This window comes from Colossoma macropomum, unplaced genomic scaffold (assembly GCF_904425465.1).
Source record: "Colossoma macropomum unplaced genomic scaffold, Colossoma_macropomum, whole genome shotgun sequence".
Taxonomy (NCBI): Eukaryota; Metazoa; Chordata; class Actinopteri; order Characiformes; family Serrasalmidae; genus Colossoma; species Colossoma macropomum.
The window spans coordinates 184,855-250,004 of NW_023495346.1; the positions used below are offsets into that span (position 1 = coordinate 184,855).

At 38.1% G+C, this 65,150-nt stretch overlaps 2 protein-coding genes across 13 annotated transcripts; both read left to right on the forward strand.

Moving 5' to 3' along the window:
- The first annotated feature begins 27,423 nt into the window (after positions 1–27,423).
- On the forward strand, positions 27,424–46,899 carry LOC118801845. 9 transcript variants are annotated; one of them, XM_036562228.1, is made up of 13 exons: positions 27,424–27,533; positions 31,242–31,346; positions 32,195–32,325; positions 32,552–32,633; positions 36,232–36,418; positions 37,085–37,163; positions 42,385–42,480; positions 42,619–42,750; positions 43,074–43,208; positions 43,337–43,370; positions 43,810–43,845; positions 44,269–44,383; positions 46,595–46,899. In XM_036562228.1, the coding sequence occupies exons 7-12, from the start codon at positions 42,397–42,399 to the stop codon at positions 44,358–44,360; spliced, it is 513 nt and encodes a 170-aa protein (XP_036418121.1). In that variant the 5' UTR covers positions 27,424–27,533; positions 31,242–31,346; positions 32,195–32,325; positions 32,552–32,633; positions 36,232–36,418; positions 37,085–37,163; positions 42,385–42,396; the 3' UTR covers positions 44,361–44,383; positions 46,595–46,899. The 9 variants fall into 9 exon arrangements, with proteins under 9 accessions (XP_036418121.1, XP_036418127.1, XP_036418125.1 ...); XM_036562234.1 differs by having other exon boundaries at positions 36,232–36,414; XM_036562232.1 differs by having other exon boundaries at positions 32,195–32,222.
- A 23-nt stretch (positions 46,900–46,922) lies between these two features.
- On the forward strand, positions 46,923–60,050 carry LOC118801844. Of its 4 annotated transcripts, XM_036562223.1 has the most exons (10): positions 46,923–47,376; positions 47,438–47,664; positions 49,263–49,517; positions 49,613–49,735; positions 51,285–51,419; positions 51,649–51,673; positions 52,286–52,321; positions 56,144–56,255; positions 59,316–59,417; positions 59,541–59,721. In XM_036562223.1, the coding sequence occupies exons 3-9, from the start codon at positions 49,368–49,370 to the stop codon at positions 59,404–59,406; spliced, it is 672 nt and encodes a 223-aa protein (XP_036418116.1). In that variant the 5' UTR covers positions 46,923–47,376; positions 47,438–47,664; positions 49,263–49,367; the 3' UTR covers positions 59,407–59,417; positions 59,541–59,721. The 4 variants fall into 4 exon arrangements, with proteins under 4 accessions (XP_036418116.1, XP_036418117.1, XP_036418118.1 ...); XM_036562224.1 differs by lacking the exons at positions 46,923–47,376; positions 47,438–47,664; positions 59,541–59,721 and adding an exon at positions 59,736–59,817 and having other exon boundaries at positions 48,484–49,517; positions 59,316–59,355; XM_036562225.1 differs by lacking the exons at positions 46,923–47,376; positions 47,438–47,664; positions 56,144–56,255; positions 59,541–59,721 and adding an exon at positions 59,736–60,050 and having other exon boundaries at positions 48,484–49,517; positions 59,316–59,355.
- Positions 60,051–65,150: the final 5,100 nt, after the last annotated feature.

The window sequence follows — 65,150 nt, forward strand, 5'->3', positions numbered from 1 at the left end:
GTTACTAAAGCACAAGCAAGTTTTTATAGAACGTTGATATCTATAGTTTGTGAAATGGATGATTGTACAAAAATATTTTACTGCAAAATTTGTGTAATTCATTAATATTTGGACGCTCCCCAAAACCAGAAAATGTGTATATTTAGGGGCGGCTTAAAGGGAGAGTGTCTGCCTTATTCCTTATATTTCAGAAAAAAAGTATATGGCCAACTTCTAACTTTAGACTGTGCACAAATGTATATTCTATGTCAATAAGAAAAGATAACACCAATATCTTTGTCCATTTTCTAAATACATTTGTGTGCCATGGGCGGAAATTGACTTAAAAATTCTATATCAAAACTGTAAAGCATACTTTTTGGCAATAAATTATAATAGTGATGCCAAACACCAGGAACTGTTAATATTTTGTACTAGACATTGTTTTCTGATCATAACAGCAGTTTTTTAGATGCACTCTACTATAATAGTTCTAGATAAAAAAGGGATCTCTTGTTTTTTGAGGACACCATTCAGCCGCAGCAACCCTCTCCACTTGTATCTTGCATGCTCCAGACACGATTCACGCAGCGCAGTTTCTCTGTCTTCAGTGTAACCAAAAATGTAAAAACAACAGCACTGGCTAACAAACAACTAAAAACAACTTACTGCTGTCAGATCTAAGAAATATAGCCAGCCTTCTGATGTTTAATATGTTATTTAAACATCCCTCTCTGGTGCTCACAGAATGTGATGAAGTCTAAAGATAAAAAATTTTGATAGACACTCCAGATACCATAATCAATATTGGATTATTTCAGTAATAATTATGTTAATAAATTCCAAGTGTCTTACAGCTATTTAGCCATAATGACACCTCTGTTGATGCTGTCGATGGCGGCTGGTTCTCCCATATCTGCAGCTGTTAAGTTGTACACTGATCTATACAGCATGTAAGTAGCCTATTTAGATCACAAAGTGTTAAGCGCAAACTGTTGCTCAATCTGTTTGGCTACTTTATGTTATAAAAAACATATCTTTCATTTATTTGCCTCTGTTTTTTATGTGTTATACACTGACTAATCTCAGAAACCTACCATGGTAAACATTATTCAGCTTTATGAGATGTTTTGTTCTTCTGGATGTTGTATATATATACACTGTCCCCTCTTAATTCATCAAACATTGAAGTACAAGCACTGTAGAGTAATCTGGTATGACCTGGTGAGACCACAAATGCCGCCATATTATGTTCTACAGGCTTAGATCTACAGTATTGTGCCATGAATTGCATTTTAAATCACAATTAAAGCTATCGCCAAACCTCTGCGCATTTGGTCTTCTTACCCATGATAACCTCACAGAACATTCTGACATTTTGACTACTGGATTTATGTTTATTTGTATTTATTCATTTGTTATATTGTTTTTAAAAACAATAACATACATACTGTAGATGAACTTCAGTTTGAGATCTACTTTTTGTAATGAACGAGCAATAGACATGGTCCAAAATCTTGTTACATTTACTTCCATATAAGTTAAGAATGTTTTTTCCTTTTTCTGTTAAGTTACTGTTTTGGAGATATGATGGTTTGTCATAAAAGCGATGATATATTAACATCCAACAAAGGTGTGAAATGCAGGTGATCCTAATTAACGTCTTGGATGCCCTGGATGTCTGAAACAAAATTCTGGGTGTCCCTGAAATAAACCTTATTCTGTCCATCAGGGAAAAACAGATGCTCAAATACAAATTCAGGGAATGATCATTGTTCAGTTGCTTCACTCACAAACGGCAAGCTTCTGTCTTTGGTATTCTTAATTAGATAAATAAGTACTGGTTTCTGGTAGGAAACAGTAATAATAAACGAATATAGGAAAGGAACAAACGAAAGGAAATGGTAAATAACAATTATTATTCATAAATTGACAGTTGGTCAGTTTTTGCCAGTTATATTATTCACTATGCAATGTAGGTCACTTTCTAGCAAAATGGACGGTTATGGTCCTGGTTACAATATTTTATTATTTGTAATTCAAATTGTCCCAAATTTTATTATATGAAAAATAATATAGATCAATGTTAACAATTTTACAATGAAAAACAGCTTGGTATCCACATTAAGAAAGATTTATGTGTGATCCTGATGTATGAAGCACATAGTTTACAGTCATTTGATGTAAGAAACAATTCTGGTGTGCAGTTTCTTAAAAATAAGTTGTCTTTTTTTAACTTTTGTTAGAAAAAGAACAGTGTTACTGTTACTAGACATTCAAAACTACAGTGTATCCAGTAAACACTCCGCATCATTAGCACAGTAGAGTGAGTTAATCTTGAGTTACCATAAAAGGGGTGTGCAATTGAATATAGAATCTTTCATTTTTTAAAAAGAACAACGTGAACTACAGTATTAAAATAGAAGCAATATTTTTTGGATGTAGCACACACATGGGTCACACCACTGCAGTTCAAACTAAGGTGGTTCCAACTAATGTGGTTTAAACTACAGTGGTCCAAACGAGTTGCAATTTGTTCATGATTTCTCTATTTATATCCAACTCCGGGGTACACAACTCGTGTCTTAGAGGGCCTCTGTCCAGCATAGTTTGGTAATTTTCCTGCTTTAATATGCCTGATTCAACTCATCTGTTAATTGCCAGGTTTAGTGGATGTGTTTGAGTAGGGGAGCCACCAATCTGTACTGGACACTGGCCCTCCAGGACCAGAGTTGTGCACCCCTAATCTAACTTGCTGCCTGCTGTCCTCTTTCTCTTTTACCTTCAACTGCTCTAAGCATAATTGTCTTTTGTAATGAATTGCTTCTTCCCAAAGTATCTCCAAAGTAAGACTTTGAGCTTTGAATGAGTGGTGAACCTTAATTTGGTGCAGGATCCATTTTTTGTTTTCTTGAAAAGTCTTCACTGACCTTTGAATGTTAATACAAATTGTTACATTTGAAGATGTTTTCAAGCTCCATCTTCCTTAACCTGCCTGAATAGGAAACTCTCTGTAGTTTGTAAGTGAGTTTGCCATGAACAACACTAGTGCATTACCTGTAGCTTTTGGTGAGTTGTGGAGCATCTGTAGTTCATACTTCAATTCATATGGTGTAGTTTTTGTGATAACCTGCTTGAAGTGTTTCAAAGTGTAAGTGACTTCAGTCAGTGGCCTATAGCACAGTGAGAGATTAATGTTTCTGTAAAGGCAGGGATGTCTAATTCTGCAATCTGGGTGGTCAGCATCCAGCACAGTTTGGTGATTTCATGCTTAAACACACCTACTAAAACAATAATTAACTGGTTATTCCATTTGTCCGGACCACGGTAAAGTTAGTTTTATTTTCGATATTGGTCTTTTCGGCGCTAATAACATTTGATCGGACTATGGTAGTTGGTAAAGACTTAGATATTCATGACAGTACAACCACAGAGAGTGACGCACACCTTTTCTTTTGCAGTTTGGGTGACATTTAACAGATCACTCTTTTGTGTTAATACCATAAAACGAGACAAGTTTTTCAATCGGAAGAAAAGTCTCCTCCAAATCGTTTCAGTGTATTTAAATACATATTTTATTGTTCATGCTAACGATAGACACCGTCAGACAATAAAACGTCAATAGCTCCATAAACACTGTGCCTACACACATCTGATTAACTGTGTTATTTGCTCTAAATTATGGTTAGAAACACACACCACTTTAATTTTGAAAAAGGACTTTGAATAAACCTGTAGCTAAAATATACTTGCCAATATTTGTGCTAACAGTACTGAGCCTTACTTGTAAAAACTGATATTACCTGTATACTGATATAGCTAGTTAGCTTGATGATGGAGGTTCAGTAATCGTCAGACATTCGCAGTCTTGAAGGTTCAATAGATCCTTAACCATCTAAAATATTAGTGTATAAGTGTAATAACTCACAAACTTTGGATTTTACTTAAGGGTGTAATGTAGCTAAAATACTACTTAGATTCAAAATTCAACATTCACTGCAATTAATGCAGCTGAAATGCTTTTGAAGATAAAAATACATAAATATTAACATAACGTAATTATTGCAGTACATTCAAAAGTTGTGTATGATTGCTGAAACTTAACTGCACCTTACACAATTGTTTGTAGTGTTGCCTGTAATACAGCTGAAATGCTACTGAAATTCAAAATATATACAAGTTAATAAAAAGTAGTTGCACCATTATATCCAAGAGCTAAAGAGTGACATCTCGCTGCACCATATACAGCTGTTTTTAGTGATGTATGTAATGTGACTGAAATATTCTTGAAATTCAACATACATAAAAATGAATGAAAAATAGTTACAGCAAATTATCCAGAATCCAAAGGCTGTGCATCATTGCTGAAACTGTGCTGCACCAGCTGTTTTTAGTGATGTATATAATGCAGCTTAAATATTATTGAAATTCAAAATACATAAAAATTAATAAAAAGTAGTTACAGTAATATATTCAACATGTAAATGCTGTGCATCATTGCTATATACATCACTAAAAACAGAGGTGTATGGTGCAGCAAGGTGTCAGCAATGATGCACAGCCTTTGGATTTTGGATAATTTGCTGTAACTACTTTTTATAAATTTTTTATGTATTTTGAATTTCAATAATATTTCAGTCACATTACATACATCACTAAAAACAGCTATGTATGGTGCAGTGAGGTGTCAGCAATGATGCACAGCCTTTAGATGTTGGATATATTACTGTAACTGCTTTTTATTCATTTTATGTATTTTGAATTTCAATAATATTTCAACTGCATTATGTACAACACTATAAACAACTGTATATGGTGCAGCAAGGTGTCAGCAATGATGCACAGCCTTTGGATTTTGGATATAATCACATAACTAATTTCTATCATTTTTTTATTTATTTTGAATTTCAATACTATTTCTACTGCATTATATACAACATTAAAAACAGCTGTGTATGGGGCAGCGAGATGTCAGCCTTTAGCTCTTGGATATAATGGTGTAACTAATTTTTTATTAACTTATAAATTTTGAATTTCAGTAGCATTTCAGCTGTATTACACGCAATAAAATATGTATTTAAATGCACTGAAACGATTTGGAGGAAAACAAATGCGTGTGCATGGATGTAGGCGTGGTCTACAAGTGCATGATTTTTCTTCCGATTGAAAAACTTGTCTCGGTTCTATGTTATTAACACAAAATAGCGGTACGTTAAATGTCACCCTGCAAAAGAACAGGTGTGCATCACTCTCTGTGGTCGGACTGTCATGAATATGTAGGTCTTTACTGACTACCGTAGTCCGATCAAATGTTATTAGCGCCGAAAAGACCAATATCGAAAATAGAACTAACTTTACCGTGGTTTTGTACCGTATACTGAATTGGATGAACGACAAATTCTTGGAAATTAATAAAAACAAAACTGAAATTCTACTTTTTGTGGCTGTTATGTACAAAGTGGTTTGCTTAGTGAGATATAACACGTCTGAAACCTGGGTATCATCCCTAACATAAGTTATATTAATACCATAACCAAAACATCAAAGTCAGGCCTTTTCTCACACTGCTTGAAGCTAAGTTGACTCACGTTTTTGTTTTCTCCCGTTTAGATTACTGTAATGTGGCCCACTCGTACACACACACACACACAGACAACCGGCAGGCGGAAAGTGCTGGTTTACCACAGACACACACACACACACACCTACACACACACACACACACACACACACACACACACACACGCATAACGGAAACACTGGGCACTTCACCAGAACTTCACCGTATTGTGTCTGCTACAGTTGTAACTTCTTGCGATTTTGCTGTTTCGCGTTCCTTCAGTCGGAGCTCCGTTAGACCGGACCGGTTTGACTGGATTCTTATAGACAGTTACCTGCGAATCTCGACCCTCCCTCCTCTGTCTTTCATTAGTCATTCTGACTGAGCTTCTGTCCGTCCTGCGTTCACTCCTCGGTGGCTGAAGGTGCTGGTGGTGTTTCGGGCGAGCTGTGGCTGAAGATCTCGGTTACCAAAGTGCACAGCGCGCGGACTGATCGTGTGTGTTAATCAGCTGGAAACAAGGTGGGTTTCGGTTTTCCTGTTGCTGTCTGTGTTCGACTAGAAGAACAGGCTGACTGATTCAGAGCAGAGCTGATTTTTAACACTGAGCTCAGCAGCTACGCTTCTGAGAAAGTAATAGAGGCTCTTTAACGTGTCCTGTATATAAATGTCCCCTTGAGTGGAAAAAATGAAGACACTACACATTCAGATTGGCGCCCCACGCCACAGACATTAGGAAGTGTGTTGAGAGAGAGAGAGAGAGAGAGAGAGAGCGCAGCAGGCCGTGTCACGGCCCCCATCCTTGCTCCGCTGCCCTCTCTCCCAGTGGTTTAGCGATTTAAGCTGTGTTTATTGTTGTTGTTTGTTGAAGTTTATTCTGTACATTTGTGTTTTGGACATTTTTTTGTATACGCTTACATTCACGTGGTTTTCTGTTCCCCGTAGCAGCTTTCAATGTTCTGTCTTACGCCAGTTCCATAGTGCAGGTTGGTTTTGCCCACCAAGTGCTTTTCTGTGTTGTAAGTGTGAGACAAATAAAAAAAGCCCTTTTTTTAAATCAAAATGCTGCCTTAGTGCCTTCCATGAAAACGCCACAATAGTGGATGGTTTAGTGGATGTGTTTGAGTAGGGGAGCCACCAATCTGTCCTGGACACTGGCCCTCCAGGACCAGAGTTGTGCACCCCTGATCTAACTTGCTGCCTGCTGTCCTCTTTCTCTTTTACCTTCAACTGCTCTAAGCATAATTGTCTTTTGTAATGAATTGCTTCTTCCCAAAGTATCTCCAAAGTAAGACTTTCACTTAGGTTTTCTGGGCTTTGAAAGAGTGGTTTCAATGTTCTGTCTTACGCCAGTTCCATAGTGTAGGTTGGTTTGCCCACCAAGTGCTTTTCTGTGTTGTAAGTGTGAGACAAATAAAAAAGCCCTTTTTTAATCAAAATGCTGCCTCAGTGCCTTCCATGAAAACGCCACAATAGCGTATTGTGACAGCAGTCCAACTGAAGCCATTATTCTGATCTGACAACAGCTCTTTAATGCACAACGGGCAGAAATAGACACATAACAACACACAAACTCACGGGGGAGGTCACCACCAACCACACACTTTATGCTACCAGTGAACCCCACTCACCCAAACACCCACACAACTAACCAACATCAACATAAACACTACCTTTTTCAACTGGGACGTGTGCCTCTCAGGGGTGTCCAATCTTATCCACAAAGGGTCAGTGTGGCTGCAGATTTTCACTACTAAAGGCTGAAGAACTCCTAATTCTACTTGTTTAATCAGTTGGTCTTAGTCTTCTAACATTTCATCAGGCGACCTCCTGCTTTGTTGGAGTAAAAACCTGCAGCCACACCGTCCCTCTGCAAATAAGATTGGACACCACTGGTTTAGGGGAACATTCTGGCTAAATGATTGTTGGATACAGCTCTTATAATTAATTTTTAAGCAGAAATCATTCATATAGAACTGGCCTTTGATTTAGCACCACATTTCTACTTGGCCATTTCAAGATAGTCACTAGAATGCCTTTGTGAGGTTTCAATTTATTACAAATTTATACAGCAAAAAAACAACAACCAGCTCACTGGCTTATCGTCAGTTTAAAAACGCACTTTCAGACACTGACAGAACCTGCAGAAGTTATTGGACAATTTGAGTAACAGTGATGGTGTGTTACAGCACAAAGATGAATCACGTGGTGATGACGCTGCTGCTGGGGTCCACTGTTGCTCTCATGTCCCGAGCTGTTGACTTTAACACTGATCTACAGCCTTCATGTTCCATGATTTCTCACAGACAAATCATTGATGTAAGTGCTGAGCTGAACTGAATCATCTATCTGCATTTGTTTGTATGTGTTTACAGCTGCTTCTGACTTACTGACTTACTTACTGAATTTCTTTCAGATTTGCAACATAACTAAGTCTTATGTGGAGTTTTGTTCTTCTGGACGTCGTACATACACAGTCCCCCTTGAATTTCTCTCACACTTAAGACCTGTGAAGAATGAGACCTGTGATGCAGCCTGGTATGACCCGGTAAGGCCCCACATGCTGTCTAAATGTTCTACAGATGATCTTAAATTCTACTGAAAGCTGTGTAAATGAGCAGTAAGCCCAACGTCAGAATACATATATCTTCAGCTTTGGTCTTCATTAAGTTAAATTAAGTTACATCAATTTAATTCAATCCTTCAATAAGTTAAACCAGTTTAATCAGACTTCCATTAAAGTTAAATTCATTTTTAGTCAAGTATTTCATGAAATCATTAAGCCTTAATTAAATTAAATCTGCTGTGTTGCACTGGAAAAAAAATCTATTTTTATTTAAAAATTTAATTGAACTTCTAATAGTGAGATTACAGAAACGAGATCTATGTCTTATGTTCTGTTGATGTTAAGTTAACTCAAATCCATCCATCTCTTCTCCATTTAGAAATAAAGGTACTAAACTGTCACTGGAGCAGTTCCCCTCTTGTCACTGGGGTGGTTCCCTCAAGGGTACATCTCAGTACCTTTAGTCAGGGAACATATTTGTACCAAAATCCATTAAAATCAGATTTTTCTATGTTGTACTGACTCCACACACCCTGTCTTGTCTCCAGGCTTTTTACAACCCCATTTCCAAAAAAGTTGGGATGCTGTGCAAAATGTAAATAAAAACAAAATGCAATGATGTGCAAATCATTTAAACCCTATGTTTAATTGAAAATAGTACAAAGGCAACATTTCAAATGTTGAAACCTAGAAATTTTATTGTTTTTTAAAAAATATTTGCCCTTTTTGAATTTGATGCCAACAACACGTTCCAAACAAGTTGGGATGGGGCAACAAATGGCTGGTAAAGTTATGTAATGCTAAACACATGGTGGTTGATTGGCAACTGCTCAGTAACATGATTGGGTATAAAAAGAGCATCCCAGAGAGGCTGAGTCTTTCAGAAGTAAAGATAAAGAGGGGTTCACCACTCTGTGAAAGACTGCACATGCAAATAGTGCAACAATTCAATAATAACGTTTCACATAAAATAGCAAAGATCTATGGTACATGATATCATTAAAAGTTTCAGAGAATCTGGAGAAAACTCTGTATGCAAGGGACCAGTATTTACTGGCCATGATCTTTGGGCCCTCAGGCAGCAGTGCATTGAAAGCAGACATGAAAACCACTGTTTGTGACAGTGTCCACTGTCAAATGCTAGTTAAAACACAAAGAAGAAAGCATATATAATCCAGAAATGCCACCACCTTCTCTGGGCCAGAACTCATTTAAAATGGACTGAGGTGAAGTGGAAAAGTGTCCTGTGGTCTGACGAATCAACATTTGAATTTTTTTTTGGAAATCATGGATACTGCGGGCTAAAGACCTCTAAGCTTGTTATCAGTGCACAGTTCAAAAGCCAGTATTCATGATGGTATGGGGGGCATTAGTGCACATGGCACGGGTGATGTGCACATCTGTGAAGGCACCATTAATGCTTAACTATATATACATGTTTTGGAAACATTTGCTGCCATCTAGATGATGTCTTTTTCAGGGAAGGCCTTTATTATTTCAGCAAGGCATTGACAAACCACATTCTGCATGTATTACGACAGCATTGCTTCGTATTAAAATAGTCTGGGTGCTTAACTGACCTGCCTGCAGTCCAGATGTGTCACCCATTGAGAACACTTAGCACATTATGAAATGGAAACTACGACAAAGGAGACCCTAAACTGTTGAGCAGCTGAAATCCTATATCAAACAAAAATGGGAAAACATATCACTTTTAAAACTACAGCAGTCGGTCGCCGCAGTTCCCAAACCCTTAGAGAGTGTTGTTAAAAGAAGAGGTAATGAAACACAGTGGTAAACATGCCCCCGTCACAACTTTTTTGGAACGTGTTGTTGGCATCAAATTCAAAATGTGCATATATTAAAAAAAATCTCAGTTTTAACATTTTGATATGTCGTCTTTGTAGTATTTTCATTTAAAAAATATGGTTTACATGATTTGAATATCATTGCATTCTATTTTATTTACATTCTGTACAGCTTCCAACTTTTTGGGGGGTTGTATTTTATTGTTCTGTTTTAAGACATTCGGTTATGAAAAGGTACAAAAACATACTTTTCTACTGGGAAAAACTTATTTAATGTACACAATTGGATGTTAAAACCACTGTTGTACCTTTGAAGGCACATTTACATTGTTGGTACCTTGATGAATGAAAAATGTACCTGCACAAAACAGTGTACAATAACTGGAGTGCAGAGAGAAGTCAGACATCAATGCTGTATGTTTCTAACTGTGTTCTATTTATTAGCATATCTATAACTGCACTGAAAACAAAACACTTGTGTTACTTTTTATTATATTCATATTCAGTTGTTTGTTCTGATGTTATATGATGTTTTCACAAGCAGTAACTTACCACCAGGTAAATAGTTTGTTTTCTTGTTTTTTAATAAATAAATAAATTGTTTTCTTGTTTTTTCTTTTCAGGACAAGCTTGTCTTGGCAGATCCTATTCACCCAACAAGGCTGCACTATCCAGCTATTAATGTCACACTAGAACATCTAATCAATGAACAACATCTGGATGGAGTTTCGATTGAAATCCGCTGCAGTGATGTAGGTTCATTAATATTTCTGTTTTTCTAATAAAACTACATACAGACTAGTTTTACTACAACTCAAGAAACAATTGCTTAAATTAAAAAACTACATATTTTCTCTTCCAGCAACAATACCAGGCTGTTTACAGAGGTATGTATAGACTGTATGTGTTTAACATGTAACCAGTTTAGTTACAGCTCTTAGATCAGTGAGATTCTGTCTGATCAAATATTATGGTCATTCAGATCACAAGATTGAAGGTTTTTTTTTTGTGCAACAGATAAATAGCTCCACCCACACAATCTGATTGGTGTAAGCACCACTGTTGTTTTTCACCATACCTGATTCAAATCACCACAGGCTGCTAAATAACAACAAAGATGTCTTTAGTCTAAGCTGCTATACTTTATGTAGTCCTGTGTAATGTGCTACTGTTGTGTGTCGGGGTTTGAAGAACGACATTTAGTTCCAATGTGTACAAGTTATATTAAGGAATAACAATAAAGACGACTTGAACTTTTTTGGACAGAAGACATTACCAGTATTACAAACATATATTTGCAGTCATTTCAAGGGCTTCTCTGCTTTACTTTGTCTTTACCTTGTAAAACTGTTATAAAAAAGCAATAGAATAGGTGGTGTGTTACAGTGCATATAATCATGACTGTAATGATCTGTCGCAACCAAATCACAGTCGATGCTATTCAATACTAACTTTACCCATCTAACCTCTAGTGAATAGTATTATTAAGTACAATTTTTTGTTTGTGCATTTTTTTAGCTACAAACAATGTGGCTGTATCACTCACAAAATCTGGTAAGTTGTAGAATATATAAGTTATAGGGTAACTTGGGGAACGAAGCCCCACATGATAATATGTCCCCCACCTTATTTTCTCTTCTGACCAGATGATGTGGTTTTAAAGCAGGAGACATATATTATATAAAGATACTCTGCTTCAAAACGTGTTTTATAGAGATATCCTGCTTTAAAAATCCTAGTATAAAGAAATAACATAATTTTAGAAAGCAGATGATCTCTTCATAATAAGTTTTTAAGGAGGACATAACATTTTATAACAGTGTTTAAAATGAAGGTATCACTTTATAATGGGTTTTAGAGCAGGGTGTCACATTATCATAGGGTTTTAATACACAGTATCACTTTATAGTGGAGATTTAAAACAGGGTATCTCTTTATAAAGGAGTTTAAAGCAAGATATCTCTTCATAATGCAGTCTTAAAGTCATTTAAGACATCTGTTTATGAGAGAGTTTTAACCGCTTACATGACTGGTTTTATTACACATGTCTATAATCTAAGAATAGCTCAGCCAGTTTGCATTGAAGTCCCTGTAGTTACTGAGTAATAAGCCTGGGATTTAAGGCATGATGTCTCATTTTTAATGGGGTTTTAAAGTAAGGAATCTATTTACAATAGGATTTTAAAATAGGGCATGTCTTTATAAAAGTGGTTTAAAGTATCTCATAATAATGGAGTTTTAACATTTTTAAAAGAGTTTTGAAGTAGGATATATCTTTATGATGGAGATTCCTTATGATGTGTTTTATAATGTTTTAGCAGATCTTATGGGCCACATCGCCCTGCCTGTATGGGGAGTCGTACTCATTGTGCTTGGTTTGGTCACTCTCTTTCTGACTGTGATCTTCTACTGTAAACGTACAACCATCCTTGGGTATGTCTGACCCTTACAAACCACATAAACAGGAAACTATACTATGTCGGGGACAAACCCCTAATAAGCCCACAAGATCACTTTGAATTTTTATTTAAGTTTTAAATGCAGTACTTGCTTTATTTTATGTTGGTAGAGGTTGTGCTAAGTAAACTAACATGATATAAGCTTAGGCTATTTCAATATGTAAATAATATTTAATAATATTTAAATAATGGAAAATTAAAACACTGAATTCTATTCCAGTGAAGATGATGGTTCTTTGCTGCTTTAGAAAAGCACTCCTGGCACCTAGTTTTACAGTAAAGCTGTATTATGATACTGTATGTTTTGATGTATTATTACAAAATTGTTAAACTATTACAGCAGCTATACAATAAGGTGTGACATAACTACAGTATAATCTGTACCATAATTGTTTCCCATAATTTAAAGAGGGATGTTGTGTAAAACTGTAAAATACTGCTGTACTAGCTTGAACACTAGAAATGGTTCTGTAGAAATTACAGAACCACATTGTGCATTACAGTGGAAGCTGGATGCACCAGTCACCATAAAATAATACAAATGCTGTGTATACATACATTAAAACAGCAGCACTGCTGTGTCTGATCCACTCGTACCAGCACAACACACGGAAACACAACACCATCACATTAGTGTCACTGCAGTGCTGAGAATGATCCACCACACAAATAATATCTGCTTTGTGGTGGTTTTGTTGGGGTCCTGAATATTGAAGAACAATGGTAAAAATGGTATTTTAAGTACCAAACCCCAACTTGGAGCAAATGGGCAGAGATATGTTTGCGTTCAAACAAAACTGCAACACTGCAGTCTTATACTGTCAGACTGCACTTGCACCTGCATGAAAATAGCACCCTATGTTTTTGACCTGATTAAGTATGCAGTAAAGAGAACAGACCTTTTTCCGCTCTGCCCTTTTTACAGATGGATCCGTTGCCGCAGAGGCGACGAGCGCACAGATGTGGAGCCGGAGAGCGTGGCTCAGACACTGAAGTCCGACACGGACCAGAACTGGGATCTTAACATGTAAGAACCAGCAATGCACTGTAGTCTTACTGCTCTCTCTGTCTCTCTATTTGGATTGTGACACAGTGGAATGTACAATAATCTGTCTATACATATCTCTCTATTTTTCCTTTACAGTGTTCTTCTTGAGCCTGTTCAGAAGTATAACAAAGACTTGGACACTTCATGTCCACCCCCATCATGAAGGGCTTGAGACATTCAGTCTCCCTCAGGGTCACCACACTGACCATCTAGTGGTAGTTTCAGGGACCATGTTGATAGAGTTTATATTCTTTTAATGTATTAATTTAACATATTCTAAAGCATTACTAAGTAAGACGCACTGGATAGTTGAATTGAAGTTTTGCGGCTGTAAGACTGTAAACAAACCACCATCTTCATCTTCATCTTCATCCCAAAATAACCTACCTAAGCAAAGTGCTGTTTTACTCTAGCAGTTTCTCTCAGGGATTTTTACTGCAAACCAAAGCAACTGTTTCTTACTTTGATGCCTTTAACCAAGAGCTTTTGACATCAAACCCAAAAAATTCTTTGTTTTTGCAAAACAATTGATAAATAAATATGAATGAAACATATCTGTGTTTGTAAGTTTGTTTTAATGTTTATCATTAAAGGTTCAAAATGAGTGAGCTATGCCACAAAAGCATGGCAGAAAAAAGAAGTGAGTGAAGGGAGCTATCATGTGGCAGTTTTCTTCACAAATTCGTCACTTTTTCTCTCTCTCTACCTCTTTTTTTATCACAGTATTCATTCAGGTTTTCCTTTGACTGCCCCTTTCTAGAGTCAGGAGACCAAGAGCCATTATGTAAATTTTGCAGTGACCACCACAGGACCACCACTGTACATTTGTACCCTGTGCCATCACCATTTCAGTATGACTGGTATGCTGAGAATGGTTCACCAGTCAATTCATTTCTGATCAGCAGTGGTCCTATAGTGGCTCCTTCCCATTGATGGATGGGGGTAGAGGGGGCTCATAAACTGTGCAGCAACAGATGAGCTACAGTCAATTATAAAAAACCTACATAGTGCACAAATGTTATGAGTACATGATAAAATGAGTTGAACGTTGGACACGTCATTGCACTGAAGTATTTTCAATCAAAAGCAATGTATGATGAGTGTTTAGCGCTGAGCCAAAATTGAAGAGCCTCAGTATAATAAGAGATTCTGAGTCAGCAGTGTAGAGTAAATCAGTAATGACTCAGAGAAGAGTAGCTTCAGTTCTGTGCAGAGAATGGAAACCTGATTGAAAAGATATATAAGTATAATTTGCTTCTAAGTGAGACAGCAACTATGAAATAGCTGCTCTTTTTAACAGTTAAGCTAAAAGTGAGAGGTCTGCCTGCAATTTTTAAAATCATTAGCAACCAGATCTGGCTTTTTAAACAGCAGCTTTGAGATTGGCTGGAAAATAGTCTCACCTAAAGTTTGAGACAGGGATGGTTATCAGTGTCACACATTATTTAAGAAAGCTGGTCTAGCTGACAACGTGCTGAGTTGGATTTCTTAATAAACTCTGCTTTGGAATCAGTGTTTTAGGATGAAATATTCAGGTCTTGGTTTAATCAGGAATCGAGTTTCCCAGCATGACGCACCACATTTCGTTGTAAGTATTTTCATCAGTCTGAGAAAAGCCTAACGCTGCTATTGCGGTGGCCAGTAAATGAACAGTGTTAAAAAACATCAGCAATGCTGCTGTGCTTGATGTACACTTGTACCAGTGCCATGTACACTAACATGTGCCACTGCTTTGCTGAGAATGATCCTCCACCCAAATAATATCTGGTCAGTGGTGGCCTTATGTTGATCCCAGTAATTATGTTGTTATAAATGAAGGGTGGAAGTAAAATTGATTTACCAGAGTATATAATAATAATAATAATAATAATAATAATACATGGGGTCCGAGTTATAATGTTCTGTTACTTAATTATCAATAATTTTTATTATTTTACAATATGCCACGAGAAGTCTTTAACATTGTTTTAACTACTAAGTTCTACTAAAATTAACAAAATCTAAACTTCAAATTAAAATAGACGATGGCATCTTGTGACAGAAGCAGCTCTGTAATAATAGTTATTAGAAAATGTATGCACATTAGTTTCTTCCCAGCAAGAGGATCGTGAGCCACTGTTGGTCCACTGAGAGTGGCCCACTGGCGCTGCCACCAAAAGTGCACTGGCTTTTTCCTCATTGTTTTCTTGGTAGTCCATTAGCAGTTAAGCTATCAGTTTGGACAAAATGCCACTTTTTCAATGCTTGTTTTCCACAGACTTTCCGATGTAGTTTTTCTTTCTTTCTTTATCCTTTATTTTATTTATTTATTCATTGTACATTTGCTGAAGTGAAATAATTTTAACAGTGAAAATAATCTTGAATCAGTATCATTTAAAAAGTTGCTAAAATGAAAATACATACAATAAACATTAAAATACCTGAATGCACACATGTACACAGTTAGAAACAAAGGTACTGTGCAGGTACAGTTTTCATTCAAGGTGCAAACAATGTATATGTACCCTCAAAGATACAACAATGGTTTTAAGGTCCAACTGTCTATGTTAAATATTTTTTTTTCTCAGAGGAAAAGATACTCATTTTATTGCTGACCAGAGAAAACATCTCCAAAACTTTACAGGAGAGGGCAAAACATTCTTTACTTTCAACATGAATTAATGTAAAGAGATTTTATTCCAAGTAATTTTGGAGCATTTCTGTTGGTCCAATTTTTTTACACACAGCTGCCGTGCCCTAATGATGTAGAAAAGCAAAATACAATAAATAATATGGATACGCGTTTTTCTTTGGACAGCAATGATTTATACCTTTTTATAATCTAATGTTTTAAAACGAAACAACAAAATAGGCTGAAGACAAGACAGAGTCAATACAACTACAATAGAATTTCGATAGAAAATGGTACAATTACACTATATTGCCAAAAGTATTCGCTCATCTGCCTTCACACACATATGAACTTGAGTGACATCCCATTCTTAATCCATAGGGTTTAATATGATTTTGGCCCACCCTTTGCAGCTATAACAGCTTCAACTCTTCTGGGAAGGCTTTCCACAAGCGTTAGGAGTGTGTTTATGGGAATTTTTGATCATTCTTCCAGAAGCGCATTTGTGAGGTCAGACAGAGAAGCGTGATTCGTCACTCCAGAGAACACGTCTCCACTGCTCTAGAGTCCAGTGGCGTTCTACACCATTGCATTCAAAGCTTTGCATCACGCTTGGTGATGCAAGGCTTGGATGCAGCTGCTCGGCCATGGAAACTCATTCCATGAAGCTCTCTACGCTGTTCTTGAGCTAATCTCAAGGCCACATTAAGTTTGGAGGTCTGTAGTGATTGACTCTGCAGAAAGTCAGCATCCGCTGACCCCGCTCTGTCATTTTACATGGCCTACTGCTTCGTGGCTGAGTTGCTGTCGTTCCCAATCGCTTCCACTTTGTTTTAATACCACTGACAGTTGACTGTGGAATATTTAGTAGCGAGGAAATTTCACAACTGGGCTTGTTGCACAGGTGGCATCCTATCACAGTACCACGCTGGAATTCACTGAGCACCTGAGAGCGACCCATTCTTTCACAAATGTTTGTAGAAGCAGGCTGTATGCCTAGGTGCTTGGTTTTATACACCTGTGGCCATGGAAGTGATTGGAACACCTGAATTCAATTATTTAGATGGGTGAGTGAACACTTTTGCCAATATAGTGTATGTTCCCTAACAAAAGATACTGAAGACATACCATTTGATGGTAGCACTTCAGTGACAAGAATGGTGTGAGTTTAGTAGCTTTTTTCTTCTGAGAGTGTACATATATACCTTCTCAGTTTCTTTCCCTTTTAAAAAGATTGTGTTTCCTTTAGAATATTCTCTTTAGTATTAGCTCTGCTGTGATGATTCGTCCTTCTTTTTAAAAACTCCGAAGTGATATAGGCTACAGCTGTGGCTAGGCTAGTCACTCAAACTATTTAGAAATAGCACTGCTCAAATGTTGTTTACATAACCTTTATATGATCATTTTATTCATCCTGGCCCACACTGTGATATGTGTGTGTGTGTGTGTGTCTGTTTGTGTGTGTGTTAAAAAAACAAAAGGAGAAGGTTCTTAGTCAAAATAAACACTATATAAGAGTGTGTGTGGGTGTGTGACTAAAAGCCCGTTCCCCTTCAGCATATTTTACATGTTTTTCTCTGAAACAAAATCCCCTCATTCATTGCAAAGAGTTCAAGAGAGCATTCACTCTCTCAGGAAGTGCATATATAACACCCTTTTCCAACCCCAGCCAATCTGTTGGATTCATTTGATTACTCATGCTGGTCTGGTTTGACAGCATCTCTAAACTCTCACATATTCTCTGTATGACATGACATCCTGTATAAAAATAGACAAAGGTTTCATCATTTAAAAATGTATCTATGTATCTGTCTCTCATTACTGACTCCTGTTTTCCTGCAGTATCTCAGCACAGTGATCTTTAGGCTGTAGCCTGTTTGCGATGAGGATACATTCTCTAAGTCTCTGAGTGGGAAACAAAGCACTTTTGTAAGTCACTCTGGATAAGAGGGTCATGCCATTGATGTGGACAACCTTCTGTTTTTCTCTGTAATTCTGTCAGTTATCTTTAGCTGTCTGTCTGTCTGCTCAGACAAGCCCCATTCTCCATATTCCCCTTTTCTGCATTCATTTATGTGCCTTTGATATTTTTCTGTAACTTACTGTTGTGTCTGAACCAAGAAAAGAGTTTCCAGGCTAAACGTGGTAATACAGCAAGTATATTACATTGTACTTTTAGACGTTTTCATGACATGACAAACTGAAAAGATAGGTAAACTACTGATTGTCCAAGCACTGCGTCAATAAAATTAAATATATTATATTGATTAACACAAGGTGAATATCTGGAAAAAAGATGCCTGTTGATTGTTCGAATTAGAGGGTAATTAAACTTTTGGTGAACACTTAAAAGGTCCTCACTGTATTGTTTTTTTTATTTTACTATTTGTTTTCATTGCTGTACTTATCTTGGAGTTTATTAATTCAAACTATATTACTTATTAATATACAAACTCCTATAATTTTATCTGCACTGGTCTCGTCCTTTTTTAATATATTTTATGTAAAGTGCCGCTCCCTGAGTGAACCTACACTGGTCCATTCGAAACCCCTAACACCTAGTTTAGTGCTAAAGCTGACGCACAGGTTACATTCTTGGTGAGCCAGCCAGGAGCGGTTAACATTAAAATAACGAGACCAGACAGCTGAAAATAGATAAATAGAAATAAAGTGAATTTCAAATGAATCGAAATGGAAATAGTAGATCTTGAGAACATTGATACATCAAATGCCTTCCTTGTTAGTGGTCTTAATGAAACTGAAATAGATTCAGATTTAACTGACAACTTACAGCAGCATGGCCAAATTAATAGAGTTAAGAATGTGATAGTGGAGTTCAGGAGTCCCTCAGCCATTGAAACATTGAAGCCACTGCTGCCATATACCTTCAATAGTCCAAGCCAAGAAAAGGTTGTCTATCACCTAAGCGCTTTGACAAGTGTGTATGTGCCTACAGTTTCTAAAAGCACCACACATCAGGGCCCTGACTTCGAATCAAAGACAATCAAAGAGCTGTGTGAAGTAACTGGGATGCATAAAGTTCAAACGATGCCCTATCACCCTTGAAATTCTTGAAATGAAATGAAATGAAATGGGGGAAACCCAGTGGAATGCTTTGAAAGGAATTTACTAAGCATGGTTGGAACACTGAGAGAGAAAGAGAAGTCACACTGGCATGTTTTTGTGAAACCTTTAGTGCATGCTTATAACTGCACAAAGCACGAGAGCACAGGGTTTGCACCTTATGAGCTAATGTTTGGAAGGAAGCCCAGATTACCAGTTGATCTGGCCTTCAACATTTCACTGAACAGACAATGAGAAAAGTTACATTCTCAGTATGTAAAACATCTGAAAACCCAATTGGAAGAGAGTTATAGATTGGCTACTGAGAATGCTGCCAAAACAGCACAGAGAAATAAGGCCAGATTTGACCAACGAATCACTGAATCCACCCTGGAGAAAGGTGACCGAGCACTGGTCAGGAATGTGAAGTTAAGAGGCAAGCACAAACTGGCTGATAAATGGGAATCTACTGTGCACATTGTTGTGAAACGCGCTGGAGAGCTCCCCGTGTACACAGTTAAGCCCGAAAATAAAGATGGGCCGTTGCGCAGACTGCACAGGGACTTACTTCGGCCTTGTAATATTCTGTCAGTAGCTGAGGATCTTCCCATCTCTGAAGTAAGACGGCCTAGAACACGCAGGTTTTGCCTAAAGGTGACTAAGAAGAATCAGATTCCCATTCAGATGACTATCCAGTCCACTACTATTCAGGTCCCTTAAGATTTGAGCCTGTGGAAGTGATTCAAATTCATGAGAATAAAAAACCATCAGTTAAAACTACCTTGGAAGTCCCGTCTAAACTAGTTGTCACGCATCATTCTGGAGTAGCTGGCCAAACTATGAGGAGTGAAAACTTACCTGAAAGAACTCCTGGATGTGAAAACTTACCTGAAATGCAAAAATCTGCTTGGAAGAACTTCGGATGTTGTACACTTACCTTCAGATCCCGCAGTCGGCCAAAATGACACATCTGGAACACCGGAATCTACCAAACCTGCAGAAAGTGTAGAGGAAAGTACAGAAATTTCGCAACAGTATATAGATGCGTCTGAAGACAGTGAAACTCAAATTCCAGTAAGACATTTTATGAGACGCAGAGAAAAAGCAAAGAGATTGACTTACCCTGAACTAGGAAATCCACTTGTTTCTATAGTACAGTCTCTATTCCAGGGCCTGAGCACAGCTCTTACTCAGTCTCTGGTGGGTACTACCTATGTGGATCCGGCCAAGCCTGTCAGAAGGCAACCCCTTCATCTTATGCACGTCCCTGTAGTCTAAGGCGGGAGGGTGTAACCCAGGTTTCAAATGGCCAGAAATTAAATCCAGACACATAGTGGAATAATAATAAAAATAATGATTTATTTAAGAAACTACATAACACAAAAATAACAGTTTAGAAAACTCAAAATAGATGAGTAAAGAAAATAAACTGAGCATTAACCAATTAACCAATAGTTCTTTGACAAGTCATGGTCTGAAAAAGAGATATCCCCAAGAGACATCCTGTGAAGAAAACGCAGAGTTAGAAGAAGAGAGAACACTGAAGTAAAATAACAAAGAAAAACTTGGAATATATACTAATCAAATAAGTATTCTAAAGGATTTTTGATACCTAGAACCACTAGATATTTGAGACTGGAAGCTACTAGAAAGTCAGTTAAATAGAATTATTGAGTTGCTTCTACTTACTCTGAGCTGTTGACCAGAATACTCTTCGTCATTAAAATCACTACAGAGGAACTCTGAGCAGAAAAATCTCTGAAACGACGATTTCGATTTATATTGGATGGGATTTGGTCAGGTGTTTTGTTGGTTTGTTTCAACTCTCCCCTGCATTCGGCTGCACGTGGCATGTGTACCCGTTTGGACACTAGATGGTGAGCCAAGCCCACGTCTAGAGGACAACTCACCAGACTTTCGAGTTTGAGCACTATAGACGGACTTTTCTCTCAGTGACTACACTCAACAGTGTGGTAGGACTGAAACTTGCAATTTGCCCAGTGAACTGAACTTGGAAAAAAAATAACAAAACAAAAGGGAGAGACATATTTTATTTCATTTTCGGACCATTTATATTTCGAACTTTTCTATGGACAATTGAGAAAAAAAATTGAATTTCTATTTTGGTTATTGTCTGGTTGATTGATATTTGTTTTGTTGTTTAATTCATTTTTTTAATAGTTTTGTTTTAAAAGAACAAGGGTTTATTATTTAAGGTTTGAGCATTGAAGAAACTAAAATGAGTGGAACTAAAACCATAAAGTAGCACTTTATAAACTAGAATTTACTGCTAACCTAACACCTAAACCATAAACAGAGATTAATAGTCTCATCCTTTTTTTTTTTTAAATATATTTTATGTAAAGCGCTGCTCCCTGAGCGAACCTACACTGGTCCATTCGAAACCCCTAACACCTGGTTTAGTGCTAGAGCTGACGCACGGGTTACAGATAGTACACTCTTACTTTGAATGTGTGTATTTCTGAACTCATGTGGTGATATCCATCACAGAAGCAGACTGGTTTTAACGCAGTGCTGCCTGAGGGATCGAAGGTCACGGGCATTCAGCTGTGTTTTTTAGCCATATCCTTTATTCATAGAGATTTTTCTGGATTCCCTGAATCTTTTGATAATATTATGCACCGTAAAGGGTGAAATACCTAAAATCCTTGCAAATGCTTGTTGAGGAATGCTATTCTTAAACATTTGCTGTATTTGCTGATGCTTTTTTTTGGCAAGGTCCTTGCTTATAAAGGACTAGACGCTTTTTTGTGCCCAAGCATGATTACATCATCATTGAATTGTCTTCTGAACATTTGATAATGTTCCTAGTCTTAAATTTCCCCTTACTTTTTTGGAATGTGTTGATTAATCGTGTGTTTATAAAACACAATGAAGTTGATAAGATAGAACATTAAATATCTCGTCTTTGTACTGCCTTAAAAGTACTTTGAAAAACCTCCTGTCTGTGTGTATTCAGTGTGGAATCAGTGGTACAGATGAAATTAGAAAAAGTGGCTTTACTGATATAAACACTTTCCAAACTCGTTGTCAAAACACAGGCAATGGTCAAATCCAAAACAGTCCAAAAACACAAAAAGACAAACATAACCAGAGGGCAATCAAAATCCAAAAAGGGCAGAGACAAAAAGCAGGGTTGAAAATCCAGAACAGCAGTCAGAAAAAACAAGTAGGCAAATACAAGAAAACAATGGAATGAGCGTCATCAGTCACATGATCCCCAAGGGAGTTTTAGCAGTTGGAGTTCTCAGATAGCACTAATGGATCCGGATGGATGTGTGACATTTACCTTGTTCTTTCCAAACACTTCTTCATTTTAGCCTGAGACTCTCCAATTGTGTCCAAAAAAGGCACTTTTTTCTTCTGGATACATGACCTGCATTTTAAAAAGATAAGATGTTTTAAGTATGCTTTACGTGCATGTTTGACAAAAATGTTAAACTCAGGAATGTATGTGTTTATTTTTCCTGTATCAGATATGGACCAGACCCATTTTTTAAAGGCAAGAATACACACACTACCATGCCATATACATATATACCAATACCTCATACTCGACTTCCTGGCTTGGAGCAATCCTAGCAATTTCCCAGTAAAACAACTTGTATGGGCCAATCTTTGAGAGAATTATATGGGCATTTTTCCCCACCCAGGCATCATGCAGATCTGTAAAAAAATGATGTTTGTACACTGCATTATTGTAATTTGTGTAGATATATCTCAAGAATTACATCTAATATTACCTCTAAAACCACAATTAACTTATTACTTATAGTTAGCATTTCCAGAACAAGTATATTATCAAAATAAAATTAATGTTGATACTACGAACAGTGTATAACATACCCAGCTGTCACTGTGTCTTAAGATGTCTTGACAGTATTTATAAGATGTCTTGAGACATTTTCTTATGCCAAGACATCTCAAGAACGTCTTAAGATGTATGAGTGAAGACACGATCTTTGTCTTGAGACATGAAAGTTAACGTCTTAAGACAAAGAAGTAATTATTTTGTGTCTTGAAGATGAGGCATGACTTAAGACATCACTTTGTCTTAAGACATAGAGATGTTGTGTCTTAAGACAGTTCAGTTGAGTCCAAAGAGTAGTCCATTACAAAAAGTCCTGTGGTATGAGTGTGGTATTCCTGTGGTGCTGCCAAACTGAAAATTACAACAGAGGATTACCACAGCACTGCCTAATGTAAAATATAATGAGAATATAACAAGTATGTCCTCAAGAAACAGCCTACTGTAATCTTATGGTTTTTGTGTGATTTTAGTAAAAGAACATTCACTAAGATTTTTACTTGCTGTACTTTTGTGATTCTTTTTTTTTGTATGTTTTGTTTTTTGATTATTGCAGAAATGTGTTTACAGTAACAAAACAACAACAACAAAAAAAATCCTTAAACCATTTACCTTACCTTAAAATGTTTAAACTCATTTCCTTATATCATTGAAGTTCATGGTAGAATAACCTTTAATTTGTAACATTTACCAATGGAGATAATCACAGTCAGTCACAGCCTTTTGCTCATTTGCAGAAAACATGCTATGATTAACACAACATTGATCTGTTTTCAAATGCACAACTGTAACCAGAGACAACAAGCTAGGAACCAAGATAAAACAACTTTAAACTAATAGGAAGTGAATGTACTTAACAGCTAACCTGGGTACTTTAGAGATCACATACCACCAAAACTTAATGCAGAAAAAGCACTTGGTTCACTCTCTTCAACATCTACACTTCTGTTTATTTTCTTTAGCAGATCAGGTCTGCCCAAAGTTAGACCATTAGGACTTTTAATTTGGCCCAACAGAAAAAGAAAACATTTTTATATATATATACTGTGTATAACTTTCAAAATTATTATCTCCAGGTATTTGAAAAACACGAACAATAATAAACAAATGTATTTGAGTAGTAATATAAAGACCTATATTGTTTCACCACGTAAAATTACATAATAAACAGATTTTTGTTTAAATGTCCAACTTCATACTTTGACTTTAATATTTTAAGACATGGCCTCCAGTGATGCTTTGTAAAATAATGCTGTACAGCTGTCTCATGTATTTCAAGAGTTTGCAGTTTTCTACTCTGTGTCTAGATTAAAACAAATAAACAAACAAACAAAAACAAAACAAAACAGTTCAGTTCAGTACAGAGAGGCGCGAACCAAAAAAAAGTTCTATAGGAGGACAAACAAAAGACTGGCGGGAGTTTCAGACCAATCAGAGCGCGAGACTCCGCCGCTTGGACGTTCGGTTTTGAAGCGCGAGCGCTCTCCGCCGTTCCTCCTTTTAAAGCCAAGCGCGACCGTTACAGCCGTTTACAGTGAGCGAGTCTCTCAGGTCGCTAACGCGGGCAGTTTATCGAGTTTGTTTAGCGAGTGTTAAACCTCGATAAGACAGTCTCTTACACTCCTTACTAAGACAGCGCCGCCTGCCGGGTGACGCTTTCAGCTCCACAAACGAGGATTTTCAGCTGCGTAGTTAGCTAAGCTAACCAGCTGACTGGATCGAGTGGAGTGGCGACTGGAGTTACGGCTGCAGCGGTCAGAGTCTGCTTTTAAAAGGTGAGTAGTGACAAAATGAGATAAGCAGCCTCACTAACAGTCAGCTGGAGTAACGTTAAACACTTTTTTCTATATTTCTGGGTGGATCTGCCGAGTGAAGACACCAGCGTTAGGTTAGCTTATGTAGCTAGTCAGATGTCGCTTAGCACCCGCTCCCAGCAGCGCACTGTAAACATACCGCCCAGCTTCAGCTCTGTACAGCTGTCTCACCCAGCAGTGCAGTCATAGAGGCTCATAAGGTTTGGAGTATAGACAGGTGAGATGCTAGTGTGCAGCAGAATCAGTCAGTTGAAGCATTTAGGTAGCTGGAACAAATGAAAGGCTGCCTCAGAATTAAATCTAAGATTGATCACAGTGCAGCGAGGTTAGCACACTGAAAAATACAACAATGAAACTGAACATAGTCCGTCAGTCTGTGTAGTTCAGAGAGGGTAGTAATAATCTTAATTTGCTCAGTTACATTTACTCTAGTAACGTCTTGGTGGATTTGTACTTTCTAGAGTATTTTAAAATGTATTATTTGTGCTTTATATTAATAATCTATGTTTTACTCGGCTACATTTATTAGTAATATATAATGACCAGTTTGTTTTGTGTTTTTCATTGTTATGCTTTGCTGTTATTGTTTTGCCGCATTTACCTCATGTGTCTGTTTTGTTTCAGATGTTTCTCATCAGAAATCATTTGAAGCTGAGCAACTGGTGAGACTCAAGTTTTAATTTTTTAAATAAAACTATATGAATGTCAGACAGACGTTAAGATTTGGTGGGTATTTCAAAAAAATATATTTCATGAAGTATTTATTGTAATACAGAAGAGCAGAATGTTTAGGTAAAGCTGGGTTACAGTATTCAAATATCTGCACTTTGTTCTTTCAATTATTAATATGTTATTTGCCACTACAGCTGTGTTCAAAATATCGATATGGCAATATCACCAACACTGTATCAATATTTATGAATTTACTTCTTCACCGTGCTTTAATGTGTAATACTGCAAGTCTCAGAGCGCTACAATATATAGCATACAGCATGTGGTAAACATGCTCTAATAGAGTTTAGCTCTTATTAATAATCATATCATGTAATAATTCTCTGTGAGAGAGATTAGAGGCATTGAACTCTTCAAACGTCTGGTTCTTGTCACTGCCACTATGAACAACTCTGACTCTGTAAGTTTTTCCACAATGGAACATTTTGTATCAAACTACTTTTTTGCATCTTAATGATGAAATTGTGCTTAAAAATCGTGTAATTCTCCTTGAACACAGCTTTTAACAGATACAGATATCAGTACTAAGCTCACACCTGCCTCAGCTGCAAATGATCATTTCTGTCACGTGTTGACTTTGGCATGTTAGAGGATGAAAACAATAGAATTGTGAATTATCTAATCAACTTTGTTGCTTTCAATCCTTCCAAAGGAACATCCTCTCTTTGGGCCTCATCCAGTATGGTGGCAGTCCATATCATTCTCAACACTCAACTGTGCTCTTACCCAAGTGGCCTCATCCTGATGCTTCTTTCATTACACTGAACATCATTGTCTGAACATCAGCTAAGCGTGTGAGCTGGTGCCACGCTGGAGTTCATGCATAGGTATTATTTAAAGCCTTGTCACATTTCTTTGTGTACTGAATGCCTGAGTTGATTTTAGATGAGTAAAATTATGTATACTGTACATTATATTCTATTTATAAAGGGAATATATAATGGTTTCCCTTTTATTTAGTGTGTTATGTAGCTTTTTGTGCGTGTAAGATACAAAGCTGAAAGTATATGCCAGAGGGAGAAACTCTTTCCCACAGAAACCACTTTTCTCAGCTGCCTGAGGGCTGGAGTTCCCCAGCCCTTTTCCTTTGTTACAAGATGATGTAATCCCATAACACATTCCTTATTGCCCACCTACTAGCGAGCTTGGCATGCCCTCACACAACGCAACGCATCTGCCGGAGGCCATGTATTGGCAGAACCACTCTGGCGCTTGATCAGTCAGAGCCAAGTGAGTGAGCTAACTAATCTGAGTGTACTGGGCTCATCAGGAAGGAGGGGCTTAAAGACACAGGAGCTCTAACAGAGCATTTCAGACAGAGGGTAAATAGAGATTTACAGTATGAGAAAAAAATGTGTTTCTGGAACACTGAAGCATGTAAATGTATTATAGTAGACCCCAAAAATAAATTAATGAACATTGGAAATTAGCATTGTAGGTCCCCTTTAAATTCAGCCTGCTTGTGTATGCAGATCCTCAACCTGATAGAACACCTTTGGGATGAATTAGAGCGGAGACTGCGAGCCAGTCCTTCTCATCCAACATCAGTGTCTGACCTCACGAATGCGCTTCAGGAAGAACGGTCAAAAATTCCCATAAACACACTCCTAAACCTTGTGGAAAGCCTTCCCAGAAGAGCTGAAGCTGTTATAGCTGCAAAGGGTGGGCCGACATCATATTGAACCCTGTGGATTAAGAACGGGATGTCACTCAAGTTCATATGCATGTGAAGGCAGACGAGCGAATACTTTTGGCAATATAGTGTATTAATGTTATATATTATATTATTTTATATTAAATTGGGGGCAACGTTATATTAACGTCCTTGTTTTGGAATGGGATGTCCAACAAGCTCATATGCCAGGTGTCCACATACTTTAGTCCATACAGTGAATCAGCGCATCAGACTTTTATTTTGACACACGTAGAAGGTTGTCCATTGTTGAAAGGAAAAAGCTCATTAGGTGAGGTTGTTTCATCAGCCGTGCGGTTCTGAGCAACACAATCTGTCAGCCTGTCGCTGCTGTAGTTAATCTCTCCTACACTCTGCCTCCGTGTCCAAAGGTAAAACTGAAATTTCAATTCAGTCTGCGTTTTACGGGCCTTTAGCTTGTTCTGTGTGTTTTACATGTGAGGTGTGACGCTTGGCAGTCGCACTTAGCCTGAATGAGAGAGAAATCTCACCAAACGAGGCCGAAGTCAGCTTATCATTCACCAGCTGGTGAGCAGAAAAGCCAACTTCGCGTCCTCTTCGCAGTGTTGTACACATACTTTCTTACCGCTGTTAGGTATTTTCTCCTAGCATTTATACCTTATTTTGGCTTTTATTTCTGACGACTGGGACTTTTATTTCACCACATTTAAAGAAATTATTTTACTCCAGTACGTTACGTTACTCCTGTCTTTGAGTCTGATGATGCTGAGGCAAATTGTGTTTCCCGTTTGAGCTCGATTTTTCCATTTAAACGTGTTAATGTGTTCCCTATGTCGGCTATGTGGCTTCTGTTCCTTCCGAGCGGTTACTTACGCCAGCGATAGTGATGTGTCGTGTTCGAATCGGTTCTTTGAGTCGGCTCTACAGTGAGCCCACTCTGATTGAGCATTTTTTCGTTTCTTTTCTTTTGTAAATTAACACAGGTGAAATGAGTAGGTCTCGTGACCCTGTCTGTGGTCGAGGTAGACTACTGTGTACTGTATGTGGCATCAGCATATACTGAACACTGCATCCTATTTTATCATTATCTTTTAAAATACGCTCCATACCCAGACAGGCCAGGACTTTGTTTTCTACCCGTCTTCTAAACACTCCTGTTTTGTTTTTTTTTCCTCCGTTTGCTGATGGAGCATTTGAGCAAAATCTTAATTTATAAATGCTTAAACACTTTTAATGTAAAGGGATACATTCATTTCCTGAACACTGAATAGCATAAAACATTTTAACACCGCTGTTATATTTTTAAGAACTTTTAAACTCGAGTTATAGGAGTTTAAAACGGCGCCTAGCAACCAATCAGCTCTCAGTAGCAGTAATGTAAGCGTGAATGAAATACATCCTTCTGCTTTCTAAAATTAAAGGAAAGTTCTGGGCGAGTGATTAGAAACTATTTTTACTTTTTGTTTTTAGCTGTTGAGCTCCTTTCACTCCCATTCATTGAGGACTCGCTCGCGGGCGCCCTCTGGTGTTTTGCAGTCATGTTTTTGATAACGGGAAATTGGAAGTGGCCAGGCTCCTCATAAACCGGCTCTGGCAGCAGCCGTACAGCCGTACGTTTTCACGCATGTGTTACTGGCCCCAGGCCCAGGGGAAACCCAGCTCTGGCGTTCAATTTATTAATACATAAATACAAAAGAAATATTAGCAATTTAAATACTTGAATATCAATTCATATAAATTGCATAGAATAAATACTAAAAACAGAAACTAGAAAAAGAAATAAAGACCACAAATTCACAAAATAACCCAATTAATCACTAATGAGATAGTAAATAAACATAGACCCAGCTGTCACTGTGTCTTAAGATGTCTTGACAGTATTTATAAGATGTCTTGAGACATTTTCTTAGTCGATGCCTGAGCGTGATCGTTATAGTCGACGCCTGAGCGTGATCGCTATAGTCGACGCCTGAGCGTGATCGTTATAGTCGACGCCTGAGCGTGATCGTTATAGTCGACGCCTGAGCGTGATCGCTATAGTCGACGCCTGAGCGTGATCGCTATAGTCGACGCCTGAGCGTGATCGCTATAGTCGGCGCCTGAGCGTGATCGTTATAGTCGACGTCTGAGCGTGATCGCTATAGTCGACGCCTGAGCGTGACCGCTATAGTCGGCGCCTGAGCGTGATCGCTATAGTCGACGCCTGAGCGTGATCGTTATAGTCGACGCCTGAGCGTGACCGCTATAGTCGGCGCCTGAGCGTGATCGCTATAGACGACGCCTGAGCGTGATCGTTATAGACGACGCCTGAGCGTGATCGTTATAGTCGACGCCTGAGCGTGATCGCTATAGACGACGCCTGAGCGTGATCGCTATAGTCGACGCCTGAGCGTGATCGCTATAGTCAACGCCTGAGCGTGATCGCTATAGTCGACGCCTGAGCGTGATCGCTATAGTCGATGCCTAAGCGCAGCCGCTATAGTCAATGTCTGTGTCGACTACAGTAGACTACTGAAGTTGACCACTATAGTCGACCTGTGTGGTAGAAGACCGAGCGTGACTGCTGCAGTCGAACCTAGAGTGTGACCGCTATCATCATTGCTACAGACATAAAGGAGAAAAGTGGGGATCTGACAGTCCTTGTTTCATTGCTCCTATTTTTTAGATTATTTTTCCCTATTCTATAAGCTACCCTCTACCCTTTAAAGTCTGTTGTGTGAACTCCCTTCTCCATTTTCTCTGTGTGTCCTTAATCATCTGTAGGATTTGTGCCTTAAAGCTTTACACTAAATACATGCTTAGTATGATCATTTAAAATCCATTTTAAATCTCCATCCCTCTGGAGTGTATTTCTGGAAATGGATGAATTTGTTGAATGAATCTGACCAGAGCATGTTTTAGTCTGTAGACTTTGTCCAAGTTATTATGTAATACTAATTACTTAAAACCTTGAAAACACCAATGGTTATCCTTATCATTTCCTTGTCTGCTCTTCAAAAGAGTGTGTCAGACCTCCACTTCAACATGTGGCTGTTGAGGAGACATTATGTGACTGTAGGAAGAGAACTTCATAAAGAGTTCAAATGTAACTGCTGAAAATTATTTCAAAGATGACGACAAGGAGGGCATAAATACTCTTAGACCATGTATGATTGTGTACATATGCTTACATACTTAAGTGAAATTCATATTTATTGAGCAGTTCAGCCAAAGAAAGATGAATGTGATGTAAAATTATATCACTTGTACATTGTACACTTGTACATTGTGTATCAATTTGTTAAATCTACTACAATATTACACCAAATAACATGCTCAATAGGCCACAATAAAAGCAACACAGAATGCAATGTGTGGATTATTCTATAAGAACACTTGTGTTTGTGTGTAACCTGTTTCTTTGAGACTGTGTTGACAGTAAAGACCGTTACACACAGAATGCAATTTATTTGGACAACAATAAATTAAATAGAGCATGTGTGTAACAAATGATACCTTGCATTGAAACTGGGACATTAATTTATTCCCCCTCTATTTGATTTTTGCTAACTTTCACTGGAGACCTGAACTCACTGACCAATTACGGTTGTCTCTGGCATCGGCATGGCAACAACCAAGATAATGGATTGGCTGTGTCCCAGCAACTGGAACTTTTTCACAAATGCTAAAAGAATTACAGTGTCCAAAAGCAGCTCAACTGGGGTTCAAACTTAGCTAAGTTACACATGGAAGAACTCATAGTTTCAGCTTCTGAATGAAGCCCTAAAGCTCTTTATGCTACTTTCAGTAAAGTGGAAAGTAGCCCAGTGGTCACCATTTGCTCATTCTGTGAGGAGCAAAGGTTATTTTATCAGCTTAAACTCAGCTGAGAGCCCAGCTGCCAGTAAAAGCAGTTTTAGCTCCTGAAATGAGATGGAGAATCTCTTCATTCTCCTTTTGCTTTTCTAAAGTGGAAACAACTGCACGGATTGTACAGCTTTGATGCAAAAATAGTGTCTGAATATTCTGAATTTTCATGTTTTTTCATGCCACGTTTGCTGCACCCTTAACAGTAATAATGCAAATATAGTGGAACCTAGTGTTCCTCTTTTGTAAGTTCTTTTTATTTCAAATTGCAGATCTTGGAGAATGACCTCGTTTTACTTCGTTAAAGACTAATTTAGGATTCATTTTTTGGCTCCTGTGTGTAACATTGAAGACTTGGACAAGTGGGACTTCCAAAGGTAACCAAAGAGCTCTCTGCTTGCCCTCTTGTAGAATTTTCTGTGAGACCATAGGGTATACGTGTACATAAACCTCTGATTGGCTATCCACACTTTAGTTATGTTCTTGATTGACTTAATACCACCAAACTATTAAACGACCTGGACAATCACAGACATATTCTTATTAGGTAGTTAGATATTGATATAACTTTAAGTACTTCCATTATTGAGGATAGGGGGGAAACTAACAAAAGAAATGAAGGGAAGAAGTTGACAACTATATAATGTTATGGTCTCATATGTAGTTGGATTGTAGTTTTTGTCCTTTCTGCTCTGTGTGTTTTGGTGTTAATTTGAAGTAAATAATGACTTCTATCATGTATTAATTGCTTTTTTAAATGACCCAAAATCACCGGCAAGAGTATCTTTAGAATAATGCCGCACTAAAATCCAAACATATTTTGACAATTAATTATTACTATTCTCTAAATCTCCTTGTTGCATTATTAATGCACAGTTAGGCCACTCAGCAGAAAACATTACATTTAACTCAAGAAAAACTACAGTAGTGAATGAGTGTGTAAAATCTTTCCTTTCCTTGAGACTGTATTGACAGGAAGAATGAGAATACAAATATATTGGACTCGAGTTTTCCTTTATGGTATGTTCCCTTTATTTCGAATTGCAGATCTTGAAGAATGGCTTAATTAACCACACAGGGACTGTCAGTGCTTACAGTTATGTTTTCAATGGGTCATTTATTTACATACAGGCTAAAACACACATATAGCATTTTAATACTGAAATACTTTCAAAGGCAACCTCAAAAATTTAAAGAAGCACATATTTTGTATTCTGTTTTGTAGGAGAACTCAGCTCTATCATGTTCCAGCAGTGAGTACCTCCTCTTCTTTGCAGTGCACTGTGGGACAGCATTGACTGCACCCTGCAGTCTGCACACTGTACTCACCGCACACAAAAAACAGAACACCTGGAAGTATGAACATTGAATTTTTTGAGTTGGCACTTGTGTATATACAATATATATTTGGAAGCTTAAAAAAGTAGTGTTTAATTTACAATTGGGACAACATTGAAACAATAGTCTACCTTTTCACCTGCTAGTTACAGCATTTCCAGTCCTCCTTCTATTCTTGTTTTTTTCCTTGTTCTTGAACATGTGCCATATTGACCTTTATTTGTGGATTTGTTAACTTTTTCAGGACTAATTTATGATCTGTTTTGGACTCCTATGTCCACTTTGTGAATTCAAGTTGGATGGGTCCACATGCAGAATTTACTTAGGTACAGGTAACAAAACAAAACAAAAAAAAACCACACAAACACAATCCAATAAGGCAAAAAGAAAGTACTGCAGACAAATACCAAAACTTAGAACAGGGGTTCCCAATCCCAGTCCTGGCAAGCCAACACTATATACATTTTTGTGCTTTGTGTCATCAAGCATACCTGATTCAACAAATGAATAAGTAACAAGCAGATCAGGTGTGCACAGCAGGAAAAAAACTAAAATATGCAGCGCAGAGGGTCACCAGGACTGGGAACAGGACCAAGACATTTAAAAAACGTTTTATTTCTGAACTTCTACATAAGTTAAAGTATTTTTCATTGTTCAGGAAGAACGTCAGTCTGTAGCGCTTGGTCCTGCTGCGTTTCCCCCAAAATACACTCTGCAAGTCAGCTACTTTCGGTCATTCAGCGCAGTTTTCTCCCTGTAACCGCTCCTCTTCCTCAGCCCCTCAGACAGCGCCTCTCCGCCGCTGTAACGTTCGCTCCTGAGGACAGAAAAAATCCCTAAGTACTGACGCTAAACGAAACTAAACACTACTAAACAGTGAACAGTCACTATTTTAAACCGGACTATGTCGTTTTGAAGAGCCGGCGCGTTTACACAGGTAGCTAAGTGTAGCACGGCATGTGCTACCCCGGGCTCAAGGAGGATGCTGGAGGCAGGGTTCAGGGTTGCAGCAGCCATATATCTTAACACACACACAAACAACGACCAAAACCAACGATACACTGGCCACTTTTCAGTGGCTTCAGTCAGCTAGACTCTTCAGTCTTTCTACTCAAGCTTTTAAGCTCTTCACTTCTCCTGCTACTGCTTGTCCCCCTCTCTCACTCTGTTCCCTCTCAGCTCTTTTTAAAAGGCGCACCCGAGCCGAGAGGGAACGAGAGCTCGCCGCTCCGCCTCCTCGTCACCACCCCCAGCTTCAGCTCGGCCTCGCTGCGTAACGGGGCAGGGCCCGGGCGGCGGAGGTCGGGACTTGCTCATTGCCCTCATGCCTCTCGTTGCCGTCACCGTCGTCGTCTTCCTCCTCCTCCCGCCGTCACTCGGGTTACTCGGAGGAGCTCGGGCTTCGCGCTCCTCCCCCTCCCCACTCGCGGCGCTCTCCCTGCCGTCCTGGCCGAGGTTCGCCGCCGCTGTGTGTTCAATTCCTGCCGGCTCTTGCGGCCGTCATCGTCGGGGCCCAGGGGGCGGGCGCATGCCACACTAAGCTAACTAAGGCTGGCTTTACCGAGCTAACGAACGTCAAACGCAGCCGGTCAATTCGCCTTAGACGAGCGAACTGCCAGAATTGCACCACAGGAACAATTTCTAGAGATGTACAAACACAAACATGTTCAATACTTTGCACAAATACAACAATCAATCGAAACTGTAAAGACAGAAGTGAAGAAATAACTTACATTTGTAAACTCCTCGGTCGGCAAAAAACGGCCGCTTCGTCCGCCACATTGATCAGACCGGAGCGATGGAACTCTCAGCAGGTGAACGGTATTGTGGGATTGCCTTCGCTGAGAAGGACACATGCAATGCTGCCTTCAGATTTGGTAAAAATAAGGCACCTTAGAAGGCAGCTGCCTTTGCTGCCTTCCGAATGGGACACCACTTGTCTCGGGAGCGCGCAAATGCTGCCTTAGAATGCTGCCTACTTAGACAGCTGCCTCCCGATTGGAACGCACTATATGTTTTATTCTTCAAGTAAAACTAAATTTCTGTGCTCATAAACTCTGCATTTCGCTTTATTTCCACTACTATTATTTACTTCTAGGGCTTCTAAAATATTTACATTAGCTGGAATATTAGTCATATTGGCCCTGAACAAAAACTCAAAGGCTTGACCTGCTGTGACAGTCTGTCACATGCAGTTTTAGCAATCTGCATGTCTCCTTTAGGTGAGAATATCAAGACAAATAAGTCTGCCTGATGCTACTCATGTACTATGTCACAGTAATAAGCCATGTAATGAACAATCATCAAAATTCTTATATTTTCAACTCATTTTATTCTAAAACTTTCTAATTGACACTAAAGCTGTGAATTGATGTTTTGAATTGATACAGTCAAAAATAAGTAAAAAAAAAACAAAAAAACAGGCGCTTGGTAAAATTTTGATCAAAACGTGTCCAGTTTCATAAAAATATCAAACTTCTGTGGGCATTTACAACTCAGGTGATTACATATTTGAGAAACCACGTCTTCTGAAAATAAAACAGCATATAACATGTGGCTGTCTCATATAATTACTAGAGTTACAACAACTGAAAGAGGAACTGACAAAAACGGGAAAAAAACACACCTAATAGTGCTAGTGACCTAAGGGTTAAGTTTCTCACATTATCCCTTTGATGCACAAACTATGCAAACACCTTCTAATACACAACATGGGTCAAAAAGGACCCATATTTATTTCCTATGTTATTTTCATGGATGACTGACTGTCTCTTTGCTATAACTTTTGAAATCAAATTATTTCATCGTGTAAAGCTTCTGAGTTTGCTAAGTAAATCGTGTCTTTGTCTGTGGGCAGACTAGAAGTGATTACCTAAAGAATGGAGAACGCCAAAAGAGTTCCTCACTGTTTGCCCTTCTGCTCTTCCAAAAGAGATGGAGTATTAACACAGAGGAAGGCCTAGCAGAATCCATCTGTTTGAATGAGTTCTTATGCATAAATCTATACGTGTTCATGTATCTGTATTACTGTACAGTATTGTTCAGATGTGTATAATCAAGATTTTCAAAAAAATAAATTCCATTTACTTGTTAATAATTGTATGAAATGATTCTAATGTACTCATCCTATACACCTTCACAGGCTTCAAATAATAAGGAAATACTTCGAAATAGATAAATACCTCATACTTTTGTCATTTTACAATTTCCTTTTGTTCCCAAAATACTTCAAATATTGATTAAAACATCTAAAAGTACATTTTAATGTGATGTTTATAATATTTAAATCTATATTGTGTGTTATTATTGTATATGAAACAACAACATCAACTTAATAACAAGGGACAAGGGATTCCTTTGGACAACTTTCAAATGTACACACCCCTCGGCCATGACATTAAAAACACCTCCTTGTTTCTATACTCATTGTCCATTTTATCAGCTCTACTTACTATATAAGAAGCATTTTGAAGTTGTATAATTACAGTCTGTAATTGTTTCTTTGCAAACTTTGTTAGCCTCCTTTTACCCTGTTCTTCAGTGGTCAGAACCCCTACAGGACCACTACAGAGCAGGTACTATTTGGGTGGTGGATCATTCTCAGCACCGCAGTAACACTGATGTGCTGGTGGTGTGTTAGTGTGTGTTGTGCTGGTACAAGTGGATCAGACACAGCAGTGCTGCTGGAGTTTTGCGATGGTCATGAGCGGGTCCTGAAAAACATTTTACTGGAAGTTTCCTTTCTTTTGGGACTCTGTCTCTGCCTGGAGATCATCTTTAGGTACAATGTTGCCTTTTAAGAGGAAGAGAAAAAAAAATGTCCGCTGTGTCTGATTCACTTGGTTCTTTTTTACTGAAGGGCGGGGCTTTCTCGGCAAACAGGCGCCGTGTTGAGCTTTACGAGCTTTTTCATTCATATTTCAGGCAGCGACCGGTCTCCTCATTCATGACGTCTCTGGCCTTTTTCTTTATGCTGCTCTGTTTAACTGTTTCTGGTCAACATCGGTGTGAATCTCAACACCTTTCTCTTTGATCTCCGATGCCCACACACTGTGATCCACCTCCTGCTAGACCTTGGGCAGTAGCGGAGCGGATTCACATCTGACAGTAGGTAACTTACACTACAGAGGCCTCTTTGAGGGAATTTTTTACAGGTCTTATGTTAAGCAAACCACCGATTCTCTTCACGAGCTCCACGACAACAGTTGTGCTACGGTAACCGAGGTAACTGTTTTATTCCTTCAGCTGATGTGGCCTCCATTTGTTTTCAGATTGCCATACTAAGGTGGATTAGAGTCCGAATTCTCTCGTTTTAATTTCAAACTTTTCTGATCTTCTTTCACTAAAGTTATCGCTGCTCATAACAGCCCAGATGGGCTTGGTCTGAAAAGCCCCCGCTGAGCTCCGTTAGATTTCTCACGCCGTCCCAGTTTGACAGAATTCTCTGAATAGACTTGTATATTTGGGATGTGGTGTCTGACAGTGCCTGACTACGTTAAGTGTTAAAACGTTATGTGTTCTGCGAGTACTTCTCGTTACCTGTCTGTCTGCATGCCCGGACATGCCCTTATACACGGACAACTTTTTAACGGACTCTAAACTCTGTTGTGACATATTTTTCTATACTTCATTACATTTGCACGTTAGTGTGTGTGACACATTCGTACAGTCGAAAGCTCATTCTATGATATGCACTCATCCGCTCCTTCAGCGTGGTCTCTGCGTTTTCACACACATCCACGTTGACGTACATCTCTGTCTGTCTGTCTGTGTGCAGGAGGCTGTGCTGGTGTTTTGAGAACTGTTGGTGGACTCGCTCGGTGCTAGTTGACTTTATCACAGGATCCGGACACAAGGTGGGTTTTGAGTATATTTCCTGAGCGGAGTAACAGACTGATTTTACAGTGAATTTTTTTGTTTTGCCCATATACTGCCCACGTCATGCCCGTGACTCCGGAAACACGGACAACTTTTTGAACGGTCAAAGTCATTCATTCACGTAGAACAGGCTAATAGGCTAAGCTAAGCTCCACATCATCGCTGTGTGAGGAGGGTCTAATTGCAGCACCATATGGGGGCGTTTCTGTGATGCAGACAACGCAACCCCCCCCCACACACACACACTTATGTGACGTCAGGGTCAGGTGGGCTTTGGAGTAAAAGCCACAGTAATGTTGCTGAGTAAACAGAACTACGACGGTGTTTTAGGGCCCCTGTTAATAAAAATAAAAATAGTAGACTTTGAGAATAAAGTCGTAATATTTAGAGATTAAAGACGTAAATTTACGAGAGTAAAATAGTGATATTTCGAGTATTAAGTGCTAACTGTTGGGGGGCTGCCATGGGGTCTCGGTTGCTGTACTGGCGACGGTGAAGACGGCGTAGTACTGCTGAAAACACTGCTGAGTGCTACCGTTATGACAGACATTCAGACCGCAAGGTCAAGTCGGGGATCACAAAACCGCGAGACAGAACTCTGCACTTACCAGAAGCTATAGATTTACGCATATTTGATTTTAAATGCCAAATGCTCATTATGTAAATATGTAGAAACAATATTAATTTGGTATTAGTAACGTCTTTACAAATATTGATGTATTTTCCCGTTGAGTCTTATCCACCGATGAGAGAAGCCATTTTGCAGACATATCGGCCAATGAATGATAAGTGGGCGTTCCTGATGTGGGCGTTCTTGTTTTACTGAAACGCCTCTCATTGCAATTCGACTCCATTGGGCGCTGTGTCACACCTGTACTTTCACACAGGCTACGTCCGAAATGGCATACTTAAGCTGTGCGTACTAAATTCGACAGTAGCTCTACCAAGAAGTTCAAGAAGTACGGACCGTCAGTATGCGAGTGTCACTACCGCACGCTCTTTGACCTGTGACGTCTCGTCAGCAGCGCCAACATTTAAAGAGCTTTACTCACCAACATGATTTTCCTTCTGTTTCCTTAGCAAATACTTATCCGTGTTTCAACAGGCCAGTCACGTTTTAACAAGAATTCGAGACAATAAATAAAAGAAGCAAGATTTTAAATATCAACAGTAATAATATAAAAATTATGTGCCCATTGTACTGTAATTCATCATAAATAAACAGTATAACTATAAATGCTAAAGCATATGACTTGTGTGAACTGCACCTTTTTTTCTGATGCATTCATTTTACTAAAACATAAACCATGAATTCATTTTTTTCTGATGCAAATATAAGAATTTAAAAAATGGCGGTATATCTAAGTGTGTGTGTGTGTGTGTATTTACATTTACACACACAAATACTTCGTTCTTACAGACATACATCTACATATTTACTGCTGTCATCACAGAAAGCAATCTCATGTTATTGACTAAATATCAAATGACAGCATCAGTTACAAACAGAGTGTCTTTGTACAAAGAAAGAAATAAAATAAGCCAAACTCATAATTACAAGACAGGAACAAGGCCATACCGATCGACACATACTCAAACACTTTTGTTTTCTCACAAAATGTAATCATAACAGTGGACTGCAGTTGTTTCATTTTAATACTTTTTTTTTTTCAACAAGTATATCTTAAAGACGAAGAGACCTTTTTTTCTCTCAGCTCACGTTCTCTTTTCTTTCTCTGTGCCTCCAGTTCTGCTCTCTCTCACCTCCTGCTTGTTACTCTTCTTGCCCCCATCTTGCCCTTTCTCTCCACAGCCTCTCTCTGTTGTCTCTCCTCCCTTTCTGCTTCCTTTCACCATCCCTCTCTGTCCGTTCTCTCTCTCCTCCATATCTCTCACCAGCTGCCAAAAGTCCACCTCTGTTCTGCAGTTCCTTGCAGGTACATCCTCACTCTCTTTCCTCACTGAGGGTGGTGAAGGGTCAGCACCACCATTCAGGGTACCATTTCCAGCACACTTTAAGCAGATACTAACACTCCTACTAAATTTACAAACACAGCACAAGGAAAAACATGATGCAAATAACGTTAACGTTTCACTGACATTTTGCTTGTAATCTTAAAAAAACAGCCTACATTGTAGGTTACTCTGATGTTGTTCCACTTCATAAACAAAAAAAAACATTCCCCTCAAACTTCTGCTCCATCACAAAGGCTCTACAACACAATACATACAAGACAGTTAACAAAGTACAGTGGAAGCTTTCCTGTCCAAAATAAAGCATACAATCATTTAAATCGTCTGTCAGTGATCGTGGAATAAGGAGAAGACTCGCCACTATAGCATGTCGACCATCAAGATCATAGCTTTAAGCAGACTTTGGCTTTTAATATTGCCTGAAACCCTCTGATTGCAGGGTTTTCTCCTGGTGAACAAGGCCTCATTTGCTATTCTCCTATCAGCAGCATTTAACAACTTGAGAGAATTTCACGCACTAACTGGTGGCAGCAGCTGTTAGTTAACACTAACTGAAACTGGCTCAGCTCTTTAACACTGTCAGCCACCATCTCGCTTTGTATTTACCTCAGCTAGTAATCAATGACAGACAAATTAGTCTGTAGTTCACAGCAAAACTCTTTGTGTTTGGTGTTGTAGACTGAAAAAACGTGAGTTTTACTTTCACCCATGGACCGTCTGCTTTCACCATGCTAACATTAACCGTTAGCTAACAGTTACTGAAATGTAAAGCTACATTTACACCTGATTTTCAAGCCAACATATTACAACCCCAATACCAAAAAAGTTGGGACACTGTGTAAAATGTAAGTAAATGTCAATTAAAACAGAATGCAATGATTTTTAAATCTCATAGACTCTCAATTAAATCTCAATTTAATCACAATAGAACATAGAACACATATCAGATGTTAAAAGTGAGACATTTTATCATTTCCTGAAATACATTAACTTATTTAGAAGTTGATGGCAGCAACGCATCTCAAAAAAGTTGGGACGGGGCAACAAAAGGCAGGAAAAGTAAGTGGTACTAATAAAAAAACAGCTGGAGGAGATATTTGCAACTAACACACGTGACTGGATATAAATATAAGGTTCATCAATCTGCGAAAAACTGTGTCTAAAAATTGTGGAACAATTTCAGAAAAATGTTCCTCAATGTAAAATTGTGAAGACTTTGTATATCCCACCATCTGCAGTACAAAATATCATCAGAAGATTCAGAGAATCTGGAGAAATCCCTGTACGCAAGTGGCAAGGCCGACGGTCAATATTGAATGCTCATGATCTTAAGGCCCTCAGGCTGCACTGCATTGAAAACAAGCATGATTCTGTACTGGAAATCACTGCATGGGCTCAGGAGCACTTCCAGAAATCATTGTCTGTGAACACAGTTTGCCATGCAACCCACAAATGCAAGTTAAATCTGTATCATGCAAAGAAGAAGCCATATGTCAACGCGATCCAGAAACGTTGCCGTCTTCTCTGGGCCAAAGCTCATTTAAAATGGACTGAGGCAAAATGGAAAACTGTTCTGTGGTCAGATGAATCAAAATTTAAAATTCTTTTTGGAAACCATGGATGGCATGTCCTGTGGACTCAAACGGAGAAGGACCATCCAGCTTGTTATCAGCGCACAGTTCAAAAGCCTGCATCTCTGATGGTATGAGGTTGCATTAGTGCCTATGGCGTGGGCAGCTTACACATCTGGAAAGGCACTATCAATGCTGAACAGTATATAGAGGTTTTAGAACAACATATGCTCCCATCCAGACAACGCCTTACATATTTCAGCAATGGCTTCACAGAAGAAGAGTCCGGGTGCTGAACTGGCCTGCCTGCAGTCCAGACCAATAGAAAAAATTTAGCACATCATGAAACGAAAAATCCAGCAAAGAAGACCCAGACCAAGCAGCTAGAATCCTACATAAGACAAGAATGGAAAAACATTCCTCTCCCAAAACTCGAATATTTGGTCTCCTCACTTCCCAAACGTTTGCAGACTGTTGTTAAAAGAAGAGGCGATGGTATACAATGGTAGACACGGCCCTGTCCCAACTTTTTTGAGATGCGACACTGCCATCAAGTTCTAAATGAGTTAATATTTTTCATGAAATGATAAAAAGTCTCACTTTCAACATCTGATATTTGTTGTATGTTGTATTGTGAATAAAATATGGGTCTATTAGATTTGCAAATCATTGCATTCTGTTTTTATTTACTTGTATTTTACATTTTACACAGCGTCCCAACTTGTTTGGAATTGGTGTTGTAATTCAAATCAACTTACTTAGCTATAATACCTCAACATAAACACTGATAACTTAAAAAAATATATATGTACTTCAGCTTCTCAAAACTGTAAACTCTGCCAATGTACTACGTCATCCAGGGAATTTTTGCGTACTGTTTGATGAATACTACATATTCGGACATATTAACTATTCTCGCGTACTATATAGTATGGAAGTATGCCATTTCGGATGCAGCCGCAGAAACGCAGCAGTGTTGGTTTGTCTGTCTGTGTGTCAGTTTGACTGAAGTTCAGTTCCGTTTAACCCGTGCGTACGACGTACCGCTTAGCGCATGCGCACTGCCTGGAACCTCTGCATTACATTGCCTTACATCATAATATAGTACATTACATTACATTACATTACAACAAACGGTTGCTTGTTATACTAGATATTAGCTCGACTGTAGTCAACCTACACAATACCTGTTTAGCTTTTCTAAATCATAACAAATGACACTATACCCACTAGTTTTTGCACCGAGCCCAGCAGCTACACTCCTTTTGAGAGAGAAATTGAGAGAGGGTCAGTTAAATTACGTAAAAACGACGTGACGACGACAACAATGCTACTAAAACAATAAATTACATTTAAATAGTTTAGACATACCAACATATGTATACATATACATACAACATATATATGCAGTTAGTAAATCTTTTTACTTTACATAAAGAAACACTAGTTAGGAAAAACTAAAAAAAATGACCTTTTGTAAAGATATCTTGCTTTGGTTTAAGCATGTTTCATTTTATTTGACTATGTCAGTTTTTATTTAGAGATGTCTTTTCTATTTTTTTAATTGTCTGCTTCTTGGCCTTTAAGACACCGTAGTTTAGCAGTTGGATATTTTTAGTAATAATAATGCTTATTATTTCCATGTGTGTTACAGCTCTTGGCTGGGATGACTCAACACGGGTTGGTGTTGCTGATGGCTGCTTGTGCTCTCATATCTGCAGCTGTTGGGTTTAACACACATCTACAGCAGGTAAGAAACTTGTTCAGATCACAAAGTCTGGATCAAACCAAGATCAAACTGTTTCTTTGTTTGTTTGGTTACTAAAAGTTTATTTTCTAGCAGATTTTTGTTCATTTCTGTTTACATGTGTAGTTGATGTGTTTTCAGAATCCTCTTGTGGAAAATATCTCGCAGCCTTATGAAGAGTTTTGTTCTTCTGGACGTTGTACATATTTAGTTCCTTCTGTATTCCTCAAATACTTGAAGAATAAGCACTGTGAAGCAGCCTGGCATGCACCGGTGAGAACACACATGCTGTCTACAAGTTCTACATGATGATAGTGCAAATGTTTCCTGAGAAAATTATATTTAAGTTTTTTTATCGGTGCAGAAAATCTTAATTCATTCAGAAAAATACCAGCATTAGTGGCCAAATGGGTTCCTGGACATAGATTAAGCGTAGTCTTGGTAAGTGGTGAATTACCGCTTGTAAATTTGTTTCAGTCTAAGCCTAGGCTTTATCTTGGTCTGCAAAACTGGCCCTAATAAAATAATTTTCTGATGTTATATGTGTGAGTGTGTTCCAGACTCACCAGATAAATAATTTTGGCTTTTCTTGTCAGGTTGAGGGGTCCTTGGCTGATCCTTCTGACCCCGCAAGCCTGCAGTATCCAGCTGTAGAAGTGACACCAGAAAGTCTGGTCACCGAGAAACATGTTGACGGACTTTGGATTGACATCCGCTGCCATGATACCAAGGTGAGTTCATTCATATTTTTGTTTTTAAAACTACATACAAGTCCATTTTACTGCACGAGTGACAAAACACTCTTTCTATTGTTTTTAACAGAATGTTTAGATTAATTAAATCCATTTCTGCACTACAGGCCAGTCTCCATCAGTATCTAGCTGTTTTCAGAGGTATGTGCCTGCGCCTCTTTGTTCAGGTTTTAGCTTTATTCATCAGTTACCACTCACCACACAGTCTGTTTTGTTGAAAGTGTTCTACCCATCTGGTTTCCACCAGGTTACCAAATAACAACAAAGCTACTAGAATGATTTATTTACTTAATTATTTATTTTTTACCAGAAGGCATTGCCAGTAACACTAACATTGTTATTGGGAATAAAATCATGTCCGTGATGATTCACTGTGACCAATTGCTGATATTCACTATAACACCCCATAACATCATAATTCAGTTCTTTAGCTGCAGTGTAAGTGGACAAATATTACAAAGTACAAACTATGTAATATTATATATTTTTTTTTGTTTAGCTAAAAACACTGCATCACGCACAATTTCTTAAATTTTACTTAAATTTAAAGTTATATTAATATGTGTCTTGGTTTTTTAAGCTGTGACTGAAACCAACCTGCCACTGAAAAGCTCTGGTGAGTAGTGTAATAGTTGTAATTCATAATTCAGTTCTTCAGCTACACAATTACACAATTTACTGAAACACTGAGAGGACCCCTCTAACCTTACACCAATATCAGTAGAGTGGAATAATAGATTTGGTTTAGTTAATGCAATGAAATGTGCTAGACTTTTTTTAAGATGTAAATGGCTTTATCCTGACCTCTAATGTGTGATATCTCTCTAATAATCGTGTAATGTATGTGTGTGTGTGTGTGTGTGTGTGTGTGTGTGTGTGTGTGTAAGTGTATGAATCTGTAATGAAGTGTGTTGAGAATGTTGAGGCTGCAACAACAGAAGGATCACTGTAAAGCAGATTATCTCTTTACTCACTTTAAAACCTCGTTATATCTCTTTGTAGTGGGGTTTTATGACCTGTTTTATCATGTGTTTTATAGCCCAGCCGAGAAATCTGACTGTGAGCCGCATCATGCTGTCTGCAGGAGGAGCTGTTCTTGTTTTGGTGGTCCTTGCTATCTGTGTGATCTAATGGAATCGTAGGACAATCCTCAGGTATGTTTGTCAGGTACTCTCTGAAACCACAGTGACAGGGCTGAAACACTGTGGAATTTGGGTTTGAAGGAAACTACATATGACCTGACTTAATATGCATTTTTAAAAGTGCTCAATTGCACTCCTTTTTTACTTTGTGTTTAAAAGAAGTCATTCATGATTTACAGAAAAAAAACATATTGGCCCAACCCAGATATTTCTTCAATTATTTACAAAGTCTTGTCACACAAGCTATGAAAAAACATGTATTTTACACCAACAACACTGTCAGTTTTGTGTTGAGCACAAATCGTTGCTTTCCTTTTACAAACCTCAATTCTAAAGTTTGTGAAATGCTAATATAAACAGAAAGTAGTGATTAGTAGATTTTGTTTGACTTTGTAGTGCGAGTCATTAGTTAACATTTTTTGTGTAGAGCGGGGGAAAAAACAATAAAGGCTAAGTAATATGTATAAGAAATATAGAAACCACATGAAAACTTTGGACTTTTATTATTTATTTGAAAAGTTCAAAAAGCATTTCATAAGTGTATTTATTTCTTGTTAGAAAATAGTCAATTCAACTAACACAGGCTGTTAAATGTCGTTTATACATTTCTCTAAAAATTTGTACCATGCAGCGTTGCAAAAAAATGCTGTACATTTCAGAAAAAAAGAGCTCATACAGGTGTAGTATGTGGTTTGACAGCCTAATGTGGGGAAATTACATCATCTGAAGGTTAAGTGCTTACTTTGATGAATACTAGTAAACAGTGACAGAGTGAAAAGTGTTACATAGAAAAAAAGGTGCTTGGTACAACAATTGTTTTAAAGTCCAGCTGTGCTTCTTTTTCTCAGGGGAGACGTGCGTATTTTCATAACCTAATGTTTTGAAACAGGGCTGTAAACTAAACTAAAAAGTGTAGAGTCAATACTACTTAAAACATATGGATGGGTTGAGAGGTTGGGCAGTTGTTCTGCCAATCGCCAAAAGCTCTCCCCTTAAAGGCAAAGCTGGACAAATGAGACGTACTCGTGCTCTCACCTTAAGGGCAAATGTGAAGTTTAATCCATAAATCAGTATAAACTATAAAACCATTTATAAGTATAAAAATAGCAAATAACAATAATACTACTAGTTTGTGCACATGGCAATCCAAAATATAAAAGTGAATGTACTGCATGCCTATTGGTATAAACAAATGCTGCAACTACTCTGTGTCCATTTAAAGACATATTACACTCTGCTTTTGTTTTACATGACTGACAATACACACAAAATAAATAATACAAAACACAGGTAGTGCAGAAGCATGTACTGCATTAATATAGTGTTTTTTTAAGAAAATAATCAGTCCTCTTGATTTCAGCTCTATAAAATTTGGTCAATGGCGGGGGGGGCAGTGCACTCACTGCTGGATCTCAAACTCTGCATACCAGCATTGGAGCCCCTGAGTGTATGTAAATAACATACTGATAGGCTGGTGTTTTATTTCACACACTGAAGCTGATTCATTCGTGCTCAAATCTCCACTTACGTCAAATCTCAATATCGATTAAGGCGGTAAATCTGAGCTTTTTCATCCTGCTTTAATGAATAGAGGTCATTGACCGCAAAGGAGTTGCCACCAACTGTTAAAAATGACAACAACAACAAAAAAAAGATCAATTGTGATTTTAGTTTGTCCCATTAATTTGAACCCCCTAAAAATGGGGGATATGTATGAAAATAGTTGTAATTACTACACTGTTCTCCCAGCTTGGATGTAAGTACCATCAAATTAAAGCTAAAAGTCTGTGCTTTATCTGTGGTAGACAGATAAATTAACAACTTTGTTAACATCCAAATGTTCACTGTATCTCCTTTAACCGTTTGCACGTGAGAAAGAAATCTGCAAGCCAGCTAAGGTGAGTTTAGTTAGTTGTATGAATGTTAGCATCTCTTTAAGGAGAACATAATGTCAGTGAGAGCTTTAGGAACACTTTTGGGGAGGACACAGCTGTAACTGGTTGGTTTTAAGATTGGAAGGATGGATGTGTTAAAGTGGCAGTAGGGTGGAAATAGTGGACAAATGAAATACTGATAGATTTGATATACTTGGAGGCTACTTTGTAAATTTCTGTTAGGTTTTTTGTGTTAAGTACTGTAACTGCTGTTTGTGTTTTCACAGAATGGATTGTGCTATAATCACGTTAATCATTCCTGTTCTCTTTTTTCTCTTATCTTCTTCAGAGTGGTGTCCTCAAACCCGTCCAGAAAGTAACACGGTCTTCATCATGTCCAAAAGAGTTAGCGCTCTCCTCATATTAGAATCTCTCAGTCAAGTTTCTCTCTATAAAGGTGGATGCAGTATTTTGAATAGCTACAGTACTGTTGCTGTCTCTCACTGTAAACGAACGGCCATTGTAAACAAACTGTCTTCATCTCCAACCTGCAATGCTCAAGCCAAGTCACTCTCAAGGTCACTACACAAAACACCTAATTGTACTGTCAGGGACCAATTTGATGGTTTATATGTTGTTTAAATGTATTTATTATGCTCTTTTTTTTTCTCAAAGACATTGTGAATGATTGGTTGCAGTTGTACTTTGGGTTTTACTTGCTGACACTATGAACAAACAACCATTTTGATCTCCGTTCCTGAAAAACTTGGGTTGTTCAGCTCAGCAGGACTGGGGCTGTTTTCCTCTAACGATTCCGTCTCAGGGATTTTTGCAAGAAACCGAAGCATCTGCAGATAAAAGCTGCTTGTTACTTTGTGAAGAATTAAGCTGTGGAATTAGAGTATTAGCATTAATCAGATACATCAAAAATATATTTTTGGTACTTTTATTAATTTTTAATATATATTTAATACATTTTTGATACTACTTATTAAAAAAAAAAATAAGGGTAATGTTTGTGCTTTAGAATCTGACAATGTATAGAACAGCACTGTATCAAATCGGCACCATTCCAATCCACAAGTGTCCTATAAGTATTTAAAACCCAATCTGTGAATGAATTAATAAGATGTCTAAATAAAAGCATTTTGTATTTGTAAGTCTGTTGTAATGTGAATCAGTAAAGGTAGAGTTTCCTGTCTATGTAATGGCAAAAAAGGAGAAGTGTCTGAAAAAGTAAGATATGTGTGCCCCTATGTGGAAATGCATCACTACCATATTAAGGTAAGACGTGACTCACGCTTTCCTTTTCTTCTGTTTGGGTGACTGTAGTGTATTGCTGTCTAGGTTACCCGGACAGTGCTGACTCGAACATGGGCTAAATGAACAGATCACTCCAGTACTGACAGCACTTCACTGGTATCCTGTTAAACACACAATACATTTAAAATTAATTTTATTAGTTTCTAAATCTTTTAATGGAATAGCAGCATTTCTATGTCAGATTTTCTAGCTGATTATGCTCAACAACAATCAAAGCTCTATTAGGATTACGTTCTGCTGCAATAACGACGCATCTTCAATTAACAGTTTTATCGAGCAGCTTAAAACATTTCTTTTTATCTTTGACTATTTTATTTTCATTTCTGCTTGATATTTTCTGAGCCACAATTCATTGTTTTTTTTCTTTCACTCATTCACCATTTCATTCATTGCTACTTTATTATTTTCAGAATTATTTGCTTTTAGAATTGTATTACTTTTTACTTCTTTACTATTTCTGCCCTGGTTTTATCTTCTCTGTTTTCGTTTCTTCACATATGCTAGGTTTTATTTGCCTTCCTCGTTGTAAAGAACTTTGCGCTTCATTTTTATGTAAGAAAAGTGCATATAAAGTTGTTGTTGATGATAATGGTGGATATTATTATTATTATTATTATTATTATTATTATTATTGTAACATCACATGAAAGAACAAAACGCCATTTATGCCGATTTCTAATTCAAACTGAAGGCCTTACTGTCAGTGAGGCTCATTAATCTTAGCCAGAATTCCACACTGTTCCTGTGAAAGTCACTACCGTTCAGTCATTTTCAGTGGAATTATCAGCCACTACTTAGATATTGTATATTATAAATAAAAATATGGTATATTTTTAACATATAATTTTAACATTATATTGTTGTTGATGGTATCTTGAATTATTATACCACTACTACTAATAACATAATACTACATTATAATTATTTTTTTTGGCGAGGTTCAGGGCCGCAGTGGGACTTATTTTCAGATCTTGAGTTACATGATGTACACCAGCCCACCCACTCTATATGCAGGCCGCTAAAACAGACTTAAGTAAAGAAAAAAGTTTGACACTTCCGCCCCAACCGAGGTGAGTCTGAAAGAGATCATAGTTTAACGGTGGGAGTAAGAAATATTCAAACTGACATTAAATCAATACACAGTGTATTAACATAAACAGTGACTGCGTATTGCAGTGTATGGCAGTAAAACAGTTTACAGGATCAATCAGCTGATCGCTTTCAGCTTTATGTCCCGCCTCCCAGCGGGATTCTGATTGGTTCAGCCGCTGACGTGCAGACTCTGAAAGTGGGGCTCTGATTGGTTCTGTCCCTAAATGGAGATTCTGATTGGTTTTGCCTCTGAGTTTACTCTCCGCCTGTTTTTGCTGGTCATAGCTCCACGCGGTTCGGTGAAAGCGGTGTTGTTATTTTTATGTACGCGTCCTGAACACAACCAAAAAGAAGTTGACAGGATTCAAAACTTTGCTTCTGTCTGCCCTGCATTATTTCCTCTGTGGCTGTTTTGGGGGGCGGAGTAGTGGCGGAAGATCAGTGACAGTGTATGCTGACCAACTAAAGCGGCATTTCTCTTTTGGCGCGTGTGAGCGTGGTTTTGTCTAGCGGATCGTTCATACAATCCACTTCACACACAGACCCTATTGCACACAGGACCTGAAAAAAGTGGGTTTGGATTTTCTTTCACTGTCTTTGAGTTCACCACAGATTCACGACGACCAGCTCATTGGCTTACAATCAGGAAAACGAGGAAGACACGTACTGCTGTCAGAGCCAACAGCAGATGTTGGACAGGTTCAATAATGACGATGGTGTGTTGCAGCACAAAGATGAATCATGTGGTGGTGACGCTGCTGCTGGGGTCCGCGGTTGCTCTCACATCCCGAGCTGTTGGGTTCAGCACTGATCTGCAGCCTGCCTGTTCCATGCTTTCTCACGAACAAAACATTGATGTAAGTGCTGAGCTGAACTTGATTACATGTCTGTATTGGCTTGTGTACCTTTACATGTGTAGCTGATTCTGACTGACTGGGTTATTTTGTTTCAGATTTGCAACATTATTCAGTCTCATGAGGAGTTTTGTTCTTCTGGATGGTGTACATACACAGTCCCACCTGAATTTCTCACACACTTGAAGAATGAGGACTGTGTAGCAACTTGGTATGACCTGGTAAGGCCCCACGTGCTGTCTAAATGTTCATATGAACTTTATGAATGATAATGAAAGCTATGTATCTGAGCAGCAAACATTTATTTATTCAGAAAAACACCATCAGAATAAATAATGTGTACATAAATGGCCAGCTGGATTCCTAGACAAGAATCAAGCCTTGTCTTTGTCATGTGTGTCGTGAGCAAGGAGGCTGGATGTACTTGCTAGCACACTTTAATGAACAAAACAGACTAGTAGAAACATTAAACACAAAATAACAAACTAATAAGCTTAACAAAGAAACACTTTGAGCAGAGCAAACCAAACATGAGGCAGTCACACAACAACTACACCTAACAAAGTGACAAGTAGACCAGACAAACACTGACTGAAACAAAGGGTTTGATAAAGGCTTGAACAAATGGGGAACACCTGGGAGAGGGAGTCTACAGACAGGTGAGGATCCTAAAAGGGTGGAGCACAAGAACCAAAACAAAAACACAAGCACATGGCTACAAATCAGAGCAAAGAAACTCCTTCTAGTCTACACGTAATCTGGGCCTGCATTTGTTGAATTAATCCTTCATAAAGTTAAATCAGTGTAATCAAATATTCATGAAATTCAGTTTGGTCAGTTAAACCAGTTCAGTCAATCTCCCCTCGAGTCAAATCAGTTTCATTGATCTTCCATTGAGTCAAATATGTTTTTAATGAATCCTTCAGTAAGTTAAATCAGTTTCATAGATCTGCCATTGAGTTAAATATGTTTTTAATCAATCCTTCAGTAAGTTAAATCAGCTTAATCATCTTTCATTATGGTACTTTAATAGTACTTTAACAAAAGTGATCATTAAATGAATTCTGTATAATCAGTACTTTATCAAGGTAAACCAGTATAATTAATCCTTTATTAAATCCATTTAATCTGGCCTTGGTGAAGTTAATTCAAATTTACTATTTAAATTAACCTTTCATTAAAGTAAGGCAGCTTAATCTAGCTTTCATTATGTCAAATCAGTTTATCAAACTTTCATTAAGTTTTTCGTCAATCCTTCATTAAACTAAATCAGTTTACTCAAACATTTGTTAAATTCAATTCATGTTTGATCAATCTTTTATTAAGGTAAATCAATTTAATCAAACTTTCATTAAATTAAATGAAGTGCTACACAGGAAAAAATGCTGTTTTAATTAAAGGGTAGTTACCAGGCTGCCTTAAAACTTTGAGGAAATTTAACTTCTAATAATGAATTAACAGAACTAAAATCTTTGTCTTACATTCTGATGACTTCTTATTTGAATAAACTTAAAAGTTTAAAGCAAGACCTTTACTAACATCTTGAGTTGAAACACCAATTGAACAAATCCATACAATAGCTGGAGGGCACCAAGAAGTCAGGAACCGAACCTGTATACTTCTAACTGTATTATGTTCACCAACATACCAATAGATTTACTAAAAACAACACATTCCTCTTACTTTTTATTACATTTGTGTATATTTGTATTAATTGTAATGTTATGGGTGGAAATAGTTCTTAATTGTTTTCTTGGCTTTTCTTTTCAGGGCAAGCACGTCTTGGCTGATCCTTTTTACCCAGGAAACCTACAGCATCCAGCTCGTAATGTCACACTAGAACATCTAATCACTGAACAACATGTTGACGGAGTTTGGATTGACATCCGCTGCCATGACACAGATGTAGGTCCATTAATATTTCTGTTTTTGAATGAACCTACATACATGCAAATCTTAATACAGCTCGAGAAATAATTGCTTAAATAACCACTGTGTGATTTGAATTTGGCTTTATTTTGTGATACTTTTATAGTGCTTAAACAGATCTCAGTGCTGCTGTGCAGTTTACTACAGCACAGTGAACACACACATAACTTTGAAAGTTAATTTTTATTAATCTTTTCTCTCCCAGAAATGGTACCAGGCTGTGTACAGAGGTATGTAGACTCATGCACTGTATGTGTTTAACATGTTTAGCAGTTCAGTTTCGGCCCTCAGATCAGTGAAATTCTATGTCTGCCCACACAATCTGACTGAGTGAAAAGAGTGTTGTTGATAACATTTTTTTTATCATACTCATTCAACTCACCACTGGTTGCTGAATAAGAACAATGACATCTTTAGTCTAAGCTGCTATACTTTATGTAGCCCTGTGTAATGTGCTGCTGTTTTAGGGCCTGAAGAACAACATTTAGTTCCAATGTGTACAAGTTATATTGAGGAATGACAATAAAGACCACTTGACCTTGAGCTACTTTTTTGGACAGAATACATCACCAATTAAAATTACGAACATATATTTGCAGTCATTTTAAGGGCTTCTCTGCTTTACTTTGTCTTTACTTTGTAAAACTGTTGTATGAACAGTTAGAGCACATGAGGGGTGTGTTACAGTGAATATAATCATGACTGTGATGATCTGCTGTAACAAAAACACAATCTATACTATTCAATATAACACCGACCTCCAGTGTTCTAACTTTACCCTTCTAACCTCTAGTGAATAGTATTATTAAGTTCTAACTTTATTTGTTTGTTCATTTTCTTAGCTACAAACAACATGGCTGTATTACCAACAGCATCTGGTGAGTGGTAAAATACATATATAGTTCATATTTATTTGTCAGGTAGTGTCTACACAGTTCGGTTATAGGGAATCATATATAGAGATACCCAACTTTAAAAATCCATTTGTAAAGGAATAACAGTTTTAGAAAGCAGGATATCTATTTATAAAAGTGTTCGAAAGTGGTGTATCTCTTATAAATGGGATACTTAATGCAAAGTATCTCTTTATAATGGGGTTTTATGCAGGGTATCTCTTTATAATAGGGTTGTAAAGCAATCTCTTTCTGGGGGAATTTTAATGTAGGGTGTCTCTTTATGATGGGACTTTAATGGTTCATATCTCTTTATAATGGGATTTTAATGCAGCGTATCTCTTTATAATGGGGTTTTAATGAGGGTATTTCCTTATGATGGGATTTTAATGCAGGGTATGTCTTTGTAACTGTTTCAAGGCAGGGTATCTCTTGATGATGGCTTTTTAATGCAGGGTATCACTTTAAAATAGGGTTATAAAGCAGAGTATCTCTTTGTAACTGTTTTAAAGCAGGGCATTTCTTTACAATGGGGTTCTAATGCAGAGTATCTTTTTATAATGGGGGTTTAATGCAGAATATCTCTTTATAATTGGGTTAAATGCAGGACATCTTTTATAATAGGTTTTTAATGCAGGATATCTCTTTATATTTGGGTTTAAATGCAGGGTGTCTCTTTATAATGGGATTTTAATGCAGGGTATACACTATATTGGCAAAAGTATTCACTCACCCATCCAAATCATTGAATTCAGGTGTTCACTTCCATGGCCACAGGTGTATAAACCAAGCACCTAGGCATTCAGACTGCTTCTACAAACATTTGTGAAAGAATGGGTCGCTCTCAGGAGCTCAGTGAATTCCAGCGTGGTACTGTGATAGGATGCCACCTGTGCAACAAGTTCAGTCGTGAAATTTCCTCACTACTAAATATTCCACAGTCAACTGTCTGTGGTATTATAACAAAGTGGAAGCAATTGGGAATGACAGCAACTCAGCCACAAAGTGGTCGGCCACATAAAATGACAGAACGGGTTCAGCGAATGCTGAGGCACATAGTGTGCAGAGGTCGCCAACTTTCTGCAGAGTCAATCGCTACAGACCTCTAAACTTCATGTGGCCTTCAGATTAGCTCAAGAACAGAGTAGAGAGCTTCATGGAATGGGTTTCCATGACCGAGCAGCTGCATCCAAGCCTTATAATCACCAAGCACAATGCAAAGCGTCAAATGCAGTGGTGTAAAGTGCTGCCACTGGACTCTAGAGCAGTGGAGACGTGTTCTCTGGAGTGACGAATCACGCTTCTCCGCCTGGCAATCCGATGGACGAGTCTGGGTTTGGCGGTTGCCGGGATAACGGTACTTGACTGACTGCATTGTGCCAAGTGTAAAGTTTAGTGGAGGGGGATTATGGTGTGGGGTTGTTTTTCAGGAGTTGGGCTCGGCCCCTTAGTTCCAGTGAAAGGAACTCTTAATGCTTCAGCAGACCAAGAGATTTTGGACAATTTCATGCTCCCAACTTTGTGGGGACAGTTTGGGGATGGCCCCTTCCTGTTCCAACATGACTGTGCACCAGTGCATAAAGCAAGGTCCATAAAGACATGGATGAGCAAGTTTGGTGTGGAAGAACTTGACTGGCCTGCACAGTCCTGACCTAAACCCGATAGAACATCTTTGGGATGAATTAGAGCGGAGACTGTGAGCCAGGCCTTCTCGTCCAACATCAGTGTCTGACCTCACAAATGTGCTTCTGGAAGAATGGTCATAAATTCCCATAAACACACTCCTAAACCTTGTGGAAAGCCTTCCCAGGAGTTGAAGCTGTTATAGCTGCAAAGGGTGGGCTGACATCAAATTAAACCCTATGGATTAAGAATGGGATGTCACTCAAGTTCATATGCGTGTGAAGGCAGACTAGCAAATACTTTTGGCAATATAGTGTATCTGTATAATGGAGTTAGAGAGTACAGTGCTGTGAAAAAGTACACATTTGCCCCTCATCTGATTTTTTTCTGTATTTGCTAATTAGTTACATTAAAATTTGAGGATATTTGAGCATGAACTGCCCGTTTAGGGTCTTGCCACAGCATCTCAAAGGGATTCAGGTCAGGACTTGACCACTCCAAAACCTTAATTTTGTTTCTTTTGAGCCATTCTGAAGTGGACTTGCTTCATTGTCATTGTCCCGCTGTTTAACCCAACTATGCTTGAGCTTTAGGCCATGAACTGATGGGCGGACATTCTCTTCATCATTTTCTGATAGTTAGGGTCAGGGTAGGAGCAGAATTCATGATTCCATCAACTGTGACAAGTCGCCCAAGTCCTGCAACAGGCAAAGCAGCTCCAGACCATCATACTACCACCACAATGTTCAACTCTGTTAGTATGATGTTTTTATGGTAGAATGCGGTGTTAGCTTTACATCAGATGTAACCGGACCCATGTCTTCCAAAATGTTCCACTTTTGACTCATCAGTCCACAGAATATTATCCCAAAAGTCTTGGGGGTCATCTAGATGTTTTTTTGGCTAATGCGAGATGAGCCTTGGTGTTCTTTTTGGTCAGCAGTGATTTGTGCCTTGCAACTCTCCCTTCTTGTCCAGTGTTTTTCTTATTGTGGAATCATGTACATTGATCTCAACTGAGGCAAGTGAGACTTGCATTTCTTTAGATGTTCACCTAGGTTCTTTAGCGACCTCCTAGATGAGTTGTCACTTCTGGTGAAATTTTGGTATGCCAGAAAACCACTGTTCTGAGTTTTCTCCATTTGTAGATAATGGCTCGCACTGTGGTTCACTGGAGTCCCAGAGCCTTAGCAATGGCTTTGTAACCCTTTCCAGACTGGTAGATTTCATTGACTTGCATCTGTATTTGAATCTTTGTAGAACGTGGCAACGTGTGCTGCTTTTTAAAACCTTCTAGCCTGCATCACATTGCCAGACAGTTCTATTTAAGTGATGTTTAGATTCAACAGGTCTGGCAGTAATCATGCCTGGGTGAGGCTAGTAAAATTGAACCAAATATTTTAACTGGCAATTAGAATTCAGAACTATTAGCCAACTGTGCTTGAACACAGAGGAATTAGACTTCCGCATTTTACACATCCGTGCAGTGAAACACCCGCATACATGCACACTAGTGAATACACACACTAGAGGCCGGTGAGCACACCTGCCAAGGGGCAACTAGGGGTTAGGTGCCTTGCCCAAGGGCACTTCAGTGTCATGTCCTGTTGGGTCAGGGGATCGAACCAGTGACCTTCAGGTCACAAGGCTGGTTCCCCAATCTCCAGCCCATGACTGTGCCAATTACTTTTTCACATAAGGCCAGGCAGAGCTGAACAGCATTTTTCCTTCAACAAATGAAATCATCATTTAAAAACAGCATTTTGGGTTATCTCTGTCTAATATTAAAAGTAGTTTGGTGATCTCAAACATTCAAGTATGCAAATATGCAAAAATACTTTCATAGCACTGTATCTTTTTGTAACTGTTTTAAACTAGGGTTTATCTTTATAATGGAGCTTCAAAGCAGGGTATCTCTTTATAACTGTTTACAAATAGAATATCTCTTTATAATGGGGTTTTAATGAAGAGTATCTCTTTAGAATTGGGTTTAATGCAGGGTATCTCTGTAATGGGGTTTTAAAGCAGAGTATCTCTTTATAACTGTTTTAAAGCAGGGAATCTTTTTGTAATGGGGTTTAAAATCAGCATATGTCTTTTAGTGGTACTTCAAATGGGATTTTAAAACAAGATATATCTTTATAATAGAGATTCATTATGATGTGTTTTACAATGTTTTATCAGATCTAATGGGCCACACCACCCTGCCTGTATGGGGAAGTGTACTCATTGTGCTTGGTTTGGTCACTCTCCTTCTGGGTGGGATCTTCTACTGGAAACATACAACCATCCTTGGGTATGTCTGACATTTACAAACCCCTAATAAGCCCACATACCACATAAGCACACTTGTATTTAAGATTTTGATAGTACTGAAAAATATGTGGAATCTCTTACAGCAAACACACAACTTTAAGTCAAGTCAAGTCAGGCTTTATTGTCATTTTAGCTACATGTAAGTACACAGTGAAATGAATCAACATTCCTCCAGGACCATGGTGCAACACAGGAACACAAGTGTGACACAATACAATATACACAGTGCAGACAATACAGTGCAATAAATAAATATGAAAGACAATAAATGCAAAACAGAACACAGACAGGACATGGTACTGAAAGGATGTGGAGTTGTGCAAAGGAGGATGTAACATACTATGACATATTAGCAACTTAGCAGATAGCCTAGCAGATATGAGCATAGCAGTCACTGAGGTAGCAACCAGAGCAGCAATATATAGTATACAGTATTTGGTTGATACAGTAATTATAGCAGCTAACATTGTTAAAGTGAAGTAAAATGTGCAAAAATGCAAAGTCAGATATTGTTGTGGAAATAAAACGTGCAAAAAAGCAAGTATTCAGATCTACAGTCATATCAAGTGAAGTGAAATGCAGTAACTGTATTTATACAGTGTTCCATAATCTGGAACTGAAAGAAGTGGGGAGTGAGTTAGTCCCATATTGTTATGTATATGTGTGTGTGGGTCTGTGTGGGTGTTATGTGTGTGTGTGTGTGTGTGTGTCCGTGGGAGTTGAGGAATCTGATGGCTTGTGGAAAGAAACTGTTGCCCAGGATGTGAGGGCCCGAATGCTGTGGTGCCTTCTTCCAGATGGCTGAAGAGAGAAATGTCAGTCAAAATGCTAGTGGCTTTTTAGATGTAGCGTGTGGTGTAAATGTCCGTGATGGAGGAAAGAGAGACCCCGATGGTCTTTTCAGCAGTCCTTACTATTCGCTGGAGGGTCTTGCCGTCGGAGGCGGTGCAATTCCCAAACCAGGCAGTGATGCAGCTGCTCAGGATGCTCTCTATAGTGCCTCTGTAGAAGGTGGTAAGGATGGTGGGTGGGAGATAAGCTTTCCTTAACTTCCGCAGGAAATAGAGACGCTGCTAGGCTTTCCTCGTTATGAAGCTGGTGTTCAGGGTCCAGGTTCTCCGCTAGGTGAACACCAAGGAACTTGGTGCTCGCAACAATCTCCACAGGGGAGTTGTTGATAGTGAGTGGAGAGTGGTAACTCTGTGATCTCCTGAAGTCAACAATCATCTCCTTTGTTTTGTCCACATTCAGATGTAGGTTGTTGACCTTACACAGTCGCCACACCTCCTCTCTGTATGCTGACTCATCGTTCTTGCTGACGAGACCAACCACAGTAGTATCATCAGCAAACTTTATGATGTGGTTGGAACTGTGAATTGCCACACAGTTGTGAGTCAGCAAGGGAAACAGCAGTGGACTGAGCACACTGCCCTGGGGGGCTCCATTGCTCAGTGTGATGGTGTTAGAGATGCTGCTTCTGATTCGGACTGACTGAGGTCTCTCAGGAAGAAAGTCCAGGATCCAATTGCAGAGGGAAGTGTTCAGGCCCAGCAGGCTCAGCTTTCCAACGAGATGCTGAGGGATGATGGTGTTGAATGCTGAACGTTTTTGTTTTTCCGAATACGTTACATTCAGCAAATAAGAATATGATATGGAATAGAATATTTGCAGAAAAATGCCACATTAATATTAATATTTAATATTAATATTGGTTAATAAGTAAATGAATAAATAAATACATACATAAATACATATATAAATAAATAAAATTGCATTTTAAAATTGGAACAGCTCACAGTCTGTTGTAAGCTAACGGCTGATACTGTTATTATGTATGGTGGCTAATGATGACTATTTTATTTTACTTTCGAACGTTTCTTACCTTAATTCCAGTTTCTGTGATGGAAAATACAACAGAGGGAACAGCAGTTTTCTTTAGCAGCCGGCATTTGAAGAAATCTGCTTTGCATTGTTTTCTGGTCTTGAGTTGTCTTCATCTGTGAAGTGGTTGCTACAAACCCCAAATTTTTGGAGTTGTTTCACTTCAGTATTATTGTGTAGCTTCAAAACAATTGGCCACAACTTCAGGATTACTGGTGCTTGTAATGGTAACCGAAAAAAACAAATCATACTGTATTTTCTCTATTTATTTTTGCATCCTGGTACAGCACAGTTCACCATCATTCTGAAAATTTACCAGCAAGGTGCAACTGTGATCTATGGCAGCTCCTCTAATGAATACTCACAAAAACTATGGGTATAGCTGACACTGTGCGACACAACACTGCCAACCCAAACACCGAAAGGCGTGCAGGGCGGAGAGGTACATGCAGGGCGTTGTAAGGAAAAATAGAGAAGAAAACCTATTTTATTGAATTCAGCACTATTTTACTATTATCAGCGTGACTTATAAGATATAAAAACTTACAAGACACATGTAAGTTTACTGGTCATTTTGGATAGCAGATAAACTGGTGATATTTGTACTGTAGACATACGGATGTCTTGTTCCTAGTACTACAATGGTAAGCAATTTTGAAGTCACATTTCACAGCAAACCACACTGAATGATTTTGAAAACATCTAAACCATTGAATGATTAAGTAATTTGGAAAAATCGGTGGAGTTCCCCTTTAATAGAGAATTCAGTTGATGTGAGATGAGGTCATATGTGTATATGTGTGTATGTTGAATATTTTACAGTGGCTTCTACAATGGTTCAGCCAATCAGACTTCAGTTTTTTTTTACCAGAATAATTCAGTCAGTTAGATTTAGTTAGTAAATGGGTAAAATCTCTTCTTTGTTTTGATGTGGGTGATATAAATACTGTATATCCACAAAACTGCGCTGTGACAAATAGTATTTTGAATGCCACACCCTAACTTGGAGCAAATGGGCAAACATGTGCTTGTGCCCAAACAAAAAAGCAACATTGCAGCGTTATACTATCAGACCACATTTGCACCTTCGCTTTGCATTTATCCTGCCTGAGTAAGCAGTAAAGAGAACACCCCTTTTTCCGCTCTGCCCTTTTTACAGATGGATCTGTTGCCACAGAGACGAAGACCACAGAGATGTGGAGCTGGGGAACGTGGCTCAGGCACTGAGCCCCAACATGGACCAAAACTAGGATCATAACTTGTAAGAGCCAAAACTGCACTGTAGCCTTACTGCTCTCTTTTTCTGGATTGTGACAGTGGAATGTGCAATAATTAGTCAACATATATCTCTCTCTGTCTGTTTGTTTATGCTTCTCCTTTACAGTGGTCTTCTTGTGGCTGTTCAGAAGGATAACAAAGACTTGAACATTTCCAGCACAGTCCTCTCTTTCTATCTCTCTCTCTTCCTGTTAGAATATCTTACTTAGTAAATGTGTCTCTAAATGTGTGTCTACATTATATGGAGATTATATCTGCATCTCCACCGCAATCATGAAGGGCTTGAGACATTCAGGCTCCCTCAGGATCACCACACTGAACATCCAGTGGTTGTTTCAGGGACCATGCTCATAGTACTTATATTGTATAGTGTTTAGAATATTCATCATATTATAAAGCATTTCTAAGTGAGACACATCGAATGGTTAAATTACAGTTTTGCTGCTGTCTGTAAACAAACCACCATCTTCAACCCTCATTGAAGTCATCTTCATCCCAGAAGAACCTACTTAAGCAGAATAAGGGCTGTTTTACTCTGGCTGTTTCTCTCAGGGATTTTCTTACTTTGAGGCCTTTTTTAACCAAGAGCTGATTACATCAAATCCAAAAAATTCATTGTTTCTACAAAAGAATTGATGAATAAATATAAATGAAAGATGTCTGTGTAAGTTTGTTTTACTGTCTAGCATTAAAGGTTCAAAATGAGTGAGCTATGCCACATAGGCATGGCAGAAAAAAAGGAGAAGTGAGTGAAGGGAGCTATTGTGTGACAGTTTTCTTCACAAATTCATCACTGTTTCTCTCTTTGCATCTCTCTTTGATCACAGTAATCATTCAGGTTTTCCTTTGACTGCCTGAATATCTGGTTAGCAGTGGCCCTGTAGTGGCTCCTTCCCATTGATTTATGGGGGTAGAGGGGGCTCATAAACTGTATAGCAACAGATGAGCTACTGTCAGTTATTGTAAACCTACATAGTGCACAAATGGTAGGAGTATGTGATAAAACGGCAAATGAATTGAATGTTGGACAAGTCATTTCACTGAGGTGTTCTCAAAGAGAGGTAGTGTATGATGAGAGTTTAGCACTGAGCCGAGATCTAGGAGCATCAGTACAATACAAGTTCCTAAATCAGCAGTGTAGAGTAATGACCCCGAAAAGAGCAGCTTCAATTCTGTGCAGAGAATGGAAATCTGATTGTAAAGATATATGTGTCATTTGTTTATAATTGAGACTGCAAATATGAAATAACTGCTCTTTCTAACAATTCAGCTAAAAATGAGAAGTCTGCCTGCAATTTGTAAAGTAATTAGCATCCAGATCTGGCTTTTTGAACAGCCGCTTTGAGATTGGCTGGAAAATAGCGCCTGAAGTTTGAGACAGGGATGGTTATCAGTGTCACACATTCTTTAAGAAAGCTGGTCTAGCTGACAATGTGTTGAATTGGATTTATTAATAAACTCAGCTTTGGAAATCAGTGTTGTACGATGAAATATTCAGGTCTTGGTTTTATCAGGAATCGAGTTTCCCAACATGACGCACCACATTTTGTTGTAAGTATTTTCATCAGTCTGAGAAAAGCCTAACACTGCTATTGTGGTGGCCAGTAAGTGAACAATGTTTAAACCTCAGCAATGCTGCTGTGCCTGATGTACACTTGCGCCAGTGCCTTTTATACTAATATGTTAGTCTCAATGCTTTGCTGAGAATGATCCTCCACCCAAATAATATCTGGTCAGTGGTGGCCTTGATCCCAGTAATTATATTCATATAAATGAAGGGTGGGAGTAAAATTGATTTACCAAGGTATATGAATAATAATAATAATAATAATAATAATAATAATAATAATAATAATAATACATGGGCCCCAAGTTATAATGTTCTGTTACTTAATTATCAATTATTTTTTATTATTTTACAGAGAAGTCTTTTTTATAAGACCCAAGTTCTACTGATATGAACAAAATCTAAACTTCAAATTAAAATAGACGATGACGTCTTATGACAGAAGCACCTCCGTAATAATAGTTATTAGAAAATGTATTCACATTAGTTTCTTCCTAGCAAGAGGATTGTGAGCCACCAACAGTGCATTGGCTTTTTCCTCATTGTTTTCTTGGTAGTCCATTAGCAGTTAAGCTATCAGTTTGGACAAAATGCCAATTTTACAATGCTTGTTTTCCACAGACTTTCTAAAGTAGTTTTTCTTTCTTTCTTTATCCTTTATTGTATTTATTTATTCATTGTAAATTTGCTGAAGTGAAATAATTTTAACAGTAATAATAATTTTTAATCAACATCATTAAAAATCAGTGTTGCTAAAATGAAAATACATACAATAAACATTAAAATAACTGAACACACACATGTACACTGTTAGAAATAAAGAAACTGTGCAGGTACAGTTTTTGTTCAAGGTGCAAACAATGTATAAGTACCTTCAAAGGTACACAATTGTTTTAAGGTCCAACTGTCTATGTTAAATAATTGTTTTTCTCAGAGGAAAAGATTCACATTTTGTTACTGACCAGAGAAAACATCTCCAAAACTTTACAGGAGAGGGCAAAACATTCTTTACTTTCAACATGAATTAATGTAAAGAGATTTTATTCCAAGTAATTTTTGAATTTCTGTTGGTCCAATTTTTTACACACAGCTGCCGTGCCCTAATGATGTAGAAAAGTAAAAAAAAAAAAAGAAAATACAATAAATAATAGAGATACATGTTTTTCTTTGGACAGCGATGATTTGTACCTTCTTATAATCTGATGTTTTAAAACAACAAAATAAAAAGGCTGAAGACAAGACAGAGTCAATACAACTACAATAGAATGTCAATAGAAAATGGTACATTTATGTTCCCTAACAAAAGGTACTGAAGACATACCATTTGATGGTAGCACTTTAGTGACAAGAGTGGTGTGAGTGAGAGTTTAGTAGCTTTTTTCTTCTGAGAGTGTATATACACTTTCTCGGTTTCTTTCCCTTTTAAAAAGATTGTCTTTCCTTTTGGAGATTCTCTTTAGTATTAACTCTGCTGTGATGATTCCTCCTTCTGTTTAAAAACTCTGAAGTGATATAGGCTACAGCTGGGCTAAACTACTCACTGTCAAACTATTTAGAAATAGCACTGCTCAAATGTTGTTTACATAACCTTTATATGATCATTTCATTCATCCTGGGCCTTCAGCCACACTGCGCCTGTGATGTGTGGAGAAAGGAGAGAGTTCTTAGTCAAAACAAACACTGTATAACAGTGTGTGTGTGTGTGTGTGTTTGACTAAAAGCCCGTTCTGTGGTCATGCAGTAACAAAATTTCTTCAGCACATTTCACATCTCTCTGAAACAAAAAATCCCCTCATTCATTCCAAGGAGTTCAAGAGGGCATACTCTCTCTGAGGAAGTGCACCTCGGTATGTAAATGCTCCCCACAAACACTCAATCTGTTGGATTCATTTGATTATTCATGCTGGTTCGGTTTGACAGCATCTCACATATTCTGACACGGTATGTGATTCTGTATAAAAACAGACAAAGGTATTATCATTTAAAAATCTTATCTATATATTGTGCACATCTGTTGCTCATTACTGACTCCTGTTTTCCTGCAGTAGCTCAGCGCAGTTATCTTTAGGCTGTACCCTGTTTGCGCTGAGGATACATTCTCTAAGTCTCTGAGTGGGGAAAAAAAGCACTTTTGTAAGTCACTCTGGATAAGAGGGTCTGCTAAATGCCATTAATGTGAACAACCTTCTGTTTTTCTCTGTAATTCTGTCAGTTATCTTTAGCTGTCTGTCTGTCTGCTCAGACAAGCCCCATACTCCATATTCCCCTCTTCTGCGTTAATTCATGTGCATTTGATATTTTTCTGTAACTTACTGTTGTGTTCCAGGCTAAACCAGGTAATACAGTAAGCATATTACACTGTACTTTTAGATGTTTTCATGATATATGACAGGTATTACAATATTACAAGAGAACAAGATTACAAGAGAACACAAGTTCTATTATTTCTATCTGAAAGGTTGACTCATCATACCACAATACACATCGTGCATCAGTCCATTTCTGATGAGCTTGAGGCCAGAGAAGTCGGCAGTGTTTCTGGACATTGTTGGCACGACTTCTGCGGTGGATAGTACACTCTTACCTTGAATTTGTGCATTCCTGAACTCATGTGGTGATATCCATCACAGAAGCAGGCTGGTTTTTAAAGCAGTGCTGCCTGAGGGATCGAAGGTCACGGCCATTCAGTTGTGTTTTTTAGCCATATCCTTTGTTCATAGAGATTTTTCTGGATTCCCTGAATCTTTTGATAATATTATGCACCGTAAAGCGTTAAATAACTAAAATCCTTGCAAATGCTTGTTGAGGAATGCTGTTCTTAAACATTTGGTCTATTTGCTGATGCTTTTTTTCGGGCAAGGTGGCGAGTCTTGATCCATCCTTGCTTATAAAGGACTAGCTTCTTTTTATATGCTCTTTTTGTGCCCAAGCATGATTACATCAATCATTAAATTGTCTTCTGAACATTTAACAATGTTCCTAGTCTTAAATTTCCCCTAACGTTTTTGGAATGTGTTGCAGGGGTCAATTTCAGATTAATCGATTATTCATAAAACACAATGAAGTTGATAAGATAGAACATTAAATATCTCGTCTTTGTACTGCCTTAAAAGTACTTTGAAAAACCTCCTGTCTGTGTGTATTCAGTGTGGAATCAGTGGCTGTGTGACTAAAATGTTCAACTCGGGAATGTATGTGTTTATTTTTCCTTTATCCAGATGTTGGATATGGACCAGATCCATTTTCTAAATGCAAGAATACACACACTACCATGCCACTACATGGACATGGATGGGGGAGGCTGAAAAAATGTCCAGCCACAGATGTACTACAGGTAGTAACTGCAAACCTACAAAGCATACCAGTATGGTAGGTACAATATGATGATAATGAGTGTGGATACAAGGTAGGTGTACAAATTAAACTGCCAAGTCAGTGTAGTTTGGCTCATCCTATTCATTTGCCAGTAAATCCTGCATTGTAATAAAGCTATTTTAATTGCTGAATGCTTTGGTTTGAAAACTTAGTTCAAAACAGATAGAACAGTAAATCTATGTATTTGTTCCCATACAGAAATATACAGAAATACCTCATACTCGACTTCCTGGCTTGGAGCAATCCTAGCAATTTCGCAGTAAAACCACTTGTATGGGCTAATCTTTGAGAGAATTACATGGGCATTTTTCCCCATCCAAGCATCAATGCAGATCTGTAAAAAATGACATTTGTACATTGCATTATTGTAATTTTTGTAGGTATATCTCAAGAATTACATCTAATATTACATCTAAAACCACAATTAACTTATTACTTATGGTTTCCTGAACAAGGATATTATCAAAATAAAATTTGTTTTATTATCTATGAATGAACAATGTATAAATGCATTAATGTAGGAACAAATAAGCTGCCTTTTCCTAACATCTGAATAGTCCCATTCATCCTCTTCACAAAGCCATTTCTTTGAGGATGATATGGAGAGCGTAAACTTCTTTTTATGCCCAGCTTCTCACAAACTCTCTTGTTGACCTTTAGTAATAAAGCACCCATATAAACAGATTAATAATTTCTATAGACCGCAATATGTGTCTAAGTAGCAAACTGCTAAAGCTGTGTAAGACTATTTAAATAAGATATACAACATTTTTT

What these genes read in the sequence shown, in the direction of transcription:
- LOC118801845 (XM_036562227.1), top strand. An exon ending in TCCGCTGCCATGATACCAAG is followed by an intron (nt 43,209 to 43,336) that starts GTGAGTTCATTC and finishes TCTGCACTACAG; the next exon opens with GCCAGTCTCCATCAGTATCT. An exon ending in GTATCTAGCTGTTTTCAGAG is followed by an intron (nt 43,371 to 43,809) that starts GTATGTGCCTGC and finishes TGGTTTTTTAAG; the next exon opens with CTGTGACTGAAACCAACCTG.
- LOC118801844 (XM_036562223.1), top strand. Translation starts at nt 49,368, where the DNA reads ATGACGATGGTGTGTTGCAGCACAAAGATGAATCATGTGGTGGTGACG. An exon ending in CTCACGAACAAAACATTGAT is followed by an intron (nt 49,518 to 49,612) that starts GTAAGTGCTGAG and finishes ATTTTGTTTCAG; the next exon opens with ATTTGCAACATTATTCAGTC. An exon ending in TAGCAACTTGGTATGACCTG is followed by an intron (nt 49,736 to 51,284) that starts GTAAGGCCCCAC and finishes TTTTCTTTTCAG; the next exon opens with GGCAAGCACGTCTTGGCTGA.